Genomic DNA, 72,089 nt, shown 5'->3' on the forward strand with positions numbered 1-72,089 from the left:
ATGTGCAGGAGAAGGAGGGACACACACTTTTGAACAGAACACTGCTTGGGTGACTTCATTTGTGTGATCAGAAGCTTCTGATAATTATAATACCTTTGCAAAGGGACAGAATCTCACCATTCAGTTAATTGAACACGCAAAGAGTAGAATACAAATATTGTAAACTCTAACAATACATACTTCAATTTTCTTTGATTTAATTTTGTTTTTTATACCAAGCTCTAAATTATCCGACAGTGTGACACTTCGAGGCTGTGGTTGCCAAATAAGGCATTTGGTCCCCTTCATCTGAAGCCTTGTTTACAGCTTTTCTCATTGATGTCTAGTGAAACCTGGCAGTGTATAATGAAAATGAACTGCCATTCTCAGATGCCAAAATTAACCACACTAACTTAAGTGTGCATCGGGCAGCAATATACATGCATTAATGGGCTTTTGTTCGTTTAACTTGTTCAGGTTCAACGCTGCCAGTTGTTGCAAATTAAGATAAGTTGGTTAATCATGACTACATGGACAATTAATTGCATTATCAAATGTGATATATAAAAAGAAAAGCACGTTGCGGATGATGCCTGAATCCATTGGTACATTCGTGTCAGTAAGATAGCCTGAGCACACACAGGTTGTCATGTGTGTTTGATGTAATGGTACACGATGTCCTGTTTGGTGCGCTAACACACTGCCACGTGTAATGTAAACATTAGTCAGTTAACTCGTGTTTTTTAACAGCTAAAACAAAGCTACTGTACGCCCGTAGTTAACATCAAAACAGGAACACACATGCTTGCTCACAACTTTCTCCGTTTACGAACTCAAATTGACAATTCCGAAGTTCTGGCATCTCTTATATTTCCACAATGTAACACCGTGACAACAACGTGACAAGCATACAAAGCAGGCATATTGTTAAAATTATAGTTTTTCACGTTCTCAAAACAAAACAATCCTCACAAATCAAATTACGACGATCCAAAGTCTAATACTTTTCAACGAGTGGAAAGCTTCATTTCACCAACGATAATTTCTGCACTTGAGGAAAGTGGAAAATCGGATTTATCCCACTTAGATTGTCAGTTCCGACCTCAAAGCGTTCAAGGAAAATGCACAGTAAATACATGATATAATATGTTCACGTGACACAATGTGTTTTGGAATGACTGTATTAACCAGAACAAATAAATTACTGTAATCAGCAATCTTTGCTGTTTACATTTGCCTGTAACGCTTTTAGGCCAGAACTGGGTCACTCCCAGTGGGATAAATCTGACTCCAAACCATATGCAGTATATGACTGCCATTTTGACGTAGCATCACAATTGTCAATGAAAACACTGAAAGTTACAAAACATGACATATTTGTCACAAGGCCTCAGCAGAAACTCATAATCTTTGAAAATCCCCCCCTTTCAGGTACATACCTCTTTTTTTAATTTTGTTGATCAATTTAATACTTCTAAATTATGCCTACTAATGCCACAGAATGGTTTCCTAGTATTATTGCAACTTTGCGTAGTTGAATTAATTGTGAGTGTAACATTTTATTTATTAATGTCTGGAATGCTGTTACAAGCTGCAAATTTAACCATCATAGTAATTGTCTTTATTATAATTATGTGCATACACCAACGAATTGAAGCTGTAAAGTAATGATGGTTATTTAACTGCAGCAAGTTGGTGATGCGTTATTATTCTGAACATGATCTAAGTAGTCAAGTAATCGCCACAACTGTTTGTGATCAGTGGAATTGCAAACTACCGATAGTTTGCGGCATATCACAAATATATATATTTTTTGTGAATATCTGAAAAGGTTATGGTGGTATATTTTGTTTGTTGATGAAAGTCCTTCAAATTTGTATAGTTTCTGTTACGGTGTGGTCACGGGGCGGTGTGGTGTCTGTCGGCGTGTGAAGTGGAGGACCCAAAATGCAGGGAGGCAGGAGAACCACAGCAGGAGCGAGACTGGCGTGCTTTATTTTTCAGAAAACACTAACCAGGGTACTGGTTAATGCTAACTAAACAACAAACTGAAAAGTTACAAAATCAAACTGACAGCCAGAACTCCGGTGGTGACCGTGACAAGCGGCAATGATCGCACGCCGACTGATCACCACCCGGGAACTAAATACACCCACACTAATTGGGTAACTCGCCACACCTGGGGCCAGGCACAAGTGGCCGAGGGCCCGGATTGGTCAACCCGCGGAAAGGCTGGAACCCACTCAGGACCAATCGGGACCCTCAACCAAAACCAGATCTTCCCAGACATGACAGTTTCTTTGTTTGTTTTTCTTACTTTTTAAGGAGGCGGTGGACAAAGAAGATTAAATCCTGTGGCTCAAGGTTCACAAAGATACACTGCCAAATCTCTCAAAACTGCTTCGAACAATGGGAAAAATGTGCTGTACATTGTCCCTCTTCAAGAAGAAATAGATACTACCCCACTGCCGTATGATGCTGCTGAGTTCAACAAAATGCCCAAAAATGGATGCATGACCTGTGGCCAGATGGTTCCATTGCCCCTGATCCAGGTCCACATTGAGTCCTGTAGAGCTCATGTAAGTTGTCTTTACAAATGTTTCCCTAATAGATAAAATCAAATTATTACATTTGCTCAGCTGTGGTAGCATTTTTTCCCTTTATCTTTGTAGTCTAAGGGCTATCTTTTCGTACCCAGCTCTAATATAGTGCAAAGCTCAGTCTACTCTGCACTTGGTTTGATTTTTGTTGTATTTGACTACTCCTTTACTGGCCAATGATAATGGCTCTACTTATTATTTCAGTTCATTGTGAGGCACCACGGCCTACATCCATACGTACATTCGTGACTGGCTGAATGTTGGCTGAATATGCGTGGCAGGAAGTTCACGTAACTTAAAGGCGCATGTCAAATTTTGGAGTGTTAAAACAACCATATTTATCACCCACACATGCTTAAGAAAAATGTTAAAGGACAGGAGGCACTACTGTGGCACAATGGCTGTTGCCCCTATTTTTCCTGTTTTGTCAAATAATGATGACGGTTTCGGGACGGAAACGTAAGGTTTCACCTTGAGCGTGACGTCAGGCGTTTGCACGCTCTCACGCTCTGCAGAAGCGCTGGCAAGGTGGAAGTGTTTGGGGGTTGTTTCTAAGAGTCCGTGGGAAAAACAAGTGTGTGCGACAGCGGATATAAAAGTGTGTAAAGAGGTAAAACAAAAATATCACCAAAAAAATCAATAATTATCTTAAGCGGGTAAATGAATAAGTCAATTAAATGAAAAAAAAGTAGGTAAGTAAGTGTGTTTTAAGAGTGGGTAGAGATGAAAGTGTCCTAATATTTAACGGAAGTTCAATCCATGGGGAGAGATTTTTGTAAAATCTCCCAAACTTTCTAGAGAGGAAAATAATGTGCTGTTAAGCACAATTTAAATTTAAGTAAAACAAAAAAGTTGATTATCTAGAAATGAAAGTTGGTCGATCATTAGTAAGTGGGAATATATTTTTATTGTCTTCTTTATTCATAATTGTTCTTTCACCGTGCGAAAATATTTATATTTAATCCAAATACCTGATTATTCAATAGAATTTTCCATATGATGTTTGTATACCTAAATATTTGATAGCTGCAGCACTAGAGGGGATGCTATACTGTACCATACATAATATAAATGGATAATGAAAGAGATGACCTGACGCTTGGGGAGGACTGGCCAATTGGGAATTTAATGAGTTTCCCAAATGCCCATTCCATCCACGGCGACAAATCAAATAGTAATGGCTTGATGCCGGTCGAACAACGAATCGGCATGTTGGACACTGCACCACCGCTCCCTGGAAAAGTTCAGGCTCAGGATTTTTTTAAAAACTTTAAGCCCTTGATAACACCCAGTGGTGAAGTCCAGGGTATACGCGGGTATACTGAGTATACCCACTTCTTTTTCAGTCAGCATTGAGTAAGTCAGACACCTATGCTGTTTTCGTGTGTAGGGTGTTTCAGTTCTCCGAAGTGCTTTGGAGAACTGAGACACCCTGGCCTACACACTCACACCTATCAACGGCAACGTTCAAATTGAGCAGCGTTACAGAAGTTGGAAGTCCGTGGCATGTTGCCCATATCTGCTACTATACGTGCTGGTTGCTATAAATCAATAAAAAAATATACTTTTTTTTTTATTAACTAGTAATTGACATTTGATTATTTTCCACTAGAAAACCTGACGATTTCTCACCGCACACTTGTTAAAAATCACAGGGTTAACAGATAAAAGTCATTTTAAGCATAGCAATTTTTTTGTCAAATTACTTCTTTTTTAAACTCCTGTCACAGTCACCTGTCTATGAACATTTGGCTTTTTCGGTGGAACTGTCAAGTTTGTCTTATGAAAATTCTATTCATTTGATTCCATATTTTCCATAGACGAAGGATGATTGTGAAGACGAAACGGTCCCGACAGCAGAACATGATTTAGAAGTAATTAGTGAGGTAAGCAATCCGTGTATTTGTGTAACAGTAGTGTGTTTATTCAAATGTCATGATCTGCTATACTTTGTTCTATATTGTATTCAACAGTTATGTTACTTCTACTTTATGAAACCATGTCTCTATATGCTTGGTACTTTTAGGACTCCTGTCCAATTTGTGGAAATATATTTCCTGCGGAAATTGTTGCACACCATGCAAGTTCATGTGGTGACAGGTATGACAGACGTAAATTTAGAGATATCAAAACTGCATGAGAATATGCACAAAATACTACAATTAATTTATTACTTATAATGGTGCTTGAAATGTAAAGCGTAAATTTCCCCTTAGGGGTAGAGTTCGCCAGTCGGCGAGCTGGCGGACTCAGTAACAGGGGTTAACTTTCACAAAGAACGCTGGGGTGACGACCGGGGCCTTCCCCCGCTGGGCCTGGGGTTCGGGGGTGTCGGCCGCCCTCCGGTGCCCCCATCTCCTCCTTCTGCCCCCGGTGTTCCGTCCCTCCACACGGCGGGGGGTGGGGTGGGCGCGGCTGCCCTCTCCGCTCCGCTGTCCGGCCCCTCTTCGGCGCCGGTGCCTGGGTGCGGGTGGTCCCCGGGGGCTGGGGGTCGGGGGTTGGGGGGCTGCCGGTTGGTCGGGGTGGGGTCGGGGGGGGGGGGCTTTGTTGGGGGGGGCGGTGGTGGGGGTTGCGGGGTGTGGGGGTGGTGGGGTGTCTGGGGGATTGGGGACCTGGGGGCGGCTGGGGCTGGGTTGGGGTGGGTGGCTGGGGTGGATGGGGGGCGGGGGTTCGTGGGGGGTGCGGGGGTTGGGGGCCGGTGGGGTGCCTGGCGGGCCTGCAGTGCCCCGTTCTGCTGCGTTGGGTCGGGGGCGCGGGCCGTGTTGGGGCGGGGGGTGCTCCTGCTCCTGGGATTGCTCTTCGGCCGGTGGTCCTGGCGGGGCCCGGGGGTCGTCCTTTGGCGCTGCCGCGGCCTGGGGGGCCCTGAGGTGTTGCGCTTGCTCTGTTCCGGCAGGGGTCAACGGCTCCCCTCTTTGGTGGAGATTTTCAAGCATGCCAGATCCACCACACCAGCATCTACCGAAACTCAGACACAATCTGTTTCCTCCTCAGGTCATTGAATCGGTGGAGGCTGGTGTCTGTGGATCTCACTCGGCTTCGTCTGTCCTTCCTTCCTTTTCTCGGTCTCTCCTTCGGTCTCTTGAGGCCTCCCTGATTTTATGTTTTTTGGATTTGTTGGGGTCTGGATGTTTCTTGGGTTGGGGAGGAGTTCTGGTGGGTGGTGCCTGGTCGGTGCTGGATTTCACCTTCCTTGGTTTTCTTTGGTCCCCTCGGGTCTCCTGACGGCGGTGTTCGGTTTAGGTGAACGGTATGAGATTTTTTCTAATAGTTTTTTTTGGTGAGCTAACAAATACACGCACGCACGTACATACACATACTCACCCACACACACACACAAACAAAATAAAAAAATAAAAATAAATAAAGAGCAATGATGATGACATTTCCGAATGAACAATACTGAGCTCTTTAAGAAAAAAATAAAAAATATATAAATAAAGCGTAAATTTCTTCATGTAAATCGTCAGGTACATTTTCAAGATATAAAATTGTACATAATTTGACACATGACCACTGTGTATGAGTTTTCTTTTTTGGATGATGCAAGTGTGATAATCAAACTGTATAAAATGTTTTTTTTTTTTCTTAATATGTGTGCTAAAACGTGTGTTCATTCAATCTTTTTCAAGATTTCCATGTGGTAGCTCCACTTCTGCACAATCATATATGCCGAGTGACCACATGACTCAAAGCAGCACTGGTGCATCAGTTATCTGCTCATCACCTGATATAACGACATCAACAGCGACCCTCTCAACAGACAATACCCTTTTACAGTCCAGACCTGATGAAATGGATGAGATGCGTTAGTATTTGTCTAAAAAAATTTATGAATAAATAATGACATGTTTGGTGAAAGTTAAGAAAAACAATCACATTGAAAGATGTTAAAATGCCAATATTCATTACAGTGCTGTAATTTTTTTTCCATCTCACCAAAAATCGAATTACAATTATTGAGTTTGTCATAGACTTGCATATGTCTTTGTTTATTCTACAAATTGGTTATAGGCACAATTTGTAGAGTAGTGAATGTTGTGCAATTCATTACTTTTTAAATTACAACTTCAATTATAATAAACAGTTGTTTTCTTCTATTTTTTGTGTGTTACTACAGCATGGCAAAACGTAGTGGATCCGGAATTAGCAGCTGACCAGTACAGAAGGCAGTGTCTGCAAACCAATGAAGATAAGCCATACCTAAAAATAATAATAGACATTGGAGAAGACGTAATGGACCAGGAAGCCAGAATCCTCACTTTTTACAAGACTCCCAATATAGATTGGGCCAAACCATTTCAAGCTAAACTAAAAGGTGCTGTAAACAAACCTCAATTCAAACATGTTGTTTTTGAGTATTGTATTCGTAACATGTTTTGCTTTTTATATATTTGTAGGGGTGCAGATAAGTAGCATGTTAGTGCGCATGAGCACCAAAATTACAATAATGTAGTAATGTACTTGTTAAACTTATTTTTTTTTCTTTTCTTTTTTAAGTTCACACTTAAAGCTTTCTATGAACAACCGCTAAGACAGCTAGCTTGAGTAGCCTATCTCCCTGGAAACTGATGCATTTGCATGGAGATGTGGCTGAAGGCGTCGTACAAGTGCTGCCAGAAGGACAGTTATCTTCGCATCACTGTACTGTGGCTACGGCAGTCATTCAAAATACGTAATGACACGAAAGTGGTCCATGTTGCATGTTGCATGAATATTTTTATTGTGGGAGTACAATGCTGTAACAGCAATCCCACATGAACATATGAAAACATGAAAAATACAAATTTGAAGGCCAGAAAACCCATGACCTGAAAGATGGATGTGATTGCTTGTGTTTTTAGGAGATGTGGCCATTGGAGAAGGGGTTAACAGACACTTCTTCAGTATGATAATGCACAAGTTACAACATGGTTTCAAACTTGATTGCGGTAGGTCTTAAAGAATCCTAAAGACACTGGCCCAACTCCACTAAAGTTTGTTTGTTTAAGTTGCAAGGCAAAATAGAACATAAATGTTAGATAATTGACTCATGATCTTATGAAGGAATTACGTGCACCATCCTGGCAGACAGCTTTAGTTATGGTCAGTGATTATATTGCAAATTATTGTAAATTAATCATTCAGCAAATACAAGTTATCATTCAGCTATACTATGAATAACTAACAACAGACAGCATAGCCATAACACATGACAAATCTGTCAATCTAAAGATTAATACACAATCATAGGCAGGAAATTGCAATCATGTGGTTATTATAACCGTATTGAACATAAAATGGCAAACCCCATTAACATTTTTTTTAATTTTTTATAGGAACCGCATGCGGCACTGTGCTGTTTGAAGGCCAACCAGATCATTTAATTCCTGCCACTTCCCAAGTATTTGCACAGAATGACCTGTTTGTCATGGCAGGAAGAATGATTGGGCATTCTTTCCTTCATGGGGGCCCTTGTCTGTTAGGTATTAGCCCAGCAGTAATTCATGTGTTGCTTGGTAAATCACCACAGACAGCGACAATCATGTTAGAAGATGTGGCAGACATGGACATCGGGGAGACCATACGCCCGGTAAGTACGGTAAAGTGCAAGGTTATCCATTGGAAAACATTGTCATTCAATGAAAAAATATGGACTATACTTTTACTTTTTAAATGTAATTTATTGGAAATAAATGTGCGGTATTTTCTTTTTAAAGCTGTTTGAGAATCAAGAATCTGCTGGAAAGGAAGAAACAAGTGAAAAAAGAGGACTCAATGAGTGTCAGACAACGGCTGTTAATGACCTGGCATTGGCATGGGACATGCCTATATTAACGGCTAGTAACAGCACCTGGCTCCTTCACAATCTACTTCAGCATGCAGTAAGTGTGGCTGACTAGCGTTATATCCATCAAAAGTTGTCCTACTTAAGTGTCTCCTATCTAACAGTATATCATGCTTTGATAAATGTACATTTTACACATTACCTCTGTATATGTAACTGGATAGCCGATAGGCCAATTCCATATTATTACTCTCAAGAAATGTTTCTCGGCATACAATCCTATAGGAGGATCTTTGATGAAAAATGTTTGCGCATGCGCGGTTGGTTGTGTGACAGAAAATGATAGCGGGCTCAGTCGCGCTGTATAGATGAGACGTCAAACAATATCGCCCATTTCAAGGCGAGGAACAAGTCAGGGTGGCTGTTGATCATGCTTTGGAACACCTGAATAAGACTGAAAAAGAAATATGACTTAGTGTTTTTTTATAGCTACTGCACAAACTCGATTTCTTCGTTTTTTAAATCCTCTCCAAATAACAAATCTATAGGCTCAAGTAATTACCGGTAATAAAGTGAGCCTCACAAACCCTGTCAGCATCAACTGGAAACCAGGCTTTGAGCATCAAATTATACCCTCCTGATATCTCGCAGCCATCACAATATGTCACAATGAACATTATGTCACACACGATCCTCGAATATATTTACCGTATTGAAATTGGAGAACATTTGATTTACGATGTTTATAAATTTATTAAACATAAACAAGAGGACTTCAGACATTTTACAACTTGCCTTAAATACATGTATACATTATATGCTTAATGAGGGTTGTAGGAGGAAAATTGTACATTTTTTAATAAATGAATTATAACTAACTCAACAAAAGATGCCTCTGCCAAATCTAATATTGGGGTCTAAAGAACTGAGCGATAAAAGAAAAAAGGGGTCGTCAAAGCAGCACATACTGTCCAGTGTCCACTTGTTAAAAAAATTGTGACCACCTTGCCACACCTGCCTCCCGGCCCAACACTAAGAGCCTAGGAGCTGTATATGTCTAATCTGTATGTATACCTATAGTATATATTGTAGTCTTCTCTCAGGATGGGAGAGGTAAGATGGTCGCCCTGTGGCTCCAATGGCTTGCACGGTGTGTATGGGCGATCGGCTGTACAGCAATATATACAGACCAGTGTTTGAATGTGCACAGAGTAATAATTGAATTGAATTTACTGCATGTATATATTTACTTGGAGTCCCTTCATCCATACCTCACTCACCCCTGTGATACTTTAGGGTGCTCGGCCGAAACTCCCGCCAACTCAAACAGCTGAAGCAAGGACTAAAAGAAACCCTCATTATGCTGTTATTGGAGTCTCGACCCGATGCAGTGGCATCAGTTTTTCCAACAGAAACAAAGTCTGAGTGCAGTGTGGAGGTATTCAATGAAGCATGTCTAGGATTCCAAAATGTCTGTAATTTTCAAAATAAATTTTTTTGCATGGGAATTAACTGGAATTTATGGGAATGCAAACGGAATTCATTAGGTCAAGATTGACCAGATAACTTAATTACACTTTTTTTTAAAGGTTGTGCGAGTTTGAGTGAGCCTGCTCATGGGCATGTTGGGGGGAAGGTTAGGGTTTTCTTTGTGCTGTACTATGGATGTTTTACTCACTCAACGCTTTTGAGTTGCAATGTAATGTATGAAAGGAGCTATATCAATTTTGATTTGATGTGACAGTCTGGCAAAACAAAAAAATATTTATTTTTTCATTAGGGTTAGTTCAAGGTTGCAAAGATGTTTGCCAGACCCACCACCCATCCATCCATTTATTACCGCTAATCCGGAGTCGGATTCACGGGGGCAGCAGCTTTAGGAGGGAAGCCCAGACCTCCTCAGCCACTTGAACCAGTTCCTCCGGCTGGATCCCAAGGCGTTCCCAGGCCAGCCCAGAGACATAGTCTCTCCAGCATGTCCTGGGTCGTCCCCGGGGTCTGCCGCCGGTGGGACATGCCCGGAACACCTCTCCAGGAAGGCGTCCAGGAGGCTTCCGAACCAGATACCCGAGCCCCCTTAACTGGCTCCTTTCCACGCGGAGGAACAGCGGCTCGACCCTGAGTCCCTCCCGGATGACTGAGCTTCTCACCAAATCTCTTAAGGGAAAGCCCGGACACCCAACGGAAGAAACTCATTTCGGCCGCTGTGTGGCAGACACTCGCAAAGAAATTTCAACATGTTCATTATTCCTTTGCGATTTACATAGAATGTTTGGTGCCGTAAATATACTTTGCAAGTGTCTTGAGAACATCTTTGCAACCTTAGAATAAATAATAATTAAAAACTGACAACAAAGAAAAACTCGCTACATGCACAGTCCCTTGCATGCAAACCTTTGACGCACAGTTAGATACAACCTTTAAGCCCATATCCAAATGAGAGGGAGAGTGTTTGCTTAGGGTTAGGGTTATATTATTGAATATTCGTCATCATATGTTCAGTTATGCAAACATTTTTAATGTTTTTTCCTTGTTCCAAGGAAATTTTGATTTGGAATCATTTTCAGTGAACAATTCCAACCTTGAACAAAGTCTGACGAGAAATCAACAATCACATGTTCTCCTCAGCAGGATACACATTTCATTGTTAGGCTGTTGAGACCACAACATCAGCCTTCACACAATTAACACCCCATGTGTGGATTGACCATATGTATAAATTAGAGAGAAAATTGTAAAATAGAATGAATTGGTTCAATGCCAACTATGGTGCCATAATGATTGTCTCATTTGCTGTCCTAGGTTGTTTTGGACCTAATCAAATGGCCTGAGGAATCTGGGTTGGACGATGAAGATGGTTACTCCGTTGACTGTAGATGTAGAATAATGGGGTACTTGCGTCAGTTTGTGAGGACAGGTAAATTACATGTTGATATTTGTGCACATTTTGTAATGCATAAATGCAGATTTTCAAATGTGGTTGAAAATCAAGGTTTTTTTAACCATTTTTTCTTGTTTATGAACACAAGTTGTATTATGAGTATTAAGCATAAGCATACACATATTGCTACAAGGCAGAATTTTAATTTATAGATACATCTGTGATTTGATTTTCTTAAATGATCATCCTCTAGCAGGGATCACTTTTTTTCCCAGATGTTGCAGAACCTGTTTTTTTCTCAAAAAAATACATAAATTAAATTATAAAAACAGTAATCTAATTGATTATTGTTACTTAATAGCATGCACAGCTTAATTCCACTTTTTTTCTCCTTTTTTTTAGGGTCTCAAGAGAATCTTAAAAGACTCCTGAAGTTCTGGGTGGGATGGGAGATACCCATGCCAGATATGAAAGTGGAGGTGGTGAGAGCGGAACATCCCACGTCTTCTACATGCTTCCAAAACTTAAAGTTACCTGGCCACTACAGCCATTACACAGAATTCAGTGACCATTTAAAGAACTGCATCGCCACAACTGATACTGGTTTTGGTTTGGTATAGATCAAAATCTTTATTTCATTACTTTAAATAATGTAGTTCTGATGTTTTGCTAGATAGGTTCTTATTACAGTTCATTGTCAATTTGTACGAAAAGACAATATATAGCACTAAATTATAAAATGTAATTTAGTGCAGGCAGTTTTAAACAAATAACAGCCCAGAAGCGCTTGGCTAGACCCTACACATAGTTTATACTGTGCATGTAGTTCACTGCAGCCAAATAATGGTCTACTCCCATGCGTGTAGAAGGTCCTGCTGGATCCACAGCAGCATGGAGTCCAGCCAGTTCTTGAGGTGTCAAAGGGCAGTCAGTTTCAGGCACATAGACACAAGAGTCGGTGTTGCTGGACACAAGGCCACTACTCTCCCAGTTTATCAGGGGGATGTTCAAATCCTGTAGTTGATATGAAAAACAACTCATTGTCTACTGTTTAAAGTAAGTTTTGCTTACCAATTTTTTAAAAGTACTTACAACATCATTAGACTCTTGTACATTATAGTGCAGTCCCATGTGCCACAGTTGGTTCGGGGTACGATTTCCCTCGACTGTCCCAGCCATCTTTAAAAACATCAAGCTGGGCTTGTAGGCGAGGAATGAAGACATAATGGCAGCAGAAAAGGTGAACACTGCTGGACAGGTCCAGGAGATCATCTTCCTCCATTTGGTGCAACGCAGCATAGTAGAGGCAAGTGACTGCTGTGTAGACATCTCGCCAAAGACGTTCAATTCTGTAATGTCAATGTAATTGTGCCCCCCCCTTTTTTTTTAATTAAAGAAGACATTTTAAACCATGTAAAAAAGTGAATCATATTTGGACAAACAAGCAACTGGGTGCAACAATTAATCAACTACTTGGCTATCCAATTAATTATTTAATCATTTTTGAGAGCATGTTTGAATTGTTCTAAATCCTTTTAAATTTAAGCATTTCAATGGCAAATGTTTTTTTTCTATTATCAACAAAAAAAGTAGTTTAAAATGATAAATGCAGTTTCATAAATGAAACAAACATTCCATTAATTTCAAGTAATGAGAAAGTAAGGGTGATTAAAAAAAAGAACATAGCAGAATTCTTTACCTTTATTTTGTACATTATTACTATTTGTATGTGTTGGAATGTCACCTTTGAAAATTAGATGTTGCATCTCAAGGGGATATCCTATAAAGCTACAAATCAAATAAAAATTTAAAATCATGCGATATTGCAAAAATGAAAAACTGTAGCTTGGACTTGTGTCGTAAATAGCTTCAAGTTTTTAGGTTTTACAAGTGTTAGTGTTTACCACTGGCAGTAAAGACAACCGTAAGTTGCCAATGTTGATTGCAACTGTTACTTGGTCTTTCATGTAATTGATATTTGATGGAAGTGGTGGAACATAAACTTTGTCTTTAACATACCACCACAAGAAGAAAAAAATAAAATCACACACACAGAGGTTCTGCCAGGCCAATTACAGCCATCGACTGCTAAGTGAAGTTTTCATTCAGTTCATTCTTTTCTCTTTTTCAAATAGGCTAGATGTTGCCCGTGCTGGTGGTGGCCACATTAACCACTTCAAAAACAAGAATAATTTGAATGTATTTACATGTGTCTAACCGGAAGTTTTCTGTGTTGTTGTTATTATTATTTTTTAATATTGCATAGATTTTGGCGTATTCTTTTTTTCTTTCTTTTTTTACTCACCCTGTAAACTTACAAGGTTATGAATGTGGTAGTTCCATAAAAATTAAGTGTCTTCTAAAGTACCTCTGATTATGCACACTTTTCCCTGCAATGAAGCTGTTTTTGCCAACTCCTCTTGTGGAGAACATCAGCTGGGCTACATCCACATTTTCCACCCCATGGTCACCACGAACCCTTAAGAAAATGTAACAAACATGAGAACTCCTATTAATTATGCATTACACTTCACTGAAACGAAAACCTTAAAACAAGTCAATGGTTAGAACAGGTAGATTTACACTATTAAGGGTAGGATAGGCTAGGTGATGATGTCTGACTAACCTTTGAGGTAAGCCATACTTCTCAACAGCTTCATTGAAGAAGGCAAGGGTTGTGGAGGCTCTGTTATTATTTGCAACAGCAAGATACATTATCTATGTGAGAAGAATGGAATTGTCCCATTGTGACTTCAAACAACTGTACTTTTTATTTTCAAATGATCAAAGTACGTTAACAATAACAATATCAATTTTAAGTGTCAATTTCAAAGCTCTTAACAAATACAATTTCAATAACCTTTAACAGTCATGTAGTAGTTAAAACAGGATTATATTTAAAAAGGTAAAATGCAACAATAATACTCAATGCAATTGGTGTAATGGCACTTGAGAATATCTCATTCTCTACCTTGCATCTGTTTTAAGAGATTCCATAAGAAATGAGTCTTTATAAAATGTCAACAAAGAAAACATGTAATCTAATTCTCAGACAAAGAGTGCCAGCGAAGTCTTAGCATAAAGTCACAGGTAACATGATGGAGTTTTGATTTGTTACTGTAAGTGCAATTAAAGCTTTTCAACTAAAATGACTGTAAGTAAGAGTATTACAGTACTATTATGTTACCATTGAAGAATACAAATGCAAAGGTGCTCCCAAAGAAAATGAAACCGATTTCTGAGGTAGCCATCCTAAACTAGTACTACAATCTGAAGGTCTTCAAAAACAAAAAACAACTAATCACAATTGAAATGCCTGATTCAATGACAAAAAGTTTAGACGTTTAAAGGGAATATCCAATTATTTATACCTTCCTTGAGAAACCATCGATTCCTCCAAATATCACCATATTGTACCTTCAATGACATTTGAGATAAAGAAAAACATTAGGTATTATCACTTTTTTGCACATAGTTAAGTCATGTACAGGTAATATGTTTTGATTTGAAAAACATAACCAACCTTATAAGTTTGTGGTTTGTGTCTATATGCATCAGCGATCTTGGGCCTGGGACAGAGTATGTTCTGCGAACAACACACCTCAATGCTGACATTCTCAGCACAATTCCTGCTGTGTCAACCCTATGCATCGATGCACGAATCCTCTGCCACTGTACACGATGCCCCTGTGCCCGCAACAATCCCATCATTAATCTGTACCCAGCATGTGGGTTGCAGTGGTGTGTTTGTGACACCAGGTTGTCAAGCTCATCATTAGTCAGTTGACCGTACAAGGCCCTAACAGACATAGCCCAGCTGTTCATGTTTCTCTGCAGCGTCCACCGAGAAACTCCTAAAAGTCTGGCAATGTACGCTGCAGATAGCCCTATGCTGAGGAGCTCCGAAACATATTCCCTACATATTAAAATTTTTGGACAACCAGGTTTTGTTCTCCCCACAGGAACCGTTACATGAAGCTCCATTTCATCTTGGGCAAAGAGTAGACCATGCACATCAGTAAGGGCTTCATACACTTGCTGAGGGATCTGAATTTGGTTAGCTAGTGCACTCAGTAAAACCATGTCCTGTGAAATTATAAATTGTAGATAGTCCAGGTCCAGAGGGGCACGCCCAAGGGCAGCTGATAGTCTGTTATGGAGTCGGGCCAGTAAAAGATTCAGCAGCAGTTCCTAGAGAGAAATATAGGGTGTCCATAACATGTTTACAATTTTTAAAACAATATATTACAAAGGCAGTTGTTGAGATGTCTTAAACAGATTTGTTTTATTTTAACCAGTGTTTGTTAATTAAAGTATTCATTCATATTGAATTTATTTGTTTCAGATACTGTGTTGATGGATGGTAAACCTGCAGCAAACATGGCAACAAATCGAGTACCGTTTTCATGTGCTTGGTGTAAATGATGATGCCCATATAGAGGTCTATTAAATTAAGTTTAAAAAAAAACTCACACAAATGAAGGTACTTAAAATATCTCAAAATTGTTATAATTGTAAAGAGACTTTTGGGACACTCTGTATAGGTCGTGTGTAATGTGCATTATTATTGATTACATTATTATGCAAACAGGAAGAAATAATAACAAAAAACACACCATTAATGTCAAGGCAGTAGCGATATTCCGCTCACCTGCTGCTGCAGCGAAGAGCTGTTGCTCTGATCGGTCATTTTTCTAGAAGGCAAAACAAGATAAAGAACACTATGGAGTCAAATGTGTACATACATAACATCGATTGGGTGCATCTTCCCTCCAGTACCTGTCAATGGCGCATATGTGAGCTACATGAATTCGTTTGTTAGCCAGCTAACTAATACAAGAAATAACAATTTTAACCAACACAGGGGAGCAGCGCACTGCACCATTCTTGGCATATAATGAAGTAGTTTAGTTGTTCATTGTTGTCATATAGCCACAATATTCCAAAGCATGAGATGCAATTAAGTCCGTGGCGCCAGAAATGACGATAATGACTAGACTGCTTTAGCATGAAATCAAATGCCAGCTAGCTAGAAAGCTAAATATGTGATGCTAATCATAAAAACAGGTTGGATGACCATCGTTTAAACAACAATATTTGAAAGAATGATGAAGTAACATAATACTTACCTTGTCATAGCAAAAACCAAAAGAGACTGAAGTATTCTTAATATGTATGTTGGTTGGCGACGATGTGTCCTGCTTGTATCCTTCCGCGAGTCCCGCCACCGTCGTTCGCTAAACCAATGAGGTTGCGCTCCAATCCGCTCAAATCCTTCTCACTTGATTGGTCAAAACAACCCTTCATTACACCAGAGCCCGCCCCCTTCTTTACGAGTACAAATCACGGCGCTCTACAAGTACAAATTAGTTTTGCTCCATTTGTAGCGCGACAAATGGAGCAAAACTCACGTCACTGAACAGCAGCAGAAAACCCACTTGTGACTCCTAGTGGCGACTTCTTTGACTACAAGTTGTCATTTCTACAGGTACAAATCACAACTTTTACAGATACAAATTTATAGTTTTTGTACAGGTACAAATACATTTTTGTACAGATACAAATCATGACTTTTACAGGTACAAATTTGTTTTTACCGATACAAATTTGTTTTACACATACACATTTTTTTTTTACAGGTACAAATTTCTTTTACAGACACAAATTTTTTTTTTACAGGCACACATTTTTTTTACAGATACAAATCACGACTTTTACAGATACAAATTTAGACTTTTTTCTACAGGTACAAATTTTTTGCACAAGTTAGTTTTGCACCATATTTACCTCCATATTTGAACGTTGTGTTATCCGGCTGCTGTTTTAACAAGATAGGTAAAGTTAAGTGCTAGACATGGTAGCCTACATGCTAACTACACCTGCTAGCGCTAGCTAGAGCTAGCAGATCTCACTTTAAGGTTTTAATGTGCAGTAAAAGAAAACAAAAACAAAGAAAAGTTTGAGTAGGCTCTAAATCTCAATTGTGTATATCCATCGTTGCTACAATACACAGTAAGGCTTTTGTCTCGTCTATCGTCGTCGTGGTGGGGGTGGGGGAGGGGGGCGTCGGTTGTTGAGTGGCGTGTCCTGCTCGATCGTGTAGCGGAGCGGCGCCGATGAGGGATTTTGGAAGTATTTTACACTGTTAAATGACCTTCATTGATTGACTACAGCACACATTTGTAAATTGTCAAAGCTGCCTTTATTTTCCCCCTTGAAAGATTACCGTTGGTTTCTGTAGCGATCGTTTTTTTCACGGCCATCCAGAATATCCATCCATTTTGCCAAACCGTTTCACCTCATGGAAATTAATCTAAAAGAAAAAAAAAGTAACAATGTTATTACAATACCGTTTTCTTTGTTAATAAGTAAACAAGGAAGTCTATAGTGGATCCATTTTTTCTATTGTTGAGGATTTATTGAAGGCTCTGCTCACCCCATCCATTATTTATAATCAATGAACTATACAATGTGTGATGTTACTATACTTCAATTGATGACGGTTTCTTATTTTTATTACAATGACACCACTGCCTCATTAGACTCAATGTACATTTTTAATGTTTCAAACACATCTGAGATTAACTACAAATTTTATCTTGAATCTTTTAGCGATCCGCTGAGCACTGTGCGAATTGGAAAGCTGCTGACCGTGATACTTGGATTTCAAACCTTCAGCACCGCCTTGGACTTCCACCTCATCTACCTGCTTCCATCTTGCCCTCAAACAACATAATACATATATAAGATCTACATCACAGAGTCTAGAACGCAAATACAGCTGAACTTGCACTCAACAGCACATTACAAACACTCTAATATCATTACTTTACTATTTTGTTGTGTTTAAATTTATTTTCTTTTTTACTGCCAGTTTACTTTTGACTTTGTCTTGGGAAGTTTTTTTTCTTTTCTTTTTGCTTACAGTAAAGGTTGCTGTAGCAGCATGCCGCGGAAGGGGAAGCGTTCCGAGGCAGCCAAGCGCCGATGGAAGAAGCTGGACCTTGCTGCTCCGGAACTGAGCCCAAACATCGCACCCCAGCAGGTACTTTGCCTCTATTCAATTCTGCACTTGGCGGTGGTGTATTCTGTGTTGAGTTATTTTGAGTCACACTGCTAGGTCCTCAATGTGCTGTATATTTTGTTTTCAGCCTCGGTCCCCACCCTCTGCCACCAGTGATGGGACCACGATGCAGTCTCCAGTGAACAAGGTACGAGTTTCACGCCATATTTTAGCAAGAGTTTATCATTTTTTTATTACTATTACACTTTTTTTTAATATCCTAAACATTTGCAATGTGATTTAGAAGGCCAGAGTCCGAACTTCAGCTCCAGCCAGTCGGCTCGCCACTGTGGACGCCCGCTCCCCACCGCATACCTCTACTGTGGCTGCCCACCAGGTATGTTCCACAGCAGGCAAAATGCAATTAACTTTGTTAATGTGCAATACACATTATTTCCGGCTACAAATATAGAGTCAAGCAGAAAAATGTAAAAAGCAGTCTGTGTATTCAAGACACTCAATAGTAATGTAAAAAAATCCTTTATTAAAAATGGACTACCAACATGTTTCAACACAAGATTGTCTTCACCAGGGCATAGTTTGACAAATATAGTGTATGACTGAGCGATATTTGTGCATTGCTTTATTCATGTCAAACTAATTCTGAATTTAATTGTGATGAAGTCTGTTTTTAACAAGATTTCAAAAATTTTACTGATGTCGAAAATAAACTCACTAACATTGATCACAAATTTGTGAGATGCCGAGCCCGGACACAGATATTTCACATGGTTTCTTTTAAGTTACATAGACCAGATGTAAATAATAATAACTAAGACGGTTATATTTAATAACTAATGTTTTGTTTTAGACTTCATGTCTATCTAAACAGTGTATGTCATTGTTTTGTCATAAACATATTTCTATATACTTCCTTTATACTATAATCTAATCTGGTACAATCTGCTGCCTTTCTGCTCATGTATTTGATCAGAAAATTCTAGCAAAATTGAGCAATTGTGACTGTATTTCAGACACAAACAAAAGTATCAGTTAAGTCCTTGAATGTCTTTTGTGATTAAGAATTTCATTAATAAACCTGGCCTGAATTAACATCACTTGTATGTACAAAATACCTGGTCAATTTAAATTGAAACTAATTTAACCATTACAACCCATGTTTGCTTTTTACTCTGCATTATGGTGACTGCACATGCCTACAATTGTGTAATGTCTATGCTTTATGTTTTAGGTGTCCCCTGTTTGTGCCAAGGCTCTGGTACCAGGTCAGTCATAATTTTAATTGCTTTTGCAGCAGTTTTACAATCGATTATTTTAAACAATTCCAATATTTTGCAGGTTCATATACACTCAAAGTGGAACATGTACTTGTACTGTGCATTGTCAGCAATTGAAGTTGAGACTTGACATGGTATTCTGTGTGTGCATCATTTTAGGCAGAGGCACTGGCTGGCGCCACAGAGTTCGGGAATGGCCAGTTTCAGCTGTGACTGGGCGGAGGCACAAACTGGTCATTCCAGCACTGAACCAGGACAACACGGTATGTTTTATAATCAACTCTGCCTTTATAACAAATTAACAACCTTCATTTGTGTCTATTTTTTTAAATTACCTCTTTCCTTTTTTCAATTACTACTTTTTTTTTTCTTTTGTAATAGTTTGTCCTGGTTGTTGGTGACTCCCACCTGCGAGCCATTGCCGATGGGGTTGTGAAGATGCCGGAGGGACGTTTCTCGTTTGCCGTGATGTCCACCCCGGGTGCCAGGGCCTCCGAGTTGCGTGCTGAGGTGCTGAATGCTGTTCTGCCTCGGTCACCCGAGGTGGTCTGCATTTTGGCTCCCAGCAACAACTTGGGCCGCCCCATCGCTGAGGCAGCGGCTGACTTTGGCCAGCTCTTGCACACCGTCTGCAGCCGCTGGCCCAACGTAAGTTCACACATTTCCTTTATATAGATCATACATTTACATTTCAAGTATGTACTTGCATATGTCAAATATGTTCTGTTTAAAATACATTTCAGCCTTTTCCCGTAGTTAAACAGTTAATGAATATTGAAGGATGGAATATGAATGAAAGTTCATCTTGCTCCAGATGTATATTTTACAGTTTTAAACTTTGTGCAGGTCGTTGTGCTGGACTTCCCCCCTCGTCTGAACGTCGAGCTGGCCCAGCAGGACCTTCTTCGCCAGGAGTACAACCGGGTGGCAGCACTTATGGGTACGTTCCATGTTGAAAATTGTTTTCACACACAAAGTTCTACTTTTCTTTAAGTCACCTCCTGATCTGATTTCATTGGTGTCTCAGCAGGGGGGGGGGGTGTGGGGGACTCTTGAGCTAATAATGTTTTTTCCTTTGATACTGTAGGTATTCGCTACCTATCTGTTGCTGGCCACTTCCCGCTGTCACATCTTCACTTGTGGTGTAGAGACGGGGTAAGTACATTAGTTGCTGCAAAAAACAAACAAACATTTTATTAGTGCTCCTCCTATCAAAAGTATGTTTGTAGATGTATAATATTTTTTCTGATCATGTCTGGAAGGTACACCTCAGTGACAGCGATGGGATGTCGGTGCTTGCGCGGTTGCTGTGGGCTGCCGTCAACCTGCGGATGGAGAGGACTGCACCACCTGCACCGGCTGCTCCTCAGCGTTCGCCACCAGCTCGAGTGTTCAGACCAAAAGTGGTTGTTAAGGGTGAGGTCACTGCGCCTCAGCCTTCCAACCCTTTTGACTGGACACTCGTCGGGAAGGCCAAGGAGGTAAACGCAAGCCTAACATGTTTTTGAGAACCTCCTAACATGTTTTTGAAAACCATCTAACATGTTTTTGAAAACCTTAAATTTTATGAATGTGTGTGTTGCAATAATGTCACTAGTCATTTCAGAGCAGCTCGGTTGTGGACTCTGAGGTCACCTGTGGGCCCACTGGGTGGATGGGCACTCTCCAGGTTTGTGATGGTGATCATGGATTCATTCAGCCTTTTAGCTTGGCACATGTTAAATTTCAATTTCTCTATTTCTTTGTTTGTTTTGTTATTTTACAGTGCAACGTCCCATTGAACCCTCTCTGGTTCAGCCCACCCATGTTGGAGGCGATGGACAAGCTGTCTCCAGCTCATCTTTCCAGCCCTGAGGACTGCCCAGTGGTTCCAAAGGACAAGAAGGTATTTCAGTTTTCCTTTTTTGTTTGCCCGTTATGTTTACATATCTATCTTTATGACAAAAAAAAAGTATAGGTAATTGTCCATTCTTGTAGTAACAATGCTTCGCAGTAAAAGCAAAAAAAAAAAATATATATATATACATATATATTTATTTATTTGTTTTTGCTCTTTCTTGTTAGGCATCCACCGCAGGGCACAGACGACAGCGGCCAGCCCATAAGAGCACACGGAGAGAGCACCAGGTTTGCATTGCATTCTTATCAGCCCTGAGAAGTCTTACTTAAAATCACAAACAGAAATTAGTGACTCTTCACACAAGTGCTGTGTGTTAAAGAATTATTGTTTGCTTGTCGTTTCAGCCAGAGGAAAGGCCAGCCCCTGCAGAGGTCACTTCCAGACCATCATCTCCCTGTCGTCCTGGGACTGAGGTAATTTTTTTATACTCACAACATTAACCATGAACATATGAAATGTTTAAAATTATATTAGTTAGAATTTAAGATAATTAAAATGGTTTCAATCATTTCAGGATCCTGCTGTGGGACTTCCTCAACGCACGCTATCCGTGAGGGCCACACATTCACAGATGGATGAAAGGTACTCAAGTTTTTCTCGCAACCACCAGTGTACTTGTATGGCTCTCACTTTCTTGGCCTTCCACGCTGAGGGGTTGCAGTTTAATTCGCTTGAACTTGACAGAGTGCTTGAACACGGGGACTCTCTTTACGTGGGTGCTAAACAGCAATTGATTTTGGACCATAACTTTGGGAATGATCACTTGACTGTCGAGGAGATGCCAAAACAAGTCATGACGGACACCAATGTCTATAATGTACAGATGCATGAGCTCAGCGTTGGTTATGTCATAGATGACGGTCATTCCCAAAGAGACTTGGGATTGTCTCTTGGAGCTCAGCTTGAGTGCTTGTCACAAAATGTCACTCATGCTTTCTTGATTGTGAATCCAGAGTGTTTTGCAGTATTCCGTGACAGATCAGGATACTTTGGATTATTTGATTCACATTCCAGATCTGAAGTGGGCTTGCCACACCCAAACGGAACTGCAATTATGTTGACTTTTTCTCACTTGTGTGGCTTGGTTGAGCATTTGCGTCAGCTTTTTGAAGGAAATAGCCGGTTTGCAACATATGAGTTTGTGCCAGTCTCTTTTCATATTGACGGCAGTTCCATTAACACGCATCGGGATTCTACTACAACCATATCAAAGGCAAAGGAAGAGCTACTAATTGAATTAGGTGATTTCCCAACTAAAGCGATACAAATAGTGGTCGGTATTGTACCAAATCAAGAGCTACATAGTGCGGTACATGTTGTACCAAATAGCCACGCAAGTCAAATTAATTACAGTCAAAATATTCCGGAACCTCAGCAAGGACTCAAACTGCTGCATGTTAATATAGATGTTTCCAAATTGAGTAAAAGTCAGCGTGCAAAACATTTATATAGGAAACGTCAACACATTCGTAAGTGCCAACGACAACTGTCATCTAATTCTAAATATCACAGTGATCTGTGCTTTAAGGAAAAAAAGAAGCTCTATCAGAAGAATAGATACAACAGTGATTCTGCTTTTAAGGCAAAACGGCAGCAATATCTGATTGATAAATACCAACACGATCTTGCTTTTCAGCAAAAGCGGAAGATATTGATGAAAAGGTACATAAGAGAAAAATACAGAAATGACCTTTCTTTTAAAAGTAAACAAAAACATTACTTGCGAGAGAGGTACAGGGAAGACCTTTCTTTTCAAAGTAAACAAAAACAATACTTGCGAGAGAGGTACAGAAATGACCTTTCTTTTCAAAGTAAACAAAAACGATACTTGCGAGAGAGGTACGAAAAAGACCTCTCTTTTCATGGTAAACGAAAACATAACTTGCGAGAGAGGTACAGAAAGGATATATATTTTCAAAGTAAAAAGAGAAATTACGTGCGAGAGAGGTACCAAAAAGATTCGGCTTTCAGGCTTTCTCATATTAGGCGCTGTTTACAAAACAAAAAGGGCAGGCGTGATTCAAACGCGCTGCAACGTATTCGCCACAAGTTAAATTGTTCTGTGAAAATCAAAAATAAATATAGTCGCGTCATTCCCCAGTGTCAGGAAATTGAGCAGGATCAGGCAAATGGTGTAGTAGACGTCTCTGTGGAATTGAAGCAGGCACTCGTAGATCCAGAAATGGAAGCCACCATCGCTTCTTTCCGGGAAAGGGTTCGGCATGGGCCTACGTATATCTGCACAGTGTGCCACCGTGCGCTTTTCCCCAATCAAGTAAAGCGTTGCAAACGAGCCAGATACACCAAAAATGTTGATGTGGCGCTTGCGTGCTTGACAGGCCAGTTTGTTCACACTTGTAGTTGCCCCGCCCCATGTACCGTTCCTCAAGAACGGATGCAGGAGTGGATTTGTCATACCTGTGACAACCATCTGTTCAGAGGTGGCATGCCACCCCAGGCGGTGGCAAATAACTTGGCACTGGCACCCATTCCCGAAGAGCTGTCGGAATTAAATGTACTTGAACGACAGCTAATTGCAAAAATCATCCCTTTTGCAAAGATTGTTGCGTTGCCCAAAGGACGGCAAAGGGCCGTACACGGTTCTGTGGTGTGCGTTCCATCAGAGATGGAAGCCGTAGTGAACTCCCTCCCAAGGCCGCGCAGTGAGGCCCAGCTTCTCCAGGTGAAGCTGAAGTGCCGCATTGTGTACAAAGGTTACCAGCATTTTTACACTGTCAACATGACAAATGTCTTGGCAGCGCTGAGGACACTGAAACGCATTCATGCAGAATACAAAACTGTATCGATAGATGAAAGCGCTCAGTTTGAAAGTCTCCAAGAAGAGGAAGACGAGGGGGTAGGAGAAGAGGACATCCCTGAGGCCGATGCACAGCCAGAGAGCAGCGACACCCCCGCAAACAAAGAGCAACAGACTCCCCAAGAGAGCAAAGAGGAGCTCAGGCCGGGCTTGACACTCGACACCTGTATGCAGCCTCCTGACATCGCGCAGGAAAAGCTGTCATATGCGGACGGCATATTTAGCATCGCTCCTGCCCAAGGAAACAAGCCGGTGGGATTTTTTGCCGTGCCAAACCTCGAAGCCATGGCCTTTCCCGTTCAGTTCCCAACAGGACAGAATTCACTCGATGAGGCGAGAGAAATTAAGCTGTCACCCAGTTTGTATTTCAATGCAAGGTTATTCTCCGTTGACACTCGATTTGCCAAAGATCAAAGTTACCTTTTCTTTGCGCAGTTTGTGACAGAAACGCATCTGGCCACCAACAGCATGTCCATTCAGGCCCGCAAGCGGACAGCCCTCACTCGGGATGGGAAGAAGATTTCAAACCGGATGCTTCAGGACAAAGATGAACTGGAGAAGCTCATCCAAAGAGAGCATGCGATGCGCTTCATGCAGCCCTTGAGAGGCACGCCGGCTTTTTGGGAGGGTGCCCTTAGGGACCTCCATGCAATGACCAGGCAGTTGGGCAAGCCCACATTCTTCCTTACCTTTTCTGCTGCGGAAATGAGATGGCCTGAAGTAATCGAGGTCGTCAAAGCGCAGCAAGGCGAACAAGGGGACTTTTCCCATCTCGACTGGAATGCCAAATGCGATGTTCTTCGCAGCAATCCGGTCACAGTGATGCGCCTTTTTGAGAAAAGGATGGATGCTCTTATGGCATTCATCCTGTCTCCTGCACAGTCCCTGGGTCCGGTAGAAGACCACTTCTATCGTGTAGAATTTCAAGCCAGAGGAAGTCCGCACGCTCACATGCTGCTCTGGATTAAGGGTGCGCCAGTCATCGAAGAACCCGACCTCAGATGTTGTCAAGAAGCCATTGACTTAATCGACAAGTACATCACTTGCAAAATACCAGACCCGATTGAGGACCCTGAACTGCACGACATTGTCACCAGCGTTCAGGCACACAGCAAAAAACACACAAAGTCTTGTCGGAAAGGAAACGTTTCTTGCAGATTTGGGTACCCCAAACTGCCGATGGACCAAACCACCATCACGTTGCCATTCCAGACGGAGACTGAAGACGTCCCAACGGACAAGAGTGTGGAAGGCCAGCATAGGAAGCAGGCGGCCAAATCGGCGCGCCTCACCGAAAAACAAAGGGAGGCTAAAGAAGAGCTCAAACGCATCAGAGAGATCCTCATGGACGCGGATGTCCCGCAGGACTTGCCGGAGCTTCTCAAAAAGGCCAATTTGACAATGGACAGCTACAAGGACAGCGTCACTAATCTGACCTCCGGAATGGTTGTCATGTTGAAGCGTGCTCCAACGGAAAGCTGGATCAATGCTTACAACCCACATCTGCTGTGGGCATGGAACGCCAACATGGATATTCAGTACGTGCTCGACGTCACGTGTCTCATGTACATGATGTCGTACATTTCCAAACCGGAGCACGAGATGTCAGAGTGCCTCACGTCTGTCGTCAAAGACTTGAAGACAAAGCCTCTTGTCGACAAAAAGGACGAGATGAGGAAAATAATGGCGGCGTATTCCAAGCACAGAGAGGTGAGCGCTCAAGAAGCGGTGGCGCGGACATGCAGTCTCCCTCTGAAGAAGTGCTCGCGCAGCGTAGTTTTCATCCAGACTGCTGAGGATGGCGTGAAATTGAGTCTACCCATGAGTAGACTGAGGACCATGCATCCGGACGCAGACAACGTGTGGATGTCTGGTCTGCCAGACAAATATGTGGCAAGACCTAGAACGGCAATGTTTGAGCGGATGTGTCTCGCCGAATTCGCATCCGAATACCGGGTCGTCTACGGTCAGCAGATTGAGGGCAAGAATGTCATTCCCCTCTCACACGGCAAGGGATTCATCCAGAAGCGGATTGGAAAAGATGCCGTCATCAGATTCACTCGCTTCTCAATCAAAAAGTATGCTGAGAAGTATTACAGGACCCATCTTAAATTGTACCTCCCCCACAGAGACGACGCCGAGCTCAGGTCTGAAAACCTCAAAACGTACGAGGAGTTCTACGGTGCCGGGGATTCAAAGTTCGGTCGGGTGCGGGCTATCGTCGACCGCAATCGGGGGCGGTACGAAGGACGGGGAAAGACCGTGGACAATGCCTTCGAAAAATTGAAAGAGCTTCGTGCGGTTCTCAACGCGTGGAGCACTTTTGCGCCGGAGGTAGAAGCAGAGCGTTTGGAGTGTGCCGCCGAACGCGAATCTAATCCGTTACAGGAAGACCCGCAAGATGAGGTTCCGGCCTACCAGGACGCTCCTGGTAGCGGCGCGGTCTTGCCGGTGTTTGAGGCGCCAAAGTTGAGCGCCGAATTTGTGAGGAACATGTACCGCAGTCTCAATGAAACGCAAGCGTCCGTCTTCTACGCTGTGCGCGAGTGGTGTTTGAAACGCGTTTCGGATCGTCTCCTCGAGCCCTTCTTTTATTTCATCTCCGGAGGAGCTGGCTGTGGTAAATCGCATGTCATCAAGTGCATTTACCAGGAGGCCAGTAAGATTATCCGCCAGCTTCCCAGGTTCCGCGACAAAGCGGATATGGCCAAGCCTGCTGTGCTGCTGACGTCGTTTACTGGCACGGCGGCTTACAACATCTCAGGGAAAACGCTTCATTCCCTCTTGAAACTCCCCAGGACTCTAAAGCCTCCTTACCAGGCGCTGGGGAATACGTTGGACGCATTGAGAGCAACCCTTTGCAACGTGGAAATTTTGATCATCGACGAGATTTCCATGGTCTCCAAGGAACTCTTTGCCTATGTCCACTGGAGATTTCAGCAAATCAAGGGCAACCAGAGACCATTTGGGGGCATCTCCGTTCTTGCAGTTGGGGACTTCTACCAACTGCCACCCCTCGGAAGGTCCAAACCCCTCTGCGTTTCTGACAACGATCTTCTTGACCTCTGGACAGATTTTCAGATGGTCAAGCTTACTCAAATCATGCGGCAAAAAGACGACGTCGCTTTTGAACAGGATCAGGGAGAAGGGGAAGGCTGATCCACTCGGCGATGGTGACAGGGCGTTACTCACCACGGCTGTCACGGATGCGCGAGACCTCCCTGCGTATACTCTGCATATCTTTGCCACCAATAAAGAGGTGGATAGGCACAATGCAGCAACTGTGGCTGCTCTCAAATTGACTGTGGTCAATATTCCCGCAGAGGACTACAGGAAGAGCCCACGGTCGGGGGCGATGGTCACCGTGACCAAAGTCATCATTGGGTCGAGAAGGGATCTACCGGATGCCCTTCAAGCTGGTGTAGGAGCACGGGTTATGCTTCTTCGGAATTTGGATGTCGAGGACGGATTGGTGAACGGGACCTTTGGCACAATAGGCAACATTGTTCAAAACGCCCCAAAGGGGTCGGCGGAGAAAGTGACCTTGCTCGGACTGAGGCTAGACAATCCCGAAGCGGGCCAGAAATTAAGCAAGAAAATTCTGGGGCCGACGGATGACTTGGTCTATATCGAAAGGTCGGAGGAAAACCTGGGCATAAAAGGCGTGGTCAGGCGGCAATTCCCCATGAAGCTTGCCTTTGGATGCACGGCTCACAAAGTGCAAGGCATGACGATGACCTCTGCAGTGGTGTCTCTTAAGCGTGTGTTTGAACCTGGAATGGCCTATGTTGCCCTAAGCCGCACGACGTCACTTCAGGGATTGAGGGTCATAGACTTTGACGAATCCAAAATCTACGCCAATCCCAACGTCACGGCGGCAATGGACAGTATGACGCGCGCTTCTTTCCAAAGTACAAGACCATTGTTGTACTTTTCCAAAATGCCGCAAACTGCTTTTCCCACCTTGACCATTGTTCATCACAACACCGAGGGCCTTCCATCTCATATTGACGACTTAAAGTCTCATCATGAGTTGAGGCTGGCAGATGTCCTTTGCCTCACTGAAACTCATTTGTCTGGATTCTTCTTCCCCATCCATCCATCCATTTTCTGTACCGCTTGTCCTCACAAGGGTCGCGGGGGTTGCTGGAGCCTATCCCAGCTGGCTTCGGGCAGTAGGCGGGGTACACCCTGAACTGGTTGCCAGCCAATCGCAGATCCTTCTCCCCCCCTCTCCCTTGCAACTGGAGGGATGCAGCACTTTTGTGCGCAACAGACAAGTTTCGTATTCAAATAGACTGGACGTGGCCCAAAAAGAGGGTGGCGGAGTCGCAGTCTATTATCGCGATTGTCTTCGAGCGGAGCCCCGTCGGTTTATTCGGAATGTGGTTGACCTGGAATTTGCTGTCATCAGGGTTGACGCTCCCGTCCAGGCTTTGATAGCTACGGTCTACAGGCCACCCAACCTGAGTCTTGGCACCTTTCTTCCAAACCTTGGAAGTCTCTTGGATGCCTTGGCCGTGATGGACTGCCAGCCTATTGTTGTTTGCGGAGACTTTAATGAGGATTTGCTTTCAAAGGGAAAGAAATCCATTCTGGACTTGTTTCAGTCCAGAGGCTTTTCACAGCTGATCACCCAGGCCACAACTGGAAAGCAGACACTGATTGATCACATTTACATATCTCGCCCAGATTGTTGTGTTCAATCAGGCGTTCTGCACACTTATTACAGTTTCCACAGTCCGGTCTACTGTGTGTTAACTTCTTGTGTCAGCTCATTGTAGATCGCAAGGGCACCATTTTCACAAGTGTGCCTTTGCAAATGTTATTGAGCCTTTCATACCACTGCTCAAAAGAGGGGGATACTGTACTTTAAATTGTAAAGGCTGAAAAGTTAAATCCTTTGCTCGTTCAAAATTGGTGTCATAACAGAACTACACTCAAAATCAGAGCGGCCAATCATTTTTTTTGTAGACATATTTATCATTTAGTTAGTTCTAAACGTATTGAGCTTTAAATTGAATTTAAGACATGGGATATGTCATTTAAGCGCTCCCTTATTTTGAGCAGTGTTGCATGACGGTACTTTTAATCAGTGTGCTTTTCTGTTAGCAGGACATCGTGCATTTGGACTTGAATGTTTTGTTTGTCCTTATTGTGATTGTGACTACAACACAATGAAAAGTGTTGGTGTCAGTGAGGTACTGCGATGGTAAGGGATGAACTGCAATGGTAAGGGATGATTGATTACTGAATTGATCTAGGCAAACATTGAACACTCATTTTTCATTTTCACATGCAATACAGGTGGATGGAGCGCAGCAAGGGGCGCTACTTGACATGGCCAAGGATATCAAGGTTGTTATGTCCGGTACAACTGGTGGAGAGAAAAGATGAAAATAGGGATCCCGCAAACGTAGACCAAAATGATTTATTCTACAGGATTCCTCACTGAAAAACCGTCACATGTGTATTGGATGAGTATTTAGATTAAGTTTTAACTGTTCAGTTTTGCTGCCTATTTTCTAACAACTTGTTCCTTTGTGTGCTCAGGAAAAGATGAAGATGCTGTGTAACAAAGACCCAAAACGGCTCTTTTAAGAGCCGTTTTACATGTACTTTGGAGTAATATTCCTGCAATATTGATCAGCACCAACATGCCTTTTAATATGCAATGTCAAATTTAAACACTGCATTCATACTGTATTTGCTCCATGATACAGTATATTGCATTTTATATTTTAGTTAATCACTTACACTATAAGCAAGAAATTAAACTGATTCCCTTTTGATATGACTAAAATGTCAATCAAGACATAAGGGAAGCCATTACACATGTAATAACTGCAGTTATTACAAATTGTCTTGAACTCTATTCCTGCTGACACAAATTGAGAGGTAAAGTACACCAACATTTGGCAAACAGTTCAGAGCATGCATGTTTCCACCTTGCAAGAGTCAGCAGGCCCATTCAAAATTTCCGCGGAAATTTTTCTAGTATTTTTCTTCTTCTTCTTTTTATTATTTTTTTAATCTTCCACCGATTTTTCCGCAAGGGAATTCCCAGTTACCATGGCGACGCTATTCCCAAAAAACTCCCAAATAAAGTCCCATAGGAATGAATGGGAATCCGAAAGACATCAACTCCAATCAAACACCTTTTTCCAAGACACGCTGCGCGCGCATACGTTGACCGACCGATATGAATTTTAGCTCATTTTGTTGGAATTTTTGTCATCTTTAGCTCAGTGTCAAAAAAAAAATTAAGGAATGAAAGCTCTCCCCCCTGTGCGGGTTCAAAGACAGTGAGCAAAGGGTGAAAGTCGCCTATTTAGAGTGTGACTAATTAAGGCTTCAGTGACGGGAACCAAAAAATATATTTCCAAAAGTTTCACTTCAACTCGTCACCATGGCCACAATCTTTGCTCACTAGACATCAAATTGGCACATTTTGTAGCCACAAGCCTCTGCTTTCTGAAAAACTAAGTTTTATTTGGCTAAGGTGTCATTTAGTACCTTTATTTTCACTTTAAGCGAGGAGAAGTCGGACTATTTCGATCTCTTTTCAATGTTATTTTCGCCGTTTTTCCCTCTTCATTTTCGATCAATCATAAGTTTTCAACCTGCTCCTAAGTTGGTCATTTTTCATCCGATTAAAAAACTGAGAACATGCTCGCGTTCCCCAAACCCTTGCCGTTCTAACGAGCCCTTTCTGGAATCTGCATCTTCAACCGTTAGGTCGTGAGAGGCTTTTGTTTGAGGTGAGCGTATCCTATACAAAATCAATGGAATGTGGGTGCGTGACGTCTCGCAACAAGTTAAAATCAACTGTGGGTGCGTGAATGATCTGTCGTTTTTGCATAGCAACTGCCTCAGCCACTCATCTCTCACTGTTGAGCTCAACTCAGCCCCTTTTTTTCTTGGTGTACTCAAGGCTTGGCCTATATACGACTACTACTATTGCAAATACTATTACTACTACTACTATCTTGGCCAATTGATTAGGTACACCCAGGATTCTGGTCAATTAATTAGGTACACCCTGGATTCTCGCCACTCTGCCCACCCAGGGCGGCGGCCATCTTGGCCAATTAATTAGGTACACCAAGGATTCTCTCCCCTCTGCCCACCCGGGGCGGCGGCCATCTTGGCCAATTGATTAGGTACAGCCAGGACTTTTCAGTCACAAAATGTTTTTATTTGATTATTTTCCAAATTTGTAGCGTGACTATTACTGTGTTTTTTGCTGATTATGGTTTATTATTTAATACTAAAACTTGTCCATTTCCTTTGCTAAAGTAAATGTTTTCTTTTGTGATATTGATGAGTTCTTCAAGATGCACAAACAGTGACTGTGCGCATGTTGTCTCCACAGTTTCCTCAGGGCACACATAGACATATAAAAGGAATTTGTAAGATGTTAATAAAATTTGGTTAATGGTGTAAATCAACAAATTCAAATTGGAAGGTTCATTTAACTAGATTGTTTTATGTTCAATATACTTAAAAAAAAAAAAATCAGTGACATGTACAATGTAGCCAATAATAAAATATATAATACTGGATTTTTTGTAGAAATATTTCATCGCTTGTAAAGATTTGTTTGTGTTGAATAATTTAGACAGGTGATAATTGCTGAAATTAAAATAACAGATTAATCAGATTTTTTTAAATGCATAGTAATTAAAATATGTGTCACTCCCTTAACACTGAAAACAAAGATATGAATTAGACAATGGTTGGTTCTTTTTAGTGGTTAAAAAAGTGGATGTTTGAATTACAATTTTTATCTTTTTATATGTATTTATTTTTTTATGTTGATGTGCAAAAAACACATACAATTGGTCAAGCAGCGCATCCACTACCAGACAGCCTGTCCTGTATGTAGCAGTATGTCCTACTCGCAACCCGCGAGTGTTGTATGACACAATCCGCATTATTGAACCTTGCAGCTGCACGCAGCGCAGTTGCCCCCTTAAACTGGACTCCTCCTCGGATGCAGCGCGCTCCAACCTCACCATCGGGCTGCAACCCATCTTGTGATAGTTGGGACTTCGCGTTGTCTTCTCTCGCGCGTTTTTTTCTAATCCTAACCCTGATTGGTCCGCTTTTTTCCCTGTCTGTGCTGTGGCCAATGACATTCGCTTGATTTTGGAAGGTTCTAGACGACGGACCCCTCTTGCTGATAGTTGGAGTTCGTGTTGTCCTATCTCTTTTCCCTGATTGGTCGTTTTCTGCTTGTCTGTGCTGTGGCCAATTAAAGACGCATGAATGAGACTATTTTAGAAGGTTCTCGACGACGGTCTCGTCCCATTTCATCTCGTCTGAGGTAAGTGTTGCACGGCAATTATTTTTAGTCTGATGTATAATGCTAAATAAGTTAGATTTTGCAAGTTTTCCCCCATCCTAAACTACATCACGTTAATACTGGCGATGTATTGAAACGTATTTGATGTGTTTGAATATGGAGGTAAATATGGTGCAAAATTAACTTGTGCAAAAAATTTGTACCTGTAGAAAAAAGTCTAAATTTGTGATTTGTATCTGTAAAAAAAAAGTGTGCCTGTAAAAAAAATTTTGTGTCTGTAAAAGAAATTTGTACCTGTAAAAAAAAAAATGTGTATGTGTAAAACAAATTTGTATCTGTAAAAACAAATTTGTACCTGCAAAAGTCATGATTTGTATCTGTACAAATTTTTTTTTTGTACCTGTACAAAAACTATAAATTTGTATCTGTAAAAGTTGTGATTTGTACCTGTAGAAATGACAACTTGTAGTCAAAGAAGTCTCCACTAGGAGTCACAAGTGGGTTTTCTGCTGCTGTTCAGTGACGTGAGTTTTGCCCCATTTGTCGCGCTACAAATGGAGCAAAACTAATTTGTACTTGTAGAGCGCCGTGATTTGTACTCGTTAAGAAGGGGGTGGGCTTTGGTGTAATGAAGGGTTGTTTTGACCAATCAAGTGAGAAGGATTTGAGCGGATTGGAGCGCAACCTCATTGGTTTAGCGAACGACGGTGGCGGGACTCGCGGAAGGATAAAAGCAGGACACATCGTCGCCAACCAACATACATATTAAGAATACTTCAGTCTCTTTTGGTTTTTGCTATTACAAGGTAAGTATTATGTTACTTCATCATTCTTTCAAATATTGACGATGGTCATCCAACCTGTTTTTATGATTAGCATCACATATTTAGCTTTCTAGCTAGCTGGCATTTGATTTCATTCTAAAGCAGTCTAGTCGTTATCGTCATTTCTGGCGCCACGGACTTAATTGCATCTCATGCTTTGGAATATTGTGGCTATATGACAACAATGAACAACTAAACTACTTCATTATATGCCAAGAATGGTGCAGTGCGCTGCTCCCCTGTGTTGGTTAAAATTGTTATTTCTTGTATAAGTTAGCTGGCTAACAAACTAATTCATGTAGCTCACATATGCGCCATTGACAGGTACTGGAGGGAAGATGCACCCAATCGATGTTATGTATGTACACATTTGACTCCATAGTGTTCTTTATCTTGTTTTGCCTTCTAGAAAAATGACCGATCAGAGAAACAGCTCTTCGCTGCAGCAGCAGGTGAGCGGAATATCGCTACTGTCTTGACATTAATGGTGTGTTTTTTTTAAGTGGGTGGTCGACATATAGTTCACCAGCGCTCCCTTGAGCTTCTCGTAGCTTCAACTCAGTGTCTGAGTTCTTTTCAGGTCTATTTTGCATACAGTATTCAGCACGCACACCATGGGCCTGGTGCGGTTCTTGTCAAAGTAATAGTTATGCAGTAGTCTAAACGCAAAGTTGTGAGCCTGATGTAGTTTAATTTAGGAGAGTTACCGGTAGCAAGTTTATATGTATAGCATATATGTATACAATAGTTACATAACAACTAACGGGAGTTTCCATTTTTAATATTAATTTATCAGTTATGATGCCGTACTACTACTACTGTTACACTCAACAGGACGAGCATTTCGAATAACCCAACCAACCTTAAAAAACAACAACTGGCCTTTTGTAAATAATTCAGGAAAATGAGACGTCATCCCTTGATTGTGTAATTTGACAAATTCCTCAGGCGTAGGTGGTATCACTTTCTTAGATGTGGTAATCATGAGCCAGTGTAATTAAGTAGGGGTGTGAATTGCCTAGTACGTGGCGATTTGATCCGTATCACGATTCATAGGTCACGATTCTATTCGATACCAATTAATCCTGATACGAATCTATAAATTGTTTATTGCGTGTGTTTGTTTTTAACTCAAATTTAGAAAATACTCATCAGTTAACTTGTACGTGTACACTGTAAGATTTGTATGAACATTTATTTATTTACTAATACTAAACTTCAGGTTCATAACTGTGAGCCACTGTATTTAACAACAATCTGTTGAAATCTGTTTGATGTTTGAACAGTATTGAAATAAAATATTAAGGCTTAATGTCCATTAATATAACATTCTTCCATGTTTAACGTATGAACCCTAACCCTAAAGTAAGACGTTGGTTGAATATTTCCATTAAAAAAATTGAGGTTTAAAAATAGATTCGGCCGCGTATCAAATCAATTCAAGAATTGTGCTGTGCTCTGTAATTTCGTGATATATTGCTGAATCTTTTTTTAACACCCATATAATTAAGTCATATTAGTATCAAACACTTCACAAAAAAGAACAGACATACTGCAACAAAATATTTACTGTATATTAAATCTGAAATATGATGTACTATCCAATATGATAAACAATGCAATATTAGTTTATGATCATTTACAGTCCAGCTGGTTTTCAAACCTCAACATCAAGAAGCTATATGACTTCCTTAGAGGATCTATCAGCGGACCCGTTACTTAAGCTGACCCATGAAATCTTTTCAGTGGTCCATCCTTGTTCCAAGATGTGTCTTTAAAACAATTTACTCCCTCCTTAAAACGGCTGCATAAGAAAATCTTTTGAGTTGCTTCCAAAGATTTGAAGGACAACTTGGAGCTCGTAGTTGTATGTTTCAATTAAGACAATCGAGATGAGCCCTTTTGTGTGATTTGTAGTGCTGTAGTTGGTTGTTTCCCCCTCTTTTTTGGGAATGTCTTGTATTTGATCCATTAAACAATTATTTAATTAATGTATATTTTCATTTTTCAGCTGTTCAGCACATGTGACAACACATCCATTTAGTCACTCAAAAATCTCATGTTCCAGCTGTCTCTAATTGCTGTATGCAGCCTTCACATACCTCTATATTTTCAGAATACACTAAATGTGGAATCAGCAGTCCGTGTGCTGCTTGACTGCTTAAGTCATCAGCTTGGAAGCACCACAAGTTCTTCACCTGTTGCTCAACCTACATCCCAGCACACTGTTCAACCAGCAGCTATGAGGCCTACCAGCAGTGTCATAGCCAGACCAGGCACAGTGCAGCAAGAGATGCAGAGGTAAGTGGCCATTACAATGTGCTAGCTTGTTTTTGAAAAATGGAAGCCCATATTACATTGGTTAACGATATTACGATTTTAGAATGAGAGTACTCATGTGGTATGTAGCTTTAAAAAACAACAACTTTGTACCATTGAATTTAATTTTTTTTATTAAATATAATATATTTAGAATATATATTTGTCTTTGAGTCACTGACAGATATTAGATCCTTGACAATTTAATGTTCACTAATTAAAAACTTTTTGTGCTTCATAGATGTTTCCCAGTGTTTGCTTCTCGAGGTCAGAAGCGCAAAAGAAGTTTGGCAAATCCTCCTAATGTTTCTGTGTGTAAGTTGATAGAACTGCAGTTCTGTCTGCTATCAACAAACCTGGAAAAAACGCCAAAAGAGGAAACTTTTCTCTTGGAAGCGGGTCTTGGGAGGAGGACCATAAATATGGGTGACAATGCCGATCACGCAGAGGTAAGCCTAAAAGACAATTCTACACTTGAGTCTTGCCATTGTATTGTTTTTTAATGTTTTGTTTCCTTCTGTATATGTGTGTTTCCATTACCCTCAGATTTGCGCAAAATGCAAGTTGTGCAAAAGCAAACTGTTAATGGAAACACTGTAATTTAAAAAAAATGCAAATATCGGCCCAAAAAATTTGCTTTCCCATGGTTTTTGAGACATGTCTAAATACAAGTATTTCGCAAAAGTGTAATGAAAATAGTGTTGCACGGGATACCGGTGCCAGTACCGTACCTTTATGTTTTGGTGTCAAAAACGGCTCGGTATAATTTTTTTCTTAGTACCGGTACTTAAAAAAAAAAATACGAGACAACCCGCCAACTCTTGTTTTCTATCTACCGATATGTGGAAAACGCCTTAAGTAAGCGACACGCCTCTTTTAGCGTGTGTGCGAGAGGGCGCAGGAAGATAGCTTCACGCACTGAAGCGCTTGCTGGACGTGCACTCCTCGTGGAGAAGCATGAAGCGCTAATTAAGCTTATTAAGTGTAGTGCTCGCTGGACGTCCACGTAAGCTATGCAACAGCATTGGCATTGCCTACGCATGTTTTCAATCAGCACACGAAGAACACGTGTGGTTTTCAATTTTCAGTTTTAGAAAGGTTTTGTGACAAGAGCAAATGTTTTTCGTGAAGAAGCAGAAGAAAAAGCAGCAATCATTCCTTCAGTGGACTTAGGCACGGTGCGTTCAATGAACAGGCACACAGTAGGATATCACACTTATGCATAGTAAAAGCTCAGACGACTGACAGAGCAACAGACACAGGTTGTGACGCATTTTTGACACTTCCCTTAAAAATAAGTGGAGTTTGAATTATTTTGTTCCCAATTTGTAGTATTTGATGATGCATTCGACTAATTAGGAGCGAAATGGAGAAGAGCCGAGACATGCACGAACAATCAAGCAACGTTACATTGAGTTATTGGAGTGCCACTATTGCCAATTTTTAAAACGGATGACATCAAATGCAGTCAAATATAGCACTTCAAGAATACAGAATGCAATGTGAAAGCACATACAGTATAAACATAAATATATACCGTATGTACATAAATTTAACATGTATACATCCCAATATTTCAAATTAATAATAAGTAAAAATAATTTGAAGTTCTTTAGCCAGTTTTAATTTTGCTGCTTTTGCTGATGTTTTAGAGTTTTGTCTAGCGTTTCAGTACCGGCATTGAGGTATTTTATGCAGGTTTTAGTATCAAAGTCAAAATTTCGGTATCGTGAAAAGACTAAATGGAAACCAGTGTTTTCCCCAGCATTTTAATAGAGCGGCGAGCCGCCAGGCTTTTCTTGACCCTCGGCCAGGCTAAGCGTCCCTGGAATTAACCGGGTACAAAAAGAAAAAAGAAATTGCTCCACAAAATTCTAAATTCGCTCCTTAAAGAAAGAAAAAAAAAGGAGAGGAAAAAAGAAATTTGCTCCTCAAATGAAGTCATGATACGCAAAACTGCTCCGCAATTACTGCAAATAAATAAATTAATTCTGATCCTTGTGCGCATTGACTCCCTCTGTCAAACGGACAACGAATTATAATCTTAAGATGTCGGTCGGTCTGTTTGGTTACCCTCCCGATACCGTCATTTGAATTTTCCACCATATCGCAAAACTGTTAATTTTCATTTGCAGCTAACAAAGTTTTATGAAAATTTATACATATAACAATTAACTATGTCAGCAGCACTTGCTTACTACTTTCAGATAAGCAGACTGCTCCAAGAAGAATATCCCAGGATGCGAGATTTACAAGGTGGCTGGTTTCTTAAAAAAGTTACAGGTATGGTTCTTCATTGGATACTGTTGAATTATTAACATTGTTTTTCAGTTTCAATTTATATTTTAGCCGTTTTGGATTTAGTTATAGCTGTGTAGCTCAATGAATAGTATTGTCTATTGTATTCTTATCTGTCTCTCTTGCCTGGGAAAGAGGGAGTAGAGTTTGTACCAGTCTCAGTCGGTCGAGTCCAAGGACAGGCTGACTTATTATTGTTTAGGTCTAATCTGATTTGTATTCCTGGGAACTTCTGCCTTTTTATGAATGGGAGGGGAGAGGAGACTTTTCGTATTCACCCACTTTTCAATAAATAATGATGTGCAGGAGAAGGAGGGACACACACTTTTGAACAGAACACTGCTTGGGTGGCTTCATTTGTGTGATCAGAAGCTTCTGATAATTATAATACCTTTGCAAAGGGACAGAATCTCACCATTCAGTTAATTGAACACGCAAAGAGTAGAATACAAATATTGTAAACTCTAACAATACATACTTCAATTTTCTTTGATTTAATTTTGTTTTTTATACCAAGCTCTAAATTATCCGACAGTGTGACACTTCGAGGCTGTGGTTGCCAAATAAGGCATTTGGTCCCCTTCATCTGAAGCCTTGTTTACAGCTTTTCTCATTGATGTCTAGTGAAACCTGGCAGTGTATAATGAAAATGAACTGCCATTCTCAGATGCCAAAATTAACCACACTAACTTAAGTGTGCATCGGGCAGCAATATACATGCATTAATGGGCTTTTGTTCGTTTAACTTGTTCAGGTTCAACGCTGCCAGTTGTTGCAAATTAAGATAAGTTGGTTAATCATGACTACATGGACAATTAATTGCATTATCAAATGTGATATATAAAAAGAAAAGCACGTTGCGGATGATGCCTGAATCCATTGGTACATTCGTGTCAGTAAGATAGCCTGAGCACACACAGGTTGTCATGTGTGTTTGATGTAATGGTACACGATGTCCTGTTTGGTGCGCTAACACACTGCCACGTGTAATGTAAACATTAGTCAGTTAACTCGTGTTTTTTAACAGCTAAAACAAAGCTACTGTACGCCCGTAGTTAACATCAAAACAGGAACACACATGCTTGCTCACAACTTTCTCCGTTTACGAACTCAAATTGACAATTCCGAAGTTCTGGCATCTCTTATATTTCCACAATGTAACACCGTGACAACAACGTGACAAGCATACAAAGCAGGCATATTGTTAAAATTATAGTTTTTCACGTTCTCAAAACAAAACAATCCTCACAAATCAAATTACGACGATCCAAAGTCTAATACTTTTCAACGAGTGGAAAGCTTCATTTCACCAACGATAATTTCTGCACTTGAGGAAAGTGGAAAATCGGATTTATCCCACTTAGATTGTCAGTTCCGACCTCAAAGCGTTCAAGGAAAATGCACAGTAAATACATGATATAATATGTTCACGTGACACAATGTGTTTTGGAATGACTGTATTAACCAGAACAAATAAATTACTGTAATCAGCAATCTTTGCTGTTTACATTTGCCTCTAACGCTTTTAGGCCAGAACTGGGTCACTCCCAGTGGGATAAATCTGACTCCAAACCATATGCAGTATATGACTGCCATTTTGACGTAGCATCACAATTGTCAATGAAAACACTGAAAGTTACAAAACATGACATATTTGTCACAAGGCCTCAGCAGAAACTCATAATCTTTGAAAATCCCCCCCTTTCAGGTACATACCTCTTTTTTTAATTTTGTTGATCAATTTAATACTTCTAAATTATGCCTACTAATGCCACAGAATGGTTTCCTAGTATTATTGCAACTTTGCGTAGTTGAATTAATTGTGAGTGTAACATTTTATTTATTAATGTCTGGAATGCTGTTACAAGCTGCAAATTTAACCATCATAGTAATTGTCTTTATTATAATTATGTGCATACACCAACGAATTGAAGCTGTAAAGTAATGATGGTTATTTAACTGCAGCAAGTTGGTGATGCGTTATTATTCTGAACATGATCTAAGTAGTCAAGTAATCGCCACAACTGTTTGTGATCAGTGGAATTGCAAACTACCGATAGTTTGCGGCATATCAGAAATATATATATTTTTTGTGAATATCTGAAAAGGTTATGGTGGTATATTTTGTTTGTTGATGAAAGCCCTTCAAGTTTGTATAGTTTCTGTTACGGTGTGGTCACGGAGCGGCGTGGTGTCTGTCGGCGTGTGAAGTGGAGGACCCAAAATGCAGGGAGGCAGGAGAACCACAGCAGGAGCGAGACTGGCGTGCTTTATTTTTCAGAAAACACTAACCAGGGTACTGGTTAATGCTAACTAAACAACAAACTGAAAAGTTACAAAATCAAACTGACAGCCAGAACTCCGGTGGTGACCGTGACAAGCGGCAATGATCGCACGCCGACTGATCACCACCCGGGAACTAAATACACCCACACTAATTGGGTAACTCGCCACACCTGGGGCCAGGCACAAGTGGCCGAGGGCCCGGATTGGTCAACCCGCGGAAAGGCTGGAACCCACTCAGGACCAATCGGGACCCTCAACCAAAACCAGATCTTCCCAGACATGACAGTTTCTTTGTTTGTTTTTCTTACTTTTTAAGGAGGCGGTGGACAAAGAAGATTAAATCCTGTGGCTCAAGGTTCACAAAGATACACTGCCAAATCTCTCAAAACTGCTTCGAACAATGGGAAAAATGTGCTGTACATTGTCCCTCTTCAAGAAGAAATAGATACTACCCCACTGCCGTATGATGCTGCTGAGTTCAACAAAATGCCCAAAAATGGATGCATGACCTGTGGCCAGATGGTTCCATTGCCCCTGATCCAGGTCCACATTGAGTCCTGTAGAGCTCATGTAAGTTGTCTTTACAAATGTTTCCCTAATAGATAAAATCAAATTATTACATTTGCTCAGCTGTGGTAGCATTTTTTCCCTTTATCTTTGTAGTCTAAGGGCTATCTTTTCGTACCCAGCTCTAATATAGTGCAAAGCTCAGTCTACTCTGCACTTGGTTTGATTTTTGTTGTATTTGACTACTCCTTTACTGGCCAATGATAATGGCTCTACTTATTATTTCAGTTCATTGTGAGGCACACGGCCTACATCCATACGTACGTTCGTGACTGGCTGAATGTTGGCTGAATATGCGTGGCAGGAAGTTCACGTAACTTAAAGGCGCATGTCAAATTTTGGAGTGTTAAAACAACCATATTTATCACCCACACATGCTTAAGAAAAATGTTAAAGGACAGGAGGCACTACTGTGGCACAATGGCTGTTGCCCCTATTTTTCCTGTTTTGTCAAATAATGATGACGGTTTCGGGACGGAAACGTAAGGTTTCACCTTGAGCGTGACGTCAGGCGTTTGCACGCTCTCACGCTCTGCAGAAGCGCTGGCAAGGTGGAAGTGTTTGGGGGTTGTTTCTAAGAGTCCGTGGGAAAAACAAGTGTGTGCGACAGCGGATATAAAAGTGTGTAAAGAGATAAAACAAAAATATCACCAAAAAAATCAATAATTATCTTAAGCGGGTAAATGAATAAGTCAATTAAATGAAAAAAAAGTAGGTAAGTAAGTGTGTTTTAAGAGTGGGTAGAGATGAAAGTGTCCTAATATTTAACGGAAGTTCAATCCATGGGGAGAGATTTTTGTAAAATCTCCCAAACTTTCTAGAGAGGAAAATAATGTGCTGTTAAGCACAATTTAAATTTAAGTAAAACAAAAAAGTTGATTATCTAGAAATGAAAGTTGGTCGATCATTAGTAAGTGGGAATATATTTTTATTGTCTTCTTTATTCATAATTGTTCTTTCACCGTGCGAAAATATTTATATTTAATCCAAATACCTGATTATTCAATAGAATTTTCCATATGATGTTTGTATACCTAAATATTTGATAGCTGCAGCACTAGAGGGGATGCTATACTGTACCATACATAATATAAATGGATAATGAAAGAGATGACCTGACGCTTGGGGAGGACTGGCCAATTGGGAATTTAATGAGTTTCCCAAATGCCCATTCCATCCACGGCGACAAATCAAATAGTAATGGCTTGATGCCGGTCGAACAACGAATCGGCATGTTGGACACTGCACCACCGCTCCCTGGAAAAGTTCAGGCTCAGGATTTTTTTAAAAACTTTAAGCCCTTGATAACACCCAGTGGTGAAGTCCAGGGTATACGCGGGTATACTGAGTATACCCACTTCTTTTTCAGTCAGCATTGAGTAAGTCAGACACCTATGCTGTTTTCGTGTGTAGGGTGTTTCAGTTCTCCGAAGTGCTTTGGAGAACTGAGACACCCTGGCCTACACACTCACACCTATCAACGGCAACGTTCAATTGAGCAGCGTTACAGAAGTTGGAAGTCCGTGGCATGTTGCCCATATCTGCTACTATACGTGCTGGTTGCTATAAATCAATAAAAAAATATACTTTTTTTTTTATTAACTAGTAATTGACATTTGATTATTTTCCACTAGAAAACCTGACGATTTCTCACCGCACACTTGTTAAAAATCACAGGGTTAACAGATAAAAGTCATTTTAAGCATAGCAATTTTTTTGTCAAATTACTTCTTTTTTAAACTCCTGTCACAGGCACCTGTCTATGAACATTTGGCTTTTTCGGTGGAACTGTCAAGTTTGTCTTATGAAAATTCTATTCATTTGATTCCATATTTTCCATAGACGAAGGATGATTGTGAAGACGAAACGGTCCCGACAGCAGAACATGATTTAGAAGTAATTAGTGAGGTAAGCAATCCGTGTATTTGTGTAACAGTAGTGTGTTTATTCAAATGTCATGATCTGCTATACTTTGTTCTATATTGTATTCAACAGTTATGTTACTTCTACTTTATGAAACCATGTCTCTATATGCTTGGTACTTTTAGGACTCCTGTCCAATTTGTGGAAATATATTTCCTGCGGAAATTGTTGCACACCATGCAAGTTCATGTGGTGACAGGTATGACAGACGTAAATTTAGAGATATCAAAACTGCATGAGAATATGCACAAAATACTACAATTAATTTATTACTTATAATGGTGCTTGAAATGTAAAGCGTAAATTTCCCCTTAGGGGTAGAGTTCGCCAGTCGGCGAGCTGGCGGACTCAGTAACAGGGGTTAACTTTCACAAAGAACGCTGGGGTGACGACCGGGGCCTTCCCCCGCTGGGCCTGGGGTTCGGGGGTGTCGGCCGCCCTCCGGTGCCCCCATCTCCTCCTTCTGCCCCCGGTGTTCCGTCCCTCCACACGGCGGGGGGTGGGGTGGGCGCGGCTGCCCTCTCCGCTCCGCTGTCCGGCCCCTCTTCGGCGCCGGTGCCTGGGTGCGGGTGGTCCCCGGGGGCTGGGGGTCGGGGGTCGGGGGTTGGGGGGCTGCCGGTTGGTCGGGGGGGGGGCTTTGTTGGGGGGGGGCGGTGGTGGGGGTTGCGGGGTGTGGGGGTGGTGGGGTGTCTGGGGGATTGGGGACCTGGGGGCGGCTGGGGCTGGGTTGGGGTGGGTGGCGGGGTGGATGGGGGGCGGGGTTCGTGGGGGGTGCGGGGGTTGGGGGCCGGTGGGGTGCCTGGCGGGCCTGCAGTGCCCCGTTCTGCTGCGTTGGGTCGGGGGCGCGGGCCGTGTTGGGGCGGGGGGTGCTCCTGCTCCTGGGATTGCTCTTCGGCCGGTGGTCCTGGCGGGGCCCGGGGGTCGTCCTTTGGCGCTGCCGCGGCCTGGGGGGCCCTGAGGTGTTGCGCTTGCTCTGTTCCGGCAGGGGTCAACGGCTCCCCTCTTTGGTGGAGATTTTCAAGCATGCCAGATCCACCACACCAGCATCTACCGAAACTCAGACACAATCTGTTTCCTCCTCAGGTCATTGAATCGGTGGAGGCTGGTGTCTGTGGATCTCACTCGGCTTCGTCTGTCCTTCCTTCCTTTTCTCGGTCTCTCCTTCGGTCTCTTGAGGCCTCCCTGATTTTATGTTTTTTGGATTTGTTGGGGTCTGGATGTTTCTTGGGTTGGGGAGGAGTTCTGGTGGGTGGTGCCTGGTCGGTGCTGGATTTCACCTTCCTTGGTTTTCTTTGGTCCCCTCGGGTCTCCTGACGGCGGTGTTCGGTTTAGGTGAACGGTATGAGATTTTTTCTAATAGGTTTTTTTGGTGAGCTAACAAATACACGCACGCACGCACATACACATACTCACCCACACACACACACAAACAAAATAAAAAAATAAAAATAAATAAAAATAAATAAAGAGCAATGATGATGACATTTCCGAATGAACAATACTGAGCTCTTTAAGAAAAAAATAAAAAATATATAAATAAAGCGTAAATTTCTTCATGTAAATCGTCAGGTACATTTTCAAGATATAAAATTGTACATAATTTGACACATGACCACTGTGTATGAGTTTTCTTTTTTGGATGATGCAAGTGTGATAATCAAACTGTATAAAATGTTTGTTTTTTTTCTTAATATGTGTGCTAAAACGTGTGTTCATTCAATCTTTTTCAAGATTTCCATGTGGTAGCTCCACTTCTGCACAATCATATATGCCGAGTGACCACATGACTCAAAGCAGCACTGGTGCATCAGTTATCTGCTCATCACCTGATATAACGACATCAACAGCGACCCTCTCAACAGACAATACCCTTTTACAGTCCAGACCTGATGAAATGGATGAGATGCGTTAGTATTTGTCTAAAAAAATTTATGAATAAATAATGACATGTTTGGTGAAAGTTAAGAAAAACAATCACATTGAAAGATGTTAAAATGCCAATATTCATTACAGTGCTGTAATTTTTTTTCCATCTCACCAAAAATCGAATTACAATTATTGAGTTTGTCATAGACTTGCATATGTCTTTGTTTATTCTACAAATTGGTTATAGGCACAATTTGTAGAGTAGTGAATGTTGTGCAATTCATTACTTTTTAAATTACAACTTCAATTATAATAAACAGTTGTTTTCTTCTATTTTTTGTGTGTTACTACAGCATGGCAAAACGTAGTGGATCCGGAATTAGCAGCTGACCAGTACAGAAGGCAGTGTCTGCAAACCAATGAAGATAAGCCATACCTAAAAATAATAATAGACATTGGAGAAGACGTAATGGACCAGGAAGCCAGAATCCTCACTTTTTACAAGACTCCCAATATAGATTGGGCCAAACCATTTCAAGCTAAACTAAAAGGTGCTGTAAACAAACCTCAATTCAAACATGTTGTTTTTGAGTATTGTATTCGTAACATGTTTTGCTTTTTATATATTTGTAGGGGTGCAGATAAGTAGCATGTTAGTGCGCATGAGCACCAAAATTACAATAATGTAGTAATGTACTTGTTAAACTTATTTTTTTTTCTTTTCTTTTTTAAGTTCACACTTAAAGCTTTCTATGAACAACCGCTAAGACAGCTAGCTTGAGTAGCCTATCTCCCTGGAAACTGATGCATTTGCATGGAGATGTGGCTGAAGGCGTCGTACAAGTGCTGCCAGAAGGACAGTTATCTTCGCATCACTGTACTGTGGCTACGGCAGTCATTCAAAATACGTAATGACACGAAAGTGGTCCATGTTGCATGTTGCATGAATATTTTTATTGTGGGAGTACAATGCTGTAACAACAGCAATCCCACATGAACATATGAAAACATGAAAAATACAAATTTGAAGGCCAGAAAACCCATGACCTGAAAGATGGATGTGATTGCTTGTGTTTTTAGGAGATGTGGCCATTGGAGAAGGGGTTAACAGACACTTCTTCAGTATGATAATGCACAAGTTACAACATGGTTTCAAACTTGATTGCGGTAGGTCTTAAAGAATCCTAAAGACACTGGCCCAACTCCACTAAAGTTTGTTTGTTTAAGTTGCAAGGCAAAATAGAACATAAATGTTAGATAATTGACTCATGATCTTATGAAGGAATTACGTGCACCATCCTGGCAGACAGCTTTAGTTATGGTCAGTGATTATATTGCAAATTATTGTAAATTAATCATTCAGCAAATACAAGTTATCATTCAGCTATACTATGAATAACTAACAACAGACAGCATAGCCATAACACATGACAAATCTGTCAATCTAAAGATTAATACACAATCATAGGCAGGAAATTGCAATCATGTGGTTATTATAACCGTATTGAACATAAAATGGCAAACCCCATTAACATTTTTTTTAATTTTTTATAGGAACCGCATGCGGCACTGTGCTGTTTGAAGGCCAACCAGATCATTTAATTCCTGCCACTTCCCAAGTATTTGCACAGAATGACCTGTTTGTCATGGCAGGAAGAATGATTGGGCATTCTTTCCTTCATGGGGGCCCTTGTCTGTTAGGTATTAGCCCAGCAGTAATTCATGTGTTGCTTGGTAAATCACCACAGACAGCGACAATCATGTTAGAAGATGTGGCAGACATGGACATCGGGGAGACCATACGCCCGGTAAGTACGGTAAAGTGCAAGGTTATCCATTGGAAAACATTGTCATTCAATGAAAAAATATGGACTATACTTTTACTTTTTAAATGTAATTTATTGGAAATAAATGTGCGGTATTTTCTTTTTAAAGCTGTTTGAGAATCAAGAATCTGCTGGAAAGGAAGAAACAAGTGAAAAAAGAGGACTCAATGAGTGTCAGACAACGGCTGTTAATGACCTGGCATTGGCATGGGACATGCCTATATTAACGGCTAGTAACAGCACCTGGCTCCTTCACAATCTACTTCAGCATGCAGTAAGTGTGGCTGACTAGCGTTATATCCATCAAAAGTTGTCCTACTTAAGTGTCTCCTATCTAACAGTATATCATGCTTTGATAAATGTACATTTTACACATTACCTCTGTATATGTAACTGGATAGCCGATAGGCCAATTCCATATTACTACTCTCAATAAATGTTTCTCGGCATACAATTGTTAACTTTGTATACATTTTTACTGTTTTACTTTATATTTTAACCATTTTGTAATTAGTTATAGCTGTGTAGATGTAGGTATAATTATGTTAACTCAGTATGGCTGAATGAATAGAAATATATTCTTATCTGTGTTACTTTCATGAGAAAGAGCAACGGGTCTGTCTATTCATTCGCTATCTCTAAATGGGAGGGCCGGATTCTGCTGTGTCGGAAGGGAGTCAGGCTTATTGTTATTGTATTTTTTCTAATCTGATTTATACCCATGGGAACGGATTCTCTTGTATTCATTCAGTTGTAACCAGGTGTGTTGTGGGCTGACTTTTCTATGAACCCTCTTTTGAATAAATAATGATGTGGGCTGGAGAGAAGACACATTTGAACAGAGCACTGCTTGGGTGACTTCAATTGTGTGATCAGAAGCTTCTGAAAAATATTCACCTTTGCAAGGGGACTTCTTCACCAGGATCTCACCATTCAGTTAATTGAACACGCAAAGAGTACAATACTTAATATTGTCTACTCTAACACAATCCTATAGGAGGATCTTTGATGAAAAATGTTTGCGCATGCGCGGTTGGTTGTGTGACAGAAAATGATAGCGGGCTCAGTCGCGCTGTATAGATGAGACGTAAAACAATATCGCCCATTTCAAGGCGACGAACAAGTCAGGGTGGCTGTTGATCATGCTTTGGAACACCTGAATAAGACTGAAAAAGAAATATGACTTAGTGTTTTTTTATAGCTACTGCACAAACTCGATTTCTTCGTTTTTTAAATCCTCTCCAAATAACAAATCTATAGGCTCAAGTAATTACCGGTAATAAAGTGAGCCTCACAAACCCTGTCAGCATCAACTGGAAACCAGGCTTTGAGCATCAAATTATACCCTCCTGATATCTCGCAGCCATCACAATATGTCACAATGAACATTATGTCACACACGATCCTCGAATATATTTACCGTATTGAAATTGGAGAACATTTGATTTACGATGTTTATAAATTTATTAAACATAAACAAGAGGACTTCAGACATTTTACAACTTGCCTTAAATACATGTATACATTATATCCTTAATGAGGGTTGTAGGAGGAAAATTGTACATTTTTTAATAAATTAATTATAACTAACTCAACAAAAGATGCCTCTGCCAAATCTAATATTGGGGTCTAAAGAACTGAGCGATAAAAGAAAAAAGGGGTCGTCAAAGCAGCACATACTGTCCAGTGTCCACTTGTTAAAAAAATTGTGACCACCTTGCCACACCTGCCTCCCGGCCCGACACTAAGAGCCTAGGAGCTGTATATGTCTAATCTGTATGTATACCTATAGTATATATAGTAGTCTTCTCTCAGGATGGGAGAGGTAAGATGGTCGCCCTGTGGCTCCAATGGCTTGCACGGTGTGTATGGGCGATCGGCTGTACAGCAATATATACAGACCAGTGTTTGAATGTGCACAGAGTAATAATTGAATTGAATTTACTGCATGTATATATTTACTTGGAGTCCCTTCATCCATACCTCACTCACCCCTGTGATACTTTAGGGTGCTCGGCCGAAACTCCCGCCAACTCAAACAGCTGAAGCAAGGACTAAAAGAAACCCTCATTATGCTGTTATTGGAGTCTCGACCCGATGCAGTGGCATCAGTTTTTCCAACAGAAACAAAGTCTGAGTGCAGTGTGGAGGTATTCAATGAAGCATGTCTAGGATTCCAAAATGTCTGTAATTTTCAAAATAAATTTTTTTGCATGGGAATTAACTGGAATTTATGGGAATGCAAACGGAATTCATTAGGTCAAGATTGACCAGATAACTTAATTACACTTTTTTTTAAAGGTTGTGCGAGTTTGAGTGAGCCTGCTCATGGGCATGTTGGGGGGAAGGTTAGGGTTTTCTTTGTGCTGTACTATGGATGTTTTACTCACTCAACGCTTTTGAGTTGCAATGTAATGTATGAAAGGAGCTATATCAATTTTGATTTGATGTGACAGTCTGGCAAAACAAAAAAATATTTATTTTTTCATTAGGGTTAGTTCAAGGTTGCAAAGATGTTTGCCAGACCCACCACCCATCCATCCATTTATTACCGCTAATCCGGAGTCGGATTCACGGGGGCAGCAGCTTTAGGAGGGAAGCCCAGACCTCCTCAGCCACTTGAACCAGTTCCTCCGGCTGGATCCCAAGGCGTTCCCAGGCCAGCCCAGAGACATAGTCTCTCCAGCATGTCCTGGGTCGTCCCCGGGGTCTGCCGCCGGTGGGACATGCCCGGAACACCTCTCCAGGAAGGCGTCCAGGAGGCTTCCGAACCAGATACCCGAGCCCCCTTAACTGGCTCCTTTCCACGCGGAGGAACAGCGGCTCGACCCTGAGTCCCTCCCGGATGACTGAGCTTCTCACCAAATCTCTTAAGGGAAAGCCCGGACACCCAACGGAAGAAACTCATTTCGGCCGCTGTGTGGCAGACACTCGCAAAGAAATTTCAACATGTTCATTATTCCTTTGCGATTTACATAGAATGTTTGGTGCCGTAAATATACTTTGCAAGTGTCTTGAGAACATCTTTGCAACCTTAGAATAAATAATAATTAAAAACTGACAACAAAGAAAAACTCGCTACATGCACAGTCCCTTGCATGCAAACCTTTGACGCACAGTTAGATACAACCTTTAAGCCCATATCCAAATGAGAGGGAGAGTGTTTGCTTAGGGTTAGGGTTATATTATTGAATATTCGTCATCATATGTTCAGTTATGCAAACATTTTTAATGTTTTTTCCTTGTTCCAAGGAAATTTTGATTTGGAATCATTTTCAGTGAACAATTCCAACCTTGAACAAAGTCTGACGAGAAATCAACAATCACATGTTCTCCTCAGCAGGATACACATTTCATTGTTAGGCTGTTGAGACCACAACATCAGCCTTCACACAATTAACACCCCATGTGTGGATTGACCATATGTATAAATTAGAGAGAAAATTGTAAAATAGAATGAATTGGTTCAATGCCAACTATGGTGCCATAATGATTGTCTCATTTGCTGTCCTAGGTTGTTTTGGACCTAATCAAATGGCCTGAGGAATCTGGGTTGGACGATGAAGATGGTTACTCCGTTGACTGTAGATGTAGAATAATGGGGTACTTGCGTCAGTTTGTGAGGACAGGTAAATTACATGTTGATATTTGTGCACATTTTGTAATGCATAAATGCAGATTTTCAAATGTGGTTGAAAATCAAGGTTTTTTTAACCATTTTTTCTTGTTTATGAACACAAGTTGTATTATGAGTATTAAGCATAAGCATACACATATTGCTACAAGGCAGAATTTTAATTTATAGATACATCTGTGATTTGATTTTCTTAAATGATCATCCTCTAGCAGGGATCACTTTTTTTCCCAGATGTTGCAGAACCTGTTTTTTTCTCAAAAAAATACATAAATTAAATTATAAAAACAGTAATCTAATTGATTATTGTTACTTAATAGCATGCACAGCTTAATTCCACTTTTTTTCTCCTTTTTTTTAGGGTCTCAAGAGAATCTTAAAAGACTCCTGAAGTTCTGGGTGGGATGGGAGATACCCATGCCAGATATGAAAGTGGAGGTGGTGAGAGCGGAACATCCCACGTCTTCTACATGCTTCCAAAACTTAAAGTTACCTGGCCACTACAGCCATTACACAGAATTCAGTGACCATTTAAAGAACTGCATCGCCACAACTGATACTGGTTTTGGTTTGGTATAGATCAAAATCTTTATTTCATTACTTTAAATAATGTAGTTCTGATGTTTTGCTAGATAGGTTCTTATTACAGTTCATTGTCAATTTGTACGAAAAGACAATATATAGCACTAAATTATAAAATGTAATTTAGTGCAGGCAGTTTTAAACAAATAACAGCCCAGAAGCGCTTGGCTAGACCCTACACATAGTTTACACTGTGCATGTAGTTCACTGCAGCCAAATAATGGTCTACTCCCATGCGTGTAGAAGGTCCTGCTGGATCCACAGCAGCATGGAGTCCAGCCAGTTCTTGAGGTGTCAAAGGGCAGTCAGTTTCAGGCACATAGACACAAGAGTCGGTGTTGCTGGACACAAGGCCACTACTCTCCCAGTTTATCAGGGGGATGTTCAAATCCTGTAGTTGATATGAAAAACAACTCATTGTCTACTGTTTAAAGTAAGTTTTGCTTACCAATTTTTTAAAAGTACTTACTTTTTTTTTTTTTTTAAATATATATATATACATATATATATATACATATACACATACACACACATATATATATATATATATATATATATACATATATACATACATACATATATACATTTTTTTTTTTTTGTGTGTGTGGGTGAGTATGTGTATGTGCGTGCGTGCGTGCGTGCGTGCGTGCGTGCGTGCGTGCGTGCGTGTGTGTATTTGTTAGCTCACCAGAAAACCTATTAGACAAAAATCTAATTTTTAAAAGTACTTACAACATCATTAGACTCTTGTAAATTATAGTGCAGTCCCATGTGCCACATTTGGTTCGGGGTACGATTTCCCTCGACTGTCCCAGCCATCTTTAAAAACATCAAGCTGGGCTTGTAGGCGAGGAATGAAGACATAATGGCAGCAGAAAAGGTGAACACTGCTGGACAGGTCCAGGAGATCATCTTCCTCCATTTGGTGCAACGCAGCATAGTAGAGGCAAGTAACTGCTGTGTAGACATCTCGCCAAAGACGTTCAATTCTGTAATGTCAATGTAATTGTGCCCCCCCCCTTTTTTTTTTAATTAAAGAAGACATTTTAAACCATGTAAAAAAGTGAATCATATTTGGACAAACAAGCAACTGGGTGCAACAATTAATCAACTACTTGGCTATCCAATTAATTATTTAATCATTTTTGAGAGCATGTTTGAATTGTTCTAAATCCTTTTAAATTTAAGCATTTCAATGGCAAATGTTTTTTTTCTATTATCAACAAAAAAAGTAGTTTAAAATGATAAATGCAGTTTCATAAATGAAACAAACATTCCATTAATTTCAAGTAATGAGAAAGTAAGGGTGATTAAAAAAAAGAACATAGCAGAATTCTTTACCTTTATTTTGTACATTATTACTATTTGTATGTGTTGGAATGTCACCTTTGAAAATTAGATGTTGCATCTCAAGGGGATATCCTATAAAGCTACAAATCAAATGAAAATTTAAAATCATGCGATATTGCAAAAATGAAAAACTGTAGCTTGGACTTGTGTCGTAAATAGCTTCAAGTTTTTAGGTTTTACAAGTGTTAGTGTTTACCACTTCACTTACATGAAGCTCCATTTCATCTTGGGCAGAGAGTAGACCATGCACATCAGTAAGGGCTTCATACACTTGCTGAGGGATCTGAATTTGGTTAGCTAGTGCACTCAGTAAAACCATGTCCTGTGAAATTATAAATTGTAGATAGTCCAGGTCCAGAGGGGCACGCTCAAGGGCAGCTGATAGTCTGTTATGGAGTCGGGCCAGTAAAAGATTCAGCAGCAGTTCCTAGAGAGAAATATAGGGTGTCCATAACATGTTTACAATTTTTAAAACAATATATTACAAAGGCAGTTGTTGAGATGTCTTAAACAGATTTGTTTTATTTTAACCAGTGTTTGTTAATTAAAGTATTCATTCATATTGAATTTATTTGTTTCAGATACTGTGTTGATGGATGGTAAACCTGCAGCAAACATGGCAACAAATCGAGTACCGTTTTCATGTGCTTGGTGTAAATGATGATGCCCATATAGAGGTCTATTAAATTAAGTTTAAAAAAAAACTCACACAAATGAAGGTACTTAAAATATCTCAAAATTGTTATAATTGTAAAGAGACTTTTGGGACACTCTGTATAGGTCGTGTGTAATGTGCATTATTATTGATTACATTATTATGCAAACAGGAAGAAATAATAACAAAAAACACACCATTAATGTCAAGGCAGTAGCGATATTCCGCTCACCTGCTACTGCAGCGAAGAGCTGTTGCTCTGATCGGTCATTTTTCTAGAAGGCAAAACAAGATAAAGAACACTATGGAGTCAAATGTGTACATACATAACATCGATTGGGTGCATCTTCCCTCCAGTACCTGTCAATGGCGCATATGTGAGCTACATGAATTCGTTTGTTAGCCAGCTAACTAATACAAGAAATAACAATTTTAACCAACACAGGGGAGCAGCGCACTGCACCATTCTTGGCATATAATGAAGTAGTTTAGTTGTTCATTGTTGTCATATAGCCACAATATTCCAAAGCATGAGATGCAATTAAGTCCGTGGCGCCAGAAATGACGATAATGACTAGACTGCTTTAGCATGAAATCAAATGCCAGCTAGCTAGAAAGCTAAATATGTGATGCTAATCATAAAAACAGGTTGGATAACCATCGTCAATATTTGAAAGAATGATGAAGTAACATAATACTTACCTTGTCATAGCAAAAACCAAAAGAGACTGAAGTATTCTTAATATGTATGTTGGTTGGCGACGATGTGTCCTGCTTGTATCCTTCCGCGAGTCCCGCCACCGTCGTTCGCTAAACCAATGAGGTTGCGCTCCAATCCGCTCAAATCCTTCTCACTTGATTGGTCAAGACAACCCTTCATTACACCAGAGCCCGCCCCCTTCTTTACGAGTACAAATCACGGCGCTCTACAAGTACAAATTAGTTTTGCTCCATTTGTAGCGCGACAAATGGGGCAAAACTCACGTCACTGAACAGCAGCAGAAAGCCCACTTGTGACTCCTAGTGGCGACTTCTTTGACTACAAGTTGTCATTTCTACAGGTACAAATCACAACTTTTACAGATACAAATTTATAGTTTTTGTACAGGTACAAAAAAAATTTGTACAGATACAAATCATGACTTTTACAGGTACAAATTTGTTTTTACAGATACAAATTTGTTTTACACATACACATTTTTTTTTTTTACAGGTACAAATTTCTTTTACAGACACAATTTTTTTTTTTACAGGCACACATTTTTTTTACAGATACAAATCACAAATTTAGACTTTTTTCTACAGGTACAAATTTTTTGCACAAGTTAGTTTTGCACCATATTTACCTCCATATTTGAACGTTGTGTTATCCGGCTGCTGTATTAACAAGATAGGTAAAGTTAAGTGCTAGACATGGTAGCCTACATGCTAACTACACCTGCTAGCGCTAGCTAGAGCTAGCAGATCTCACTTTAAGGTTTTAATGTGCAGTAAAAGAAAACAAAAACAAAGAAAAGTTTGAGTAGGCTCTAAATCTCAATTGTGTATAGCCCTCGTTGCTACAATATACAGTAAGGCTTTTGTCTCGTCTGTCATCGTCGTGGTGGGGGTGGGGGAGGGGGGCGTCGGTTGTTGAGTGGCGTGTCCTGCTCGACCGTGTCGCGGAGCGGCGCCGATGAGGGATTTTGGAAGTATTTTACACTGTTAAATGACCTTCATTGATTGACTACAGCACACATTTGTAAATTGTCAAAGCTGCCTTTATTTTCCCCCTTGAAAGATTACCGTTGGTTTCTGTAGCGATCGTTTTTTTCATGGCCATCCAGAATATCCATCCATTTTGCCAAACCGTTTCACCTCATGGAAATTAATCTAAAAGAAAAAAAAAGTAACAATGTTATTACAATACCGTTTTCTTTGTTAATAAGTAAACAAGGAAGTCTATAGTGGATCCATTTTTTTCTATTGTTGAGGATTTATTGAAGGCTCTGCTCACCCCATCCATTATTTATAATCAATGAACTATACAATGTGTGATGTTACTATACTTCAATTGATGACGGTTTCTTATTTTTATTACAATGACACCACTGCCTCATTAGACTCAATGTACATTTTTAATGTTTCAAACACATCTGAGATTAACTACAAATTTTATCTTGAATCTTTTAGCGATCCGCTGAGCACTGTGCGAATTGGAAAGCTGCTGACCGTGATACTTGGATTTCAAACCTTCAGCACCGCCTTGGACTTCCACCTCATCTACCTGCTTCCATCTTGCCCTCAAACAACATAATACATATATAAGATCTACATCACAGAGTCTAGAACGCAAATACAGCTGAACTTGCACTCAACAGCACATTACAAACACTCTAATATCATTACTTTACTATTTTGTTGTGTTTAAATTGATTTCCTTTTTTTACTGCCAGTTTACTTTTGACTTTGTCTTGGGAAGTTTTTTTTCTTTTCTTTTTGCTTACAGTAAAGGTAGCTGTAGCAGCATGCCGCGGAAGGGGAAGCGTTCCGAGGCAGCCAAGCGCCGATGGAAGAAGCTGGACCTTGCTGCTCCGGAACTGAGCCCAAACATCGCACCCCAGCAGGTACTTTGCCTCTATTCAATTCTGCACTTGGCGGTGGTGTATTCTGTGTTGAGTTATTTTGAGTCACACTGCTAGGTCCTCAATGTGCTGTATATTTTGTTTTCAGCCTCGGTCCCCACCCTCTGCCACCAGTGATGGGACCACGATGCAGTCTCCAGTGAACAAGGTACGAGTTTCACGCCATATTTTAGCAAGAGTTTATCATTTTTTTATTACTATTACACTTTTTTTTAATATCCTAAACATTTGCAATGTGTATTTAGAAGGCCAGAGTCCGAACTTCAGCTCCAGCCAGTCGGCTCGCCACTGTGGACGCCCGCTCCCCACCGCATACCTCTACTGTGGCTGCCCACCAGGTATGTTCCACAGCAGGCAAAATGCAATTAACTTTGTTAATGTGCAATACACATTATTTCCGGCTACAAATATAGAGTCAAGCAGAAAAAAATGCTAAAATGCTTATGTAAAAAGCAGTCTGTGTATTCAAGACACTCAATAGTAATGTAAAAAAATCCTTTATTAAAAATGGACTACCAACATGTTTCAACACAAGATTGTCTTCACCAGGGCATAGTTTGACAAATATAGAGTGTATGACTGAGCGATATTTGTGCATTGCTTTATTCATGTCAAACTAATTCTGAATTTAATTGTGATGAAGTCTGTTTTCTACAAGATTTCAAAATTTTTACTGATGTCAAAAATAAACTCACTAACATTGATCACAAATTTGTGAGATGCCGAGCCCGGACACAGATATTTCACATGGTTTCTTTTAAATTACATAGACCAGATGTAAATAATAATAACTAAGACGGTTATATTTAACAACTAATGTTTTGTTTTAGACTTCATGTCTATCTAAACAGTGTATGTCATTGTTTTGTCAAAAACATATTTCTATATACTTCCTTTATACTATAATCTAATCTGGTACAATCTGCTGCCTTTCTGCTCATGTATTTGATCAGAAAATTCTAGCAAAATTGAGCAATTGTGACTGTATTTCAGACACAAACAAAAGTATCAGTTAAGTCCTTGAATCTCTTTTGTGATTAAGAATTTCATTAATAAACCTGGCCTGAATTAACATCACTTGTATGTACAAAATACCTGGTCAATTTTAATTGAAACTAATTTAACCATTACAACCTATGTTTGCTTTTTACTCTATATTATGGTGACTGTCATGTTTTGGGTTCTGTTTTCCTTGTGTGTCTCCCTTGGTCTTGTTTAAGTGTGATCCTGCCCTTCCTCGTGTGATCCAATCAGTGCCCTCAGCCACTTGTGTCTTGCCCCAGGTGTGTCTTGTTGTGTCGTTAGTCTGTGTATTTAGTCTGCTGTCTCCCCTCTGTCTGTGTCGAGTCATTGTTGTATTTCCCCCTGTGATGCTGCCCGTTTTTGCCTTGAATTTTCCCCCCATGTCATGCTGCCCGTTTTGCCTTGTTTTCTCCATATTATGTTTTTCCGTGCAATTTAGATCTCACCTTTTGTTTTGTAGAAATTAAAATCCCCTTTTTGATTGAGCCTCTGCCTCCTCGCCCTGTCTTCCCGCATTTGGGTCCTCAAGCTTCCCCTCCTTGACAGAATGACCCGACCCGAGAAGGACCCAGCGGGAGCGCTGAAAGCCAAGATGTGGAATCAGGAGGCGCGCCTGTCACGCCATGAGGAGCTCCAGCACGCCATGGCCGCCCAATTGGACCTGCTGTCGTCCTTGATTGAGGGAGTCGTGCGTCGTTGGGCTTCAGCTGGTGGCGCTCGGAGTCACCAGCCCCAACTCCCCGAACCACGTCTGTCGCACCTTCAACTCTCCGAACCACGTCTGCCGCCGCAGTTCCCAGTCCCCGAAACCACGTCTGCCGCCGCAGTTCCCAGTCCCCGAACCACGTCTGCCGCCGCAGTTCCAAGTCCCCGAACCACGTCTGCCGCCGCAGTTCCAAGTCCCCGAGCCACGTCTGCCGCCGCAGTTCCAAGTCCCCGAGCCACGTCTGCCGCCGCAGTTCCAAGTCCCCGAGCCACGTCTGCCGCCGCAGTTCCAAGTCCCCGAGCCACGTCTGCCGCCGCAGTTCCAAGTCCCCGAGCCACGTCTGCCGCCGCAGTTCCAAGTCCCCGAGCCACGTCTGCCGCCGCAGTTCCAAGTCCCCGAGCCACGTCTGCCGCCGCAGTTCCAAGTCCCCGAGCCACGTCTGCCGCCGCAGTTCCAAGTCCCCGAGCCACGTCTGCCGCCGCAGTTCCAAGTCCCCGAGCCACGTCTGCCGCCGCAGTTCCAAGTCCCCGAGCCACGTCTGCCGCCGCAGTTCCAAGTCCCCGAGCCACGTCTGCCGCCTCCGCGGCAGCCCCAAGACCCCGTGCCACGTCTGCCGCCTCCGCGGCAGCCCCAAGACCCCGTGCCACGTCTGCCGCCTCCGCGGCAGCCCCAAGACCCCGTGCCACGTCTGCCGCCTCCGCGGCAGCCCCAAGACCCCGTGCCGCGGCAGCCCCAAGACCCCGTGCCAAGGAGGTGCACGTCCCACTGCCGTCTTCTCCCTGTCTGGCGGCGCACGTTGTGGTCGCTCTTTGCTCCAGTGTGGTGTCCGGGGCGCCCTCCGGACTGGCGCCGCCGGGCTCCCCTCGTCTGGCGTCCGGGACGCCCCCCGGACTGGCCTTGATGGGTGTGCCAGGTTCCCGCCTCCGGGCCCCCCTCCGCCCGCCCTGTTTTTGGACCTTTTTGTGTTAGGGACCTTTGGGAGCCGTCCCTTGAGGGAGGGGTTCTGTCATGTTTTGGGTTCTGTTTTCCTTGTGTGTCTCCCTTGGTCTTGTTTAAGTGTGATCCTGCCCTTCCTCGTGTGATCCAATCAGTGCCCTCAGCCACGTGTGTCTTGTTGTGTCGTTAGTCTGTGTATTTAGTCTGCTGTCTCCCCTCTGTCTGTGTCGGGTCATTGTTGTATTTCCCCCTGTGATGCTGCCCGTTTTTGCCTTGAATTTTCCCCCCATGTCATGCTGCCCGTTTTGCCTTGTTTTCTCCAGGTTATGTTTTTCCGTGCAATTTAGATCTCGCCTTTTGTTTTGTAGAAATTAAAATCCCCTTTTTGATTGAGCCTCTGCCTCCTCGCCCTGTCTTCCCGCATTTGGGTCCTCAAGCTTCCCCTCCTTGACAGACTGCACATGCCTACAATTGTGTAATGTCTATGCTTTATGTTTTAGGTGTCCCCTGTTTGTGCCAAGGCTCTGGTACCAGGTCAGTCATAATTTTAATTGCTTTTGCAGCAGTTTTACAATCGATTATTTTAAGCAATTCCAATATTTTGCAGGTTCATATACACTCAAAGTGGAACATGTACTTGTACTGTGCATTGTCAGCAATTGAAGTTGAGACTTGACATGGTATTCTGTGTGTGCATCATTTTAGGCAGAGGCACTGGCTGGCGCCACAGAGTTTGGGAATGGCCAGTTTCAGCTGTGACTGGGCGGAGGCACAAACTGGTCATTCTAGCACTGAACCAGGACAACACGGTATGTTTTATAATCAACTCTGCCTTTATAACAAATTAACAACCTTCATTTGTGTCTATTTTTTTTAAATTACTTCTTTCCTTTTTTCAATTACTACTTCTTTTTTTTTTCTTTTGTAACAGTTTGTCCTGGTTGTTGGTGACTCCCACCTGCGAGCCATTGCCGATGGGGTTGTGAAGATTCCGGAGGGACGTTTCTTGTTTGCCGTGATGTCCACCCCGGGTGCCAGGGCCTCCGAGTTGCGTGCTGAGGTGCTGAATGCTGTTTTGCCTCGGTCACCCGAGGTGGTCTGCATTTTGGCTCCCAGCAACAACTTGGGCCGCCCCATCGCTGTTGCTGGCCACTTCCCGCTGTCACATCTTCACTTGGTGTAGAGACGGGGTAAGTACATTAGTTGCTGCAAAAAACAAACAAACATTTTATTAGTGCTCCTCCTATCAAAAGTATGTTTGTAGATGTATAATATTTTTTCTGATCATGTCTGGAAGGTACACCTCAGTGACAGCGATGGGATGTCGGTGCTTGCGCGGTTGCTGTGGGCTGCCGTCAACCTGCGGATGGAGAGGACTGCACCACCTGCACCGGCTGCTCCTCAGCGTTCGCCACCAGCTCGAGTGTTCAGACCAAAAGTGGTTGTTAAGGGTGAGGTCACTGCGCCTCAGCCTTCAAACCCTTTTGACTGGACACTCGTCGGGAAGGCCAAGGAGGTAAACGCAAGCCTAACATGTTTTTGAAAACCTCCTAACATGCAATAATGTCACTAGTCATTTCAGAGCAGCTCGGTTGTGGACTCTGAGGTCACCTGTGGGCCCACTGGGTGGATGGGCACTCTCCAGGTTTGTGATGGTGATCATGGATTCATTCAGCCTTTTACCATGGCACATGTTACAATTCCATTTCTCTATTTCTATTTTGTTGTGTTTTTTACAGTGCAACATCCCATTGAACCCTCTCTGGTTCAGCCCACCCATGTTGGAGGCGATGGACAAGCTGTCTCCAGCTCGTCTTTCCAGCCCTGAGGACTGCCCAGGATCCAAAGGATAAGAAGGTATTTCAGTTTTCCTATTTTGTTTGCCCGTTATGTTTACATATCTATCTTCATGACAAAAAAAAAAGTATAGTTAATTGTCCATTCTTGTCGTAACAATGCTTCGCAGTAAAAGCAAAAAAAATAAAAATATTTAATAATATATATCTCTCTATCTCTATCCACCGCAGGGCACAGACGACAGCAGCCAGCCCATAAGAGCACACGGAGAGAGCACCAGGTTTGCATTGCATTCTTATCAGCCCTGAGAAGTCTTACTTAAAATCACAAACAGAAATTAGTGACCCTTCACACAAGTGCTGTGTGTTAAAAAATTATTGTTTGCTTGTCGTTTCAGCCAGAGGAAAGGCCAGCCCCTGCGGAGGTTCCTTCCAGACCATCACCCCCCCGTCGTCCTGGGACTGAGGTAACTTTTTTATACTCACAACATTAACCATTAACATATGAAATGTTTAAAATTATATTAGTTAGAATTTAAGATAATTAAAATAGTTTCAATCATTTCAGGATCCTGCTGTGGGACTTCCTCAACGCACGCTATCCGTGAGGGCCACACATTCACAGATGGATGAAAGGTACTCAAGTTTTTCTCGCAACCACCAGTGTACTTGTATGGCTCTCGCTTTCTTGGCCTTCCACGCTGAGGGGTTACAGTTTAATTCGCTTGACCTTGACAGGGTGCTTGAACACGGGGACTCTCTTTACGTGGGTGCTAAACAGCAATTGATTTTGGACCATAACTTTGGGAATGATCACTTGACTGTCGAGGAGATGCCAAAACAAGTCATGACGGACACCAATGTCTATAATGTACAGATGCATGAGCTCAGCGTTGGTTATGTCATAGATGACGGTCATACCAAAAGAGACTTGGGATTGTCTCTTGGAGCTCAGCTTGAGTGCTTGTCACAAAATGTCACTCTTGCTTTCTTGATTGTGAATCCAGAGTGTTTTGCAGTATTCCGTGACAGATCAGGATACTTTGGGTTATTTGATTCACATTCCAGATCTGAAGTGGGCTTGCCACACCCAAACGGAACTGCAATTATGTTGACTTTTTCTCACTTGTGTGGCTTGGTTGAGCATTTGCGTCAGCTTTTTGAAGGACATGGCCGGTTTGCAACCTATGAGTTTGTGCCAGTCTCTTTTCATATTGACGGCAGTTCCATTAACACGCATCGGGATTCTACTACAACCATATCAAAGGCAAATGAAGAGCTACTAATTGAATTAGGTGATTCCCCAACTAAAGCGATACAAATTGTGATCGGTATTGTACCAAATCAAGAGCTACATAGTGCGGTACATGTTGAACCAAATAGCCAAGCAAGTCAAATTAATGAGAGTCAAAATATTCCGGAACCTCAGCAAGGACTCAAACTGCTGGATGTTAATATAGATATTTCCAAATGTAGTAAAAGTCGGCGTGCAAAACATTTGTATAGGGAACGTCAACACATTCGTAAGTGCCAACGACAACTGTCATCTAATTCTAAATATCACAGTGATCCTTGCGTTAAGGAAAAAAAGAAGCTCTATCAAAAGAATAGATATAACAGTGATTCTGCTTTTAAGGCAAAACGGCAGCAATATCTGATTAATAAATACCAACACAATCTTGCTTTTCAACAAAAGCAGAAGATATTGATGAAAAGGTACGTAAGAGAGAAATACAGAAATGACCTTTCTTTTCAAAGTAAACGGAAACATTACTTGCGAGAGAGGTACAGAAAAGACATTTCTTTTCAAAGTAAACACAAAAATTATATGCAAGAGAGGTACAGAAAGGATATTTCTTTTCAAAGTAAACACAAAAAGTACATGCAAGAGAGGTACAGAAAGGATATATCTTTTCAAAGTAAAAAGATAAATTACGTGCGAGAGAGGTACCAAAAAGATTCGGCTTTCTCATATTAGGCGCTGTTTACAAAACAAAAAGGACAGGCGTGATTCAAACGCGCTGCAACGTATTCGCCACAAGTTAAATTGTGCTGTGAAAATCAAAAATAAATATAGTCGCGTCATTCCCCAGTGTCAGGAAATTGAGCAGGATCAGGCAAATGGTGTAGTAGACGTCTCTGTGGAATTGAAGCAGGCACTCGTAGATCCAGAAATGGAAGCCACCATCGCTTCTTTCCGGGAAAGGGTTCGGCATGGGCCTACGTATATCTGCACAGTGTGCCACCGTGCGCTTTTCCCCAATCAAGTAAAGCGTTGCAAACGAGCCAGATACACCAAAAATGTTGATGTGGCGCTTGCGTGCTTGACAGGCCAGTTTGTTCACACTTGTAGTTGCCCCGCCCCATGTACCGTTCCTCAAGAACGGATGCAGGAGTGGATTTGTCATACCTGTGACAACCATCTGTTCAGAGGTGGCATGCCACCCCAGGCGGTGGCAAATAACTTGGCACTGGCACCCATTCCCGAAGAGCTGTCGGAATTAAATGTACTTGAACGACAGCTAATTGCAAAAATCATCCCTTTTGCAAAGATTGTTGCGTTGCCCAAAGGACGGCAAAGGGCCGTACACGGTTCTGTGGTGTGCGTTCCATCAGAGATGGAAGCCGTAGTGAACTCCCTCCCAAGGCCGCACAGTGAGGCCCAGCTTCTCCAGGTGAAGCTGAAGCGCCGCATTGTGTACAAAGGTTACCAGCATTTTTACACTGTCAACATGACAAATGTCTTGGCAGCGCTGAGGACACTGAAACGCATTCATGCAGAATACAAAACTGTATCGATAGATGAAAGCGCTCAGTTTGAAAGTCTCCAAGAAGAGGAAGACGAGGGGGTAGGAGAAGAGGACATCCCTGAGGCCGATGCACAGCCAGAGAGCAGCAACACCCCCGCAACCAAAGGGCAACAGACACCCCAAGAGAGCAAAGAGGAGCTCAGGCCGGGCTTGACACTCGACACCTGTATGCAGCCTCCTGACATCGCGCAGGAAAAGCTGTCATATGGGGACGGCATATTTAGCATCGCTCCTGCCCAAGGAAACAAGCCGGTGGGATTTTTTGCCGTGCCAAACCTCGAAGCCATGGCCTTTCCCGTTCAGTTCCCAACAGGACAGAATTCACTCGATGAGGCGAGAGAAATTAAGCTGTCACCCAGTTTGTATTTCAATGCAAGGTTATTCTCCGTTGACACTCGATTTGCCAAAGATCAAAGTTACCTTTTCTTTGCGCAGTTTGTGACAGAAACGCATCTGGCCACCAACAGCATGTCCATTCAGGCCCGCAAGGGGACAGCCCTCACTCGGGATGGGAAGAAGATTTCAAACCGGATGCTTCAGGACAAAGATGAACTGGAGAAGCTCATCCAAAGAGAGCATGCGATGCGCTTCATGCAGCCCTTGAGAGGCACGCCGGCTTTTTGGGAGGGTGCCCTTAGGGACCTCCATGCAATGACCAGGCAGTTGGGCAAGCCCACATTCTTCCTTACCTTTTCTGCTGCGGAAATGAGATGGCCTGAAGTAATCGAGGTCGTCAAAGCGCAGCAAGGCGAACAAGGGGACTTTTCCCATCTCGACTGGAATGCCAAATGCGATGTTCTTCGCAGCAATCCGGTCACAGTGATGCGCCTTTTTGAGAAAAGGATGGATGCTCTTATGGCATTCATCCTGTCTCCTGCACAGTCCCTGGGTCCGGTAGAAGACCACTTCTATCGTGTAGAATTTCAAGCCAGAGGAAGTCCGCACGCTCACATGCTGCTCTGGATTAAGGGTGCGCCAGTCATCGAAGAACCCGACCTCAGATGTTGTCAAGAAGCCATTGACTTAATCGACAAGTACATCACTTGCAAAATACCAGACCCGATTGAGGACCCTGAACTGCACGACATTGTCACCAGCGTTCAGGCACACAGCAAAAAACACACAAAGTCTTGTCGGAAAGGAAACGTTTCTTGCAGATTTGGGTACCCCAAACTGCCGACGGACCAAACCACCATCACGTTGCCATTCCAGACGGAGACTGAAGACGTCCCAACGGACAAGAGTGTGGAAGGCCAGCATAGGAAGCAGGCGGCCAAATCGGCGCGCCTCACCGAAAAACAAAGGGAGGCTAAAGAAGAGCTCAAACGCATCAGAGAGATCCTCATGGACGCGGATGTCCCGCAGGACTTGCCGGAGCTTCTCAAAAAGGCCAATTTGACAATGGACAGCTACAAGGACAGCGTCACTAATCTGACCTCCGGAATGGTTGTCATGTTGAAGCGTGCTCCAACGGAAAGCTGGATAAATGCTTACAACCCACATCTGCTGCGGGCATGGAACGCCAACATGGATATTCAGTACGTGCTCGACGTCGCGTGTCTCATGTACATGATGTCGTACATTTCCAAACCGGAGCACGAGATGTCAGAGTGCCTCACGTCTGTCGTCAAAGACTTGAAGACAAAGCCTCTTGTCGACAAAAAGGACGAGATGAGGAAAATAATGGCGGCGTATTCCAAGCACAGAGAGGTGAGCGCTCAAGAAGCGGTGGCGCGGACATGCAGTCTCCCTCTGAAGAAGTGCTCGCGCAGCGTAGTTTTCATCCAGACTGCTGAGGATGGCGTGAAATTGAGTCTACCCATGAGTAGACTGAGGACCATGCATCCGGAAGCAGACAACGTGTGGATGTCTGGTCTGCCAGACAAATATGTGGCAAGACCTAGAACGGCAATGTTTGAGCGGATGTGTCTCGCCGAATTCGCATCCGAATACCGGGTCGTCTACGGTCAGCAGATTGAGGGCAAGAATGTCATTCCCCTCTCACACGGCAAGGGATTCATCCAGAAGCGGATTGGAAAATATGCCGTCATCAGATTCACTCGCTTCTCAATCAAAAAGTATGCTGAGAAGTATTACAGGACCCATCTTAAATTGTACCTCCCCCACAGAGACGACGCCGAGCTCAGGTCTGAAAACCTCAAAACGTACGAGGAGTTCTACGGTGCCCGGGAATCAAAGTTCGGTCGGGTGCGGGCTATATTCGACCGCAATCGGGGGCGGTACGAAGGACGGGGAAAGACCGTGGACAATGCCTTCGAAAAATTGAAAGAGCTTCGTGCGGTTCTCAACGCGTGGAGCACTTTTGCGCCGGAGGTAGAAGCAGAGCGTTTGGAGTGTGCCACCGAACGCGAATCTAATCCGTTACAGGAAGACCCGCAAGATGAGGTTCCGGCCTACCAGGACGCTCCTGGTAGCGGCGCGGTCTTGCCGGTGTTTGAGGCGCCAAAGTTGAGCGCCGAATTTGTGAGGAACATGTACCGCAGTCTCAATGAAACGCAAGCGTCCGTCTTCTACGCTGTGCGCGAGTGGTGTTTGAAACGCGTTTCGGATCGTCTCCTCGAGCCCTTCTTTTATTTCATCTCCGGAGGAGCTGGCTGTGGTAAATCGCATGTCATCAAGTGCATTTACCAGGAGGCCAGTAAGATTATCCGCCAGCTTCCCAGGTTCCGCGACGAAGCGGATATGGCCAAGCCTGCTGTGCTGCTGACGTCGTTTACTGGCACGGCGGCTTACAACATCTCAGGGAAAACGCTTCATTCCCTCTTGAAACTCCCCAGGACTCTAAAGCCTCCTTACCAGGCGCTGGGGAATACGTTGGACGCATTGAGAGCAACCCTTTGCAACGTGGAAATTTTGATCATCGACGAGATTTCCATGGTCTCCAAGGAACTCTTTGCCTATGTCCACTGGAGATTTCAGCAAATCAAGGGCAACCAGAGACCATTTGGGGGCATCTCCGTTCTTGCAGTTGGGGACTTCTACCAACTGCCACCCCTCGGAAGGTCCAAACCCCTCTGCGTTTCTGACAACGATCTTCTTGACCTCTGGACAGATTTTCAGATGGTCAAGCTTACTCAAATCATGCGGCAAAAAGACGACGTCGCTTTTGAACAGGATCAGGGAGAAGGGGAAGGCTGATCCACTCGGCGATGGTGACAGGGCGTTACTCACCACGGCTGTCACGGATGCGCGAGACCTCCCTGCGGATACTCTGCATATCTTTGCCACCAATAAAGAGGTGGATAGGCACAATGCAGCAACTGTGGCTGCTCTCAAATTGACTGTGGTCAATATTCCCGCAGAGGACTACAGGAAGAGCCCACGGTCGGGGGCGATGGTCACCGTGACCAAAGTGATCATGGGGTCGAGAAGGGATCTACCGGATGCTCTTCAAGCTGGTGTAGGAGCACGGGTTATGCTTCTTCGGAATTTGGATGTCGAGGACGGATTGGTGAACGGGACCTTTGGCACAATAGGCAACATTGTTCAAAGCGCCCCAAAGGGGTCGGCGGAGAAAGTGACCTTGCTCGGACTGAGGCTAGACAATCCCGAAGCGGGCCAGAAATTGCGTGATAAAATTCTGGGGCCGACGGATGACTTGGTCTATATCGAAAGGTCGGAGGAAAACCTGGGCATGAAAGGCGTGGTCAGGCGGCAATTCCCCATGAAGCTTGCCTTTGGATGCACGGCTCACAAAGTGCAAGGCATGACGATGACCTCTGCAGTGGTGTCTCTTAAGCGTGTGTTTGAACCTGGAATGGCCTATGTTGCCCTAAGCCGCACGACGTCACTTCAGGGATTGAGGGTCATAGACTTTGACGAATCCAAAATCTATGCAAATCCCAACATCACGACGGCAATGGACAGTATGACGCGCGCTTCTTTCCAAAGTACAAGACCATTGTTGTACTTTTCCAAAATGCCGCAAACTGCTTTTCCCACCTTGACCATTGTTCATCACAACACAGAGGGCCTTCCATCTCATATTGACGACTTAAAGTCTCATCATGAGTTGAGGCTGGCAGATGTCCTTTGCCTCACTGAAACTCATTTGTCTGGATCCTTCTTCCCCCCTCCCTTGCAACTGGAGGCATGCAGCACTTTTGTGCGCAACAGACAAGTTTCATATTCAAATAGACTGGACATGGCCCAAAAAGAGGGTGGCGGAGTCGCAGTCTATTATCGCGATTGTCTTCAAGCGGAGCCCCGTCGGTTTATTCGGAATGTGGTTGACCTGGAATTTGCTGTCATCAGGGTTGACGCTCCCGTCCAGGCTTTGATAGCTACGGTCTACAGGCCACCCAACCTGAGTCTTGGCACATTTCTTCCAAACCTTGGAAGTCTCTTGGATGCCTTGGCCGTGATGGACTGCCAGCCTATTGTTGTTTGCGGAGACTTTAATGAGGATTTGCTTTCAAAGGGAAAGAAATCCATTCTGGACTTGTTTCAGTCCAGTGGCTTTTCACAGCTGATCACCCAGGCCACAACTGGAAAGCAGACACTGATTGATCACATTTACATATCTCGCCCAGATTGTTGTGTTCAATCAGGCGTTCTGCACACTTATTACAGTTACCACAGTCCGGTCTACTGTGTGTTAACTTCTTGTGTCAGCTCATTGTAGATCGCAAGGGCACCATTTTCACAAGTGTGCCTTTGCAAATGTTATTGAGCCTTTCATACCACTGCTCAAAAGAGGGGGATACTGTACTTTAAATTGTAAAGGCTGAAAAGTTAAATCCTTTGCTCGTTCAAAATTTGTGTCATAACAGAACTACACTCAAAATCAGAGCGGCCAATCATTTTTTTTGTAGACATATTTATCATTTAGTTAGTTCTAAACTTATTGAGCTTTAAATTGAATTTAAGACATGGGATATGCCATTTAAGCGCTCCCTTATTTTGAGCAGTGTTGTATGACGGTACTTTTAATCAGTGTGCTTTTCTGTTAGCAGGACATCGTGCATTTGGACTTGAATGTTTTGTTTGTCCTTATTGTGATTGTGACTATAACACAATGAAAAGTGTTGGTGTCAGTGAGGAACTGCGATGGTAAGGAATGAACTGTGATGGTAAGTGATGATTGATTACTGAATTGATCTAGGCAAACATTGAACACTCATTTTTCATTTTCACATGCAATACAGGTGGATGGAGCGCAGCAAGGGGCGCTACTTGACATGGCCAAGGATATCAAGGTTGTTATGTCCGGTACAACTGGTGGAGAGAAAAGATGAAAAAAGGGATCCCGCAAACGTAGACCAAAATGATTTATTCTACAGGATTCCTCACTGAAAAACCGTCACATGTGTATTGGATGAGTATTTAGATTAAGTTTTAACTATTCAGTTTTGCTGCCTATTTTCTAACAACTTGTTCCTTTGTGTGCTGAGGAAAAGATGAAGATGCTGTGTAACAAAGACCCAAAACGGCTCTTTTAAGAGCCGTTTTACATGTACTTTGGAGTAATATTCCTGCAATATTGATCAGCACCAACATGCCTTTTAATATGCAATGTCAAATTTAAACACTGCATTCATACTGTATTTGCTCCATGATACAGTATATTGCATTTTATATTTTAGTTAATCACTTACACTATAAGCAAGAAATTAAACTGATTCCCTTTTGATATGACTAAAATGTCAATCAAGACATAAGGGAAGCCATTACACATGTAATAACTGCAGTTATTACAAATTGTCCTGAACTCTATTCCTGCTGACACAAATTGAGAGGTAAAGTACACCAACATTTGGCAAACAGTTCAGAGCATGCATCTTTCCACCTTGCAAGAGTCAGCAGGCCCATTCAAAATTTCCGCGGAAATTTTTCTAGTATTATTCTTCTTCTTCTTTTTATTATTTTTTTTAATCTTCCACCGATTTTTCCGCAAGGGAATTCCCAGTTACCATGGCGACGCTATTCCCAAAAAACTCCCAAATAAAGTCCCATAGGAATGAATGGGAAACCGAAAGAGATCAACTCCAATCAAGCACCTTTTTCCAAGACACGCACATACGTTGACCGACCGATATGAATTTTAGCTCATTTTGTTGGAATTTTTGTCATCTTTAGCTCAGTGTCAAAAAAAATAATTAAGGAATGAAAGCTCCCCCCCCTGTGCGGGTTCAAAGACAGTGAGCAAAGGGGTGAAAGTCGCCTATTTACAGTGTGACTAATTAAGGCTTCAGTGACGGGAACCAAAAAATATATTTCCAAAAGTTTCACTTCAACTCGTCACCATGGCCACAATCTTTGCTCACTAGACATCAAATTGGCACATTTTGTAGCCACAAGCCTCTGCTTTCTGAAAAACTAAGTTTTATTTGGCTAAGGTGTCATTTAGTACCTTTATTTTCACTTTAAGCGAGGAGAAGTCGGACTATTTCGATCTCTTTTCAATGTTATTTTCTCCGTTTTTCCCTTTTCGTTTTCGATCAATCATAAGTTTTTAACCTGCTCTCATTTGGTCATTTTTCATCCGATTAAAAAAACTGAGAACATGCTCGCGTACCCCAAACCCTTGCCGTTCTAACGAGACATTTCTGGAATCTGCATCTTCAACCGTTAGGTCGTGAGAGGCTTTTGTTTGAGGTGAGCGTATCCTATACAAAATCAATGGAATGTGGGTGCGTGACGTCTCGCAACAAGTTAAAATCAAATGTGTGTGCGTGAATGGTCTGTCACTTTTGCATAGCAACTGCCTCAGCCAATCATCTCTCACTGTTGAGCTCAACTCAGCCCCTTTTTTTCTTGGTGTACTCAAGGCTTGGCCTATATACGACTACTACTATTGCAAATACTATTACTACTACTACTATCTTGGCCAATTGATTAGGTACACCCAGGATTCTGGTCAATTAATTAGGTACACCCTGGATTCTCGCCACTCCGCCCACCCAGGGCGGTGGCCATCTTGGCTAATTGATTAGGTATGACCAGGATTCTCGCCACTCCGCTCGCCCAGGGCGGCGGCCATCTTGGCCAATTGATTAGGTACAGCCAGGACTTTTCAGTCACAAAATGTTTTTATTTGATTATTTTCCAAATTTGTAGCGTGACTATTACTGTGTTTTTTGCTGATTATGGTTTATTATTTAATACTAAAAATTGTCCATTTCCTTTGCTAAAGTAAATGTTTTCTTTTATAATATTGATGAGTTCTTCAAGATGCACAAACAGTGACTGTGCGCATGTTGTCTCCACAGTTTCCTCAGGGCACACATACACATATAAAAGTAATTTGTAAGATGTTGATAAAATTGGGTTAATGGTGTAAATCAACAAATTCAAATTGGAAGGTTCATTTAACTAGATTGTTTTATGTTCAATATACTTTTAAAAAAAAATCAGTGACATGTACAATGTAGCCAATAAAAAAATATATAATACTGGATATTTTGTAGAAACATTTCATCATTTGTAAAGATTTGTCTGTGTTGAATAATTTAGACAGGTGATAATTGCTGAAATTAAAATAACAGATTCATCAGATTTTTTTAAATGCATAGTAATTAAAATATGTGTCACTCCCTTAACACTGAAAACAAAGATATGAATTAGACAATGGTTGGTTCTTTTTAGTGGTTAAAAAAGTGGATGTTTGAATTACAATTTTTATCTTTTTATATGTATTTATTTTTTTATGTTGATGTGCAAAAAACACATACAATTGGTCAAGCAGCGCATCCACCACCAGACAGCCTGTCCTGTATGTAGCAGTATGTCCTACTCGCAACCCGCGAGTGTTGTATGACACAATCCGCATTATTGAACCTTGCAGCTGCACGCAGCGCAGTTGCCCCCTTAAACTGGTCTCCTCGGATGCAGCGCGCTCTAACCTCACCATCCGGCTGCAACCCATCTTGTGATAGTTGGGACTTCGCGTTGTCTTCTCTCGCGCGTTTTTTTCTAATCCTAACCCTGATTGGTCCGCTTTTTTCCCTGTCTGTGCTGTGGCCAATGACATTCGCTTGATTTTGGAAGGTTCTAGACGATGGACCCCCTTGCTGATAGTTGGAGTTCATGTTGTCTTGTCTCTTTTCCCTGATTGGTCGTTTTCTGCTTGTCTGTGCTGTGGCCAATTAGAGACGCTTGAATGAGACTATTTTAGAAGGTTATCGACGACGGTCTCGTCCCATTTCATCTCGTCTGAGGTAAGTGTTGCACGGCAATTATTTTTAGTCTGATGTATAATGCTATAAGTGAGATTTTGCAAGTTTTCCCCCATCTTAAACTACATCACGTTAATAGGGTTTTAAACTAGGGTTAGGGTTTCAAAGTAGGTGTTTAAATTAGGGTTAGGGTTTCAAACTAAGGTTAGGGTTTCAAAGTAGGGGTTTAAACTAGGGTTAGGGTTTCAAAGTAGGGGTTTAAACTAGGGTTAGGGTTTCAAAGTAGGGTTTTAAACTAGGGTTAGGGTTTCAAAGTATAGGTTTAAACTAGAGTTAGGGTTTCAAAGTAGGGGTTTAAACTAGGGTTAGGGTTTCAAAGTAGGGGTTTAAACTAGGGTTAGGGTTTCAAAGTGGGGGTTTAAACTAGGGTTAGGGTTTCAAAGTGGGGGTTTAAACTAGGGTTAGGGTTTCAAAGTGGGGGTTTAAACTAGGGTTAGGGTTTCAAAGTGGGGGTTTAAACTAGGGTTAGGGTTTCAAAGTGGGGGTTTAAACTAGGGTTAGGGTTTCAAAGTGGGGGTTTAAACTAGGGTTAGGGTTTCAAAGTGGGGGTTTAAACTAGGGTTAGGGTTTCAAAGTGGGGGTTTAAACTAGGGTTAGGGTTTCAAAGTGGGGGTTTAAACTAGGGTTAGGGTTTCAAAGTGGGGGTTTAAACTAGGGTTAGGTTTCAAAGTAGGGTTTCAAACGAGGGTTAGGGTTTCAAAGTAGGGGTTTAAACGAAGGTTAGGGTTTCAAACTAGGGTTAGGGTTTCAAACTAGGGTTAGGGTTTCAAACTAGGGTTTTAAACTAGGGTTAGGCTTTCAAAGTAGGGGTTTAAACTCGGGTTAGGGATTCAAAGTAGGGGTTTAAACTAGGGTTAGGGTTTCAAAGTAGGGGTTTAAACTCAGGTTAGGGTTTCAAAGTAGGGGTTTAAACTAGGGTTAGGGTTTCAAAGTAGGGGTTTAAACTAGGGTTAGGGTTTCAAAGTAGGGATCTAAACTAGGGTTAGGGATTCAAAGTAGGGGTTTAAACTACGGTTAGGGTTTCAAAGTAGGTGTTTAAACTAGGGTTAGGGTTGCAAAGTAATGGTTTAATCTAGGGTTAGGGTTTCAAAGTCTGGTTTTAAACTAGGAATAGGGTTTCAAAGTAGGGTTTTAAACTAGGGGTAGGGTTTCAAAGTAGGGGTTTAAACTAGGGTTAGGGTTTCAAAGTAGGGGTTTAAACTAGGGTTAAGGTTTAAAAGTAGGGGTTTAAACTAGGGTTAGGGTTTCAAAGTAGGGGTTTAAACTAGGGTTAAGGTTTCAAAGTAGGATTTTAAACTTAGGTTAGGGTTTCAAA

General features: G+C 41.9%; 1 long non-coding RNA gene across 1 annotated transcript; it reads left to right on the plus strand.

The window, feature by feature from the left end:
- The first annotated feature begins 21,287 nt into the window (after positions 1 to 21,287).
- On the plus strand, positions 21,288 to 21,839 carry LOC147155440 (uncharacterized). The gene is made up of 3 exons (XR_015092266.1): positions 21,288 to 21,410; positions 21,590 to 21,652; positions 21,770 to 21,839. It is a non-coding gene; the product is annotated as an uncharacterized LOC147155440 (long non-coding RNA).
- The last annotated feature ends 50,250 nt before the right edge of the window (positions 21,840 to 72,089 follow it).

The sequence above is a fragment of the Leptonotus elevatus genome, chromosome 22 (assembly GCF_054856555.1).
Source record: "Leptonotus elevatus isolate MCC_2025b chromosome 22, RoL_Lele_1.0, whole genome shotgun sequence".
Lineage (NCBI taxonomy): Eukaryota > Metazoa > Chordata > Actinopteri > Syngnathiformes > Syngnathidae > Leptonotus > Leptonotus elevatus.